The following is a 72,089-nucleotide window of genomic DNA, read 5'->3' as shown; positions in this document are numbered from 1 at the left end:
GGCCCCTATCCCAGACGTACCTGTATGCACCGTACCCCAGGACCGTAGTGCCTGTACGCGCCACACCCCAGACCCGTACCCCAGCCCCGTACCTGTACGCACTGTACCCCAACACCGTACCCCAGCCCCCCACCTGTACGGGCCGCATCCCAGGCCTGTACCCCAGCCCCGTACCAGTACGCACCGTACACCAACACCGTACCCCAGCACCCTCACCCAGCATCGCGTATGTACGGACCTTACCTACGCGAAAAAGACTCGTACAGAACCAGGACACTGTAAAACAGCACAAGGAGGGTCAATTCGACTCGCACAACACCACAAAACACGTCTACATGACAAAATACATCTCAATGACTGACCTGGCACATCCAAACAGGCAAACAGAGGCCCAAAATCACAACCACCTCTTATAACACACCCACCAAAAATTCAAACCCAGCCACACCCACAAATGGACCAATAAAAAGGGCCCACACACACAACCCATGAGCCTTTGCAACAGACCCACTGCTGCCAGACCCCACAGATAAACAACTGCACCTTACTTACACCTTAACTACACCTTAACTTAAACTCCTTCACACAACCTCCTTCACAAACACCCCCTCTTCACATTCACACACACACCGTCACATTCACATCCACACACCCACAAACATCCACACCCACACCCCACACCATGCCCACAGACAAGAATTCAAAGTTCACAAGGGTGGAGCTGGACCTCCTTGTCAACAAAGTCATCAGAGTCGAGCCACAGCTGTTTGGAACATTGGTCAGACAGACCAGCATAGCCCAAAAAACTAGCCTGTGGCAGAGGATCGTCAATAAGGTGACACCCAGGAGCCCGGCTCGCACTGATCAACACAGCCAGTCTGACCAGGAGGGACAAGGTTCTCCGGGCACCCAGGAGGAGGCAGGCAACCCCGCAAATGCCATCCCTCAGGGATCCCGTAGACCTGATGTGCCCACAACAGCAGGGCAGGCTCGTGTGGGCAGGGGTGGTGGGAGTGGAGGCAGGCGGAGGCGCGAACGTGACCAGCCAGCTGAGGGAACCGGTATGTCACACATACGCCACATCCTGGACACATACCGGCGTGACACCAGGGGCATCAGCCAGGTAGTGGGGAGCCTCACAGAGATGAAGGGGACCCTCGACGAGATAAAGAACCTGCAGGCCGAGCAACACACCAGTCAACAACAACACCAAGGATGGATGGAGGCAAGACTGGGTGAGCTCCTGGCGGTGCAAAGGGACATAAGCCATTCACTCCGTCGGATCGCTGACAACATGGGCAACCCTCCCTGTGACACCAGGCGCAGACCAGCAGCAGCCACAGGGAGGGAGGAGGAGGAGGAGGATTCGTCCGACGGGGCGTCCCAAACATCGTCAAGGCCTGCATCTGAGGGTCCTCGGAGGAAGGCGGGTCGTCCACGGAAAAGACCGTGAGAGGCAGCGGACCATCCACATCTCCCAGGTCGCCTGGCACCTGGCCCTCTGGCGCAACAGCAGCACCACATCCAATGACATTCTCTGCCACATGGACTTGCTGGTCACAGTCTGACCAATGATGACCAACACTGTGGTCTGGACTCTGATGACTTCTAATGCCAAGGATACCATCTCCCCCTGTGAACTTTGGATTCCATGCACCCGGTAGAGCACCTCATTTTATCTACCAAAACACGTACCCCACCGCAAATAAAAAAATATATTTTGTATCATGCGATGTTGCAGTCATTTTGCATTAGTCCACAACATATGTGTGTGTAAATGTCAAACTATGCCTCAAGTGTTGAACTAACTCCACCCATCCATACCCTTGGATCTGAGTGTGGTACAGGACACACATGGGTCACAATATATCATTCAATGCAGACATGGAGCACAATACTCACCTGTGATGGCCTCAGGCTGCTGAGGGGGGGCTTGCAATACTGTGCCGACAGACCTATTTGGAAGAGCATCATTAAGGCGTAGAGGTCATGCCTCATTTGGAGGTTCCCGGGGAGGGAGTCCCAGGTATGTTTTCCCAGGTGGGAGAACTATGTCCTGCATGATGGAGTACGGTGGATGTGAAGAATGGTGGCCAGGGCAAGGTTGGATGCACGGAGATGGCACAACGGGGTCTCGGATGACAGTGGAACAAGGTTGGTTTTGGGTCGGGGTTGTGGCCTGCCTCCTGAGTGTGGGTGGGGAGTCTGAAGGTCATCCTGCAGCACACAGTGATCCATTGCAGCTATCTCTGCTGGACGGTGATGTGGCTGGGCCGCCAGATGTTGAAGCAGAGGTGTGCAGATGCACCCTGGTTGTGTACTAGTTTCCAGGGAGTGTAGATGTACTAGCTCCGTAGAGGGCAGGGCAGTATTTGACACGGATGTTGTCGTGGACCTGGGGGATGGTCTGTCTTTCCTTGGAGTGGATCAATCTGTGGATCATGTGCATAATGCAGAGGGTGTTGCAGCCTGAGGTACAGATGCTGGTGATAACCATGGCAAATGTGAGCGAGCAATACATGATGCACACCATCTTGTGTGCGTGCCCACTGGGTGCCTGTGCAGGGCTCTTGCGGGTGGGACACAAGCAGTTGACCCAGCTGTAAGGGGACAATCGGCAGATGATTACCTCAGTCCTGTACAAGTCCAGCCTCAGGTGGCTGATGTTCAGCCATCCATCAATGGATCTCATGCATTCTTGATTATTTGAACTGGCAATGTCGGCGTCTTTGGTGAGAGTGAGGAGTACCTGGCTGTCAATGGCATACGAGCTGATGATGAGGTGCTGTGCGCATGTGATGGTGGTGAGGGGGGTCCTGGACACATTGTAGATTGACACGCTGAGAGATGATACCTGTGCCATGTGCCAGATGACGACACCATACTACATGCAGAAACCTTGAGTCCCACGCACATGGCCTTGCTGGGGTACAGAGCCGGTAGGGAGTAGGAGGGACATGACCTGGTTGGTGTAACAGGGCCTGGAAGGCGTGGCAGCGCTGTGTAGGCAGTCGGAGTTGCACACTCATCACGCAAAGGTGTTGTGTGTGCGCTTAGTGTATGCCTGAGAGCAGCCGGTAGATATGCGGATGGACATTGCATGGAGGGTGGCTGCAACATCAGACTGTAGTGTGATGTGGGTCATGCAAGGACATGAGGGTCGTGCAATGTGCACGTTGCATGTGCAGACGGTCCAGCCTTTGGCACCGCGTGGCCGCAACATACAAGCTGAAGCCAGCCAAATGAATAGGGGGAGGGAGGAAGGGAGGAGCATCTTTGAGGCGTGTGTGTTGCCACATCCGGAAACTCTGTGTGCCCTTGCTGCAGGGGCTGCAGCAGCAGGCGGCATGTCCTGGAAAATATGCCACAAGTTGCACACAAAGACAAGGATGTCAGAAAGGCCAACTGCAACAGGTGTATGTAAAGGAAGGAGTGTCCGGTTTTCAATGGCACACCCAGAGACAAAGGATGCACAATCACCAAAGATGACTGACACCGGATCATGAAACTGAAGGCCGAGCTGCGCACAGGAAACACACCCTCAGCAGGTGTTGAGGGCCCGTTGTGGGGACCAACATGGCCAAATACATACACAACCATGAACTTCATGCACAATAGAGATTCAAAACCATGAAGAACACCATGCATGTAGCTCATCTACACATAGACTCATATGCACAATCTTTGACAACTATGCCAGAGATGCCGCATGCACAGTGGCAAGAGACCTGCATTGACAGAGATGAGGCACCTTGGAGGGTGAGGAACACCTTTATTACTCAGGCCAACAGTAAGGGAAATGCATCAATATGAACAGACTCACAGGTCATTTGGCTGAACATGTGGGACCTACACTGGACACCCCCTTCACACCACAGATGCTGTAAATCCATTGAACTAGCACACACGTGAAGGGGGTGAGCCAAACAACCCCTGCTGCACACGGAGAGGCTGGAATTCCCCATTGAGCCTCTTATGGGGATGTCCCACAGGATGTCCACCCGTAGCCTCCCGTATGTTTCAGAGGGAAGTTTCACACACATTGATGCCTTCCTCACAATCCACAATCCCATTACAGATGACTGCCACGTAGGGTGACTATCAAGTCATGGGAGTCATGCTACATGTCAGGTGCCCCATGGTGAGTCGACGTGTATGCATAGTAACAAAACATGCACAGGAGCAGTGCCCACACATTCCAAACAACTACCACACCCAAAATGCCTTGTTGCAATCCTACCCAAAGGAGAATTTTCACCATGTCCGTGCATGTAACTCTGATTCAGCACACGTTGCAATACTCATGAGGAATAGCAGGAGCCCAACGATGCCACGAGCAGACAGCATGCGCAAATACCTGGGGATGACAGACACACAAGAAGTTACTGAAAAGATACTCAACCGCATGCATGGTCATTGACTCTACAGGAATAAGGTTGTCACCATGCTAGTTTTAAATTTACTGTCTCATCCACAATGTGTGGAATGACATCATCACTCGAGTGCCACATCAGAACACACCTCTAAGTAACTTAGCATACAGTCAGCTGGACACACACATCGCAACACATGCCACACAAGGCTAAAAGCGTGCACACTCAGACCCAGGGACTCACCATTATGAGAAGAAGTTGCGTATGAGCTGACTCCGGATGTCCTCCTCCTCATCCTCCTCCTCCTCACTTGCCTCGTGACCAAGCCCTTCATCCTCCACGGGTAGATGTTCCTGCAATCCGGATCCAGGATGAGTGGCACAGCTTTCTCCACTGCCATGGTGTGCAGCATGCAGCACACAATGAAGATTTTGCAGACCTTGACTGGTGCATATAGGAGGGATCCGCCTGTCTTATGAAGGCACCGGAATCGGCTCTTCAGGAGGCCAAACGTCCTCTCAATCACTCGCCTGGTCTGCCCATGGGTGTTGTTGCAACGGTGATCTGCAGCTGTTCTGGGGTTGCGGAGAGGCGTCATCAGCCATGGCATGTTGGGATAGCCAGAGTCCCCTACATGGAAACATCATGTACAGAAGTGGGTCAGGAGATGCTGTAAGATACAAAGATACCGCTAAATACAGGACAAGCAGAGTATACCCACCAACAAGACATGCTCGTTCGTTGTGCAGCCGCAGCATCATTTCTGGCACCCTGCTACGCCTCATGATGTAGGCATCGTGTGCTGACCCTGGAAAACGTGCACAGACATGGGAAATCAGCATGTTAGCAAGACACACCACAAGGGCATTAATGGAGTGATAATGTTTTCGGTTTCGATAGGCTACCTCCTGTGCCTGTGGTGGCACCAAAGCCACATGTGTCCCATCAATGGACCCAATTACATGGGTCATCCCTCCCAGGGCATAGAACTCACCCTTGACACCCGTCAACTGCTCAGGAGTCGGGAAATGGATAAATTCATCCAGGTGCTCCAACATGGCTTCTAAAACATCATGCAGGACATGGCTGAACATGGTCTGGGACATGCCACCCACATCAGCTATGGTGAATTGAAAAGTACCGGTGGCAAAAAAATGTAGGGCTGCCATCACCTTCATCTTGGGGGTCAGCGCAGTAGGATAACTGTGTCGCGGTTGGAGGTGTGGTGCCAGCCTGTTTGTCAGGTCCTCAATTAACTGTTGGGTGAATCTGTAACGGCATATGCAGTCACGTTCCCTCATGGCACCTAAGTCTGGCATTGGTCGGGGGAGAGGCGGTGCCCTGCAGAAATTTGGAAGGAATAACAAAGAGTGAGTACATCACAACACCAATGTCAATAAACTGAGCACATGTTCAACTGCTAATACACATCTGCGAAATACAGAGTCTGGTCTGTGCAATACATCCAGGACACGTATGCTAGCCAGATGAGACTCCTACGAAGAGCCAGCTACAACCGTTGATTGTCAATTCCTACATTACATGCCCTGAAACAAGCTGTGGGCCAGTGTAAGTGAACAGCCAGAGACATCACAGGAGTGACATACATCCACATATCTGCATTTGAAGGATGTCATCTTATACAGACAGCTGGCAGCAAGCTAGACGCACAGGGCACATGTCATTAAAAATTAGCATTTCACACACATTGCGATGAAGGGGTACACGTGAGAAAAGAAAACACAGACATGGAGACGACGCAGATATGTCCTCATGTCAAAAGAACATGTTCGAAGCATCCAGACACACGTAACGTGTGAATCCACATGTGGCATGTTGTGTGTATATGTGTGCCATAGCCATCTACGCACAGACACATGTTGGATGCAGCAACAGCAGATGCAGTTGACGGAACACCAACAGAAAGCTCATGGGAACACATGACACACATGACATAGTCACATTGGGCCACGCTGGTAGTGAGATGTCAGGTGTCAGTGTCCCTGTCCCTGGCAACAGGGGACAGTTGCGGGTGTTGGTGACTGTGCCATAACAGTGATGCAGTGCTTGACACGTTTGTACTACATGCACACATGTGCAAAATGTGAAGGGGAAGTGTGCCACATAGTGCCCCATCACACATGCCATCTGTCCAGAGGTCATCACACATCTATTGTGCAAACACATGAGGAGAAAAGTGCCATATCACTGCCTGACACACATAGGCCCTGCACAAGAAGGACTGCACTGACAATGACTTGATGTTCAGCCTTGTGCGAGTGTGAGACCTCCATTCCTGTCCTGTGCTCCTCCTATCACCAGTGGAAGATGTGAAACGCACCGTACACACGCTCTGAGGGCGTGTGTACGGTACGTATCACTATTTTGGTGTTGGCGTAGGAGTACGCGTGTGTGTAAGGACCGTACACACGTACGTGTACGACCAGTGTGTACACGGACGTGTACGACCAGTGTGTACACGGACGTGTACTACGGTATTACACATCTGTGTACTCACTGGTCGTACACGTACGTGTACGACCAGTGTGTACACATACATGTACTATGGTACTTGTACGACCAGTGTGTACACGGACGTGTACGACCAGTGTGTACACGTACGTGTACGACCAGTGTGTACTACGGTAGTACACGTCCGTGTGCACACTGGTCGTACACGTACGTGTACGACCAGTGTGTACACGAACATGTACGACCAGTGTGTGCACGGACGTGTACGACTAGTGTGTACACGGACGTGTACGACCAGTGGGTACACGTACGTGTACGACCAGTGTGTACACGTCCATGTATGACCAGTGTGTACACGTACGTGTATGGTCGTACACGTACGTGTACGACCAGTGTGTACACGGACGTGTATGACCAGTGTGTACACGGACGTGTACGACCAGTGTGTACACGTACGTGTACGACCAGTGTGTACACGGATGTGTATGACCTGTGTGTACACGTACGTGTATGACCAGTGTGTACACGTACGTGTACGACCAGTGTACACGTACATGTCAAACGCACTGTGCAACTGGTGCCATAGGGGTACATGTCAAATGCACCGTACCTGTGTGTGGATTGTCAAATTACATAGGGGACACATGAGGGACAAGTATAATGGCCTAAATGCATGCTGGTTGTCATGGAGACCGAGTTTCCAGTTCAAATTTTTTCATCAGGTGGCCAGCAAAAGTCGGTTGGAGACAATATACAATGTTGCAAAGTTGTTGTTGACTTGACATGATGCTCACATTTTGAACCATGCAAAGGCACTCACTGGTGTATGTTTAAAGGGATTGGAGGAAACGTAGGATGCTAATGAGTTTTGACCAATCACTTTACTCCTGTAAATGAAACAGCCCAGCAAGGCAGATATAAGGCAGCCAGAACCCATGAGAGGGCTCCTTGCCTGCACAACACGTCATTGGACACCACTGCTGCTGTCATTGCTTCCTCTGTCACCATGTCCAGGTCTGTGGAGAGGGCCCAGCCATTCACCCAGGAGGAGAATGAGGCATTGCTGGACGTCATCCTCCCACAGTACCCCAGCCTGTATGGGAGACCAGGGGAGCAGGTGAGTGCTGACTCCACTAGCTTTGACTGTGCCCCTTTTTTGTGACTGTCACTTCTGGCATTGTGTCCAGGTGTGACAGACATGCAATGTTGTTTAGAGTGGGACCCAGGGGGGGGGGATGCCTTATGTCTCCCATGAAAGAGCATGATGTAGTTCATGTCTGCACTCCTCACTTGCATTGTGCTAACTGTGACAATCACTGCATGGTGCATGGCACATTCAGCCTGGCTAATCCTCTTGGGCATTTTAGTTCTATAGTCCTGATGTGATTCTGTGGCTCCCCCGGTGTGACAGGTGACTGTACCCACAGATGTGTGTGAGTTGAGTGTAGCTGTGGTGAGAGTGTCCAAATGATGTGTACGCCCCCTGGACATTGATGTGTGTGAATGTTCCCTGTCATGTGGGTGAGTGTCTATGTGGAGTGTTGCACCACAGCTGCATGGAGGAGGCAACTGCTCTACCCATCTGATGTGAGAAGGAAGCCGTGCTGTGTGTCTGACGTGCTGAGCTAGCCCCACACCTGTGACACCCCCCAGTCAAGTGGCACATGTGCAGAGTGAGGTTTGTATCCGCTGTTGCCAATGGCAGGTGATTGATCTGTGCCTGTGTGTGTCTGTCTACTCTGCTGAGGTTGCGTCAGTGGCCTGGGGCATGTGACTGCTTTGAGATGCTGTCCATCATCCTTGTGTTGCTTGTGATGCACAGTGTGAGCCATGATCAGTGAGTGTGTCGCACCCCTCATGCCACCTGTGTTCTTTCAATGACATGTAGTGCATTTGGCCTTCCCCAGAGGCTAATATCCCTATGACAAAGGTGCTATTAGTTGGCTGCATACTATGCCCTGTTCAAAATAGCAAAGATGTTCAAATGTGTGTCTCTGTGACATGGAGCAGGTGTAGTGATGTTGTCTCACTTTGTCATCCTCACAGGTAACCGCCTATGAGAAGGGGGAGAATTTGGAAGCGGGCCGTCAGGGCCGTGATGTCGGTGGAGGGTCGGTGGAGGCGCCTACCCCAAGTGAGGAAACGCTGGCAGGACATCCGGTGCTGGACCAGGAGGATCGCCCGGGTCCTGCTGGGGGACTCACCTCCACGCCCCCACGGCGGGCGCCGACGACTGACCCACCAAATGAAGCGTGTCCTGGCGGTGGTCTTCCCTGACATGGACAGGCGGTTACAGGAGAGACAGCAGTGAGGGGGTAGGTACATGTGTGTTTGTTGTGTGTCACCAGCTTTTGGAAGTGCTGAGTCGCCTGGATACACTGCCAGGGTTTATATGTGCAGTGCATATCCTGTTCCCCCAAGTCAACCGGTGCTGTTCTTCCTCCCTTACCCTCCTTGACATGTGTTCCCTGGTCTGTGTGTAATCACTCTTGCACATGGTCATCTAGGATGCCAGGTAATCCAAGTGCACAATGCTTGTTGCATCATGTGTGGGGATGGTCTGTGACATGTGTTGGTACCTTGCCTGTGCCCTGTGCCCTGTCCTGTTCAGTCATTTGGGTGTCCATAATTGTTGGCACTGATGCTGATTCTCAACATAGGAGTGTAAGGCTTAAAATGAACCGACTTGCCCTCTTCTCCTGTGCCCTCTTCTCCTCTGCCCTCCTCTCATCTGTCCTCCTCTCCTCTGCCCTCTTCTCCTTTGTCCTTTTCACCTCTCCCCTCCTCTCCTCTGTTCTCTTCTTCCCGGACCTCTTTTCCTCTGTCCTCTTTGCCTCTGTCCTCTTCTCCTCTGTCCTCTTCACCTCTCTCGTCTTTGCCTCTGCCCTCCTCTCATCTGTCCTCTTCTCCTCTGCCCTCTTCTCCTCTGCCCTCCTCTCATCTGTCCTCTTCACCTCTCTCCTCTTTGCCTCTGCCCTCCTCTCATCTTCCCTCTTCTCCTCTGTCCTCTTCTCCTCTGCCCCTTCTCCTCTACCCCCTTCTCCTCTGTCCTCTTCTCCTCTGCCATCTTCTCCCCTGTCCTCTTCTCCTCTGTCCTCTTCTCCTCTGTCCTCTTCTCCTATCCTCTTTCTTCTCTGTCCTCTTCTCCTCAGCCCTCTTCTCCTCTGTCTTCTTCTCATACAATGACGGTGTAAATGTAGTTTTCTGTGCACCTCCTTGTGTGACTTCTGTTATACAGGCACATGTGTGTTCTGATCAAAAAGATGCATATTCAAACATTCCAAACACGTTGATTGTGTAAAGTGTTGTGATTCCCAAGGGTTCACAATGTATTTATTTTGGCTTTCCTAATTACTCACTGGTCTCTGAGTGTTGGGACACCTTCTGCATTAGCATCAGTTATTTGTCCTTGGGTGCACCAATACTGTTTCTTTCACAGTGAACAAGAGGTGGCATGCCTTCATAGTCTGGCTGTGCTCAACAATTCCCAGACACCATATCCTCTGTCTAATTGGATATCGAGTTATTAGCTGTTGTGTCCGGATTTGCATTGTTTCCAAGGGGCATGATGGGTCAACCAACTGGGGAGTGCAGGGCTTACATATGTGCGGAGTATTGTAGATGTTACTCATGATGCTTTTCATGATATGCACTGTGACCTATTTTGTTTGGACTCATGAGTCATATGTATAAAGGTGTCTGATTATTTCCTGTCTCTTCACCTTGCCCACAGCATCGTCGGGGGACACCGAGGGAGACACCTGCACGGACGTGGAGGAGGGATCCAGCACCGGTGCCACTAGTGCTGGCGAGTCTGGCGCAACAAGTGGCACGGAGGGCGAGGGGAGTCAGGCGGAGGACCTGTCGAGTACCAACACCTACTACGACGCTGACGGGTCCGAGGCTGAACTCCCAGAGGGGGCGGAGGCTGCTCCAACAGCTGGCAGCAGCACTACATCTATCACCGCCCCCTCCATTCCCATCACCGCCCTCCCAGTTGCTCCGGTACCTTCTGTCCGTGTAGGGCAACAACATGTCTCCTTCGTGCCAGGCACCGCACCCCCTGCCCCTGTCTCCCCTGCTGCCCTCACTGCCGAGTCTGTGGACATTCAGCGGCAGTTGCAGGTTGGCCAGACATCGCAGCTGAGTGTCCTCCATGGCCACACCAGACTGCTGACACAGATGGTGTCGTACATGGAGGGCATGTCAGCAGCGATGTCTGACCAACGGATGTTGCTGAGGTCCATGGACTCGTCACTGACGGCAGCAGTGAGTCTCCTGCAGCGCTTCGTCCCCCCCTACCACTGCACCAGCCACACTTCCCACTCCCATGCCTGTCCCAAGCACACCCAGACGTTCCCAGGCACGCACACCACCAGACACAGGCAGCACACCAACACGGAAGGGCAAGCGCACACCTCCTGTCACGCACAATCAGGGGGAAGAAGGCACACCCACTGGGTCTGGGGCACACAGGCAGACACGCAGCCACAGTCAGAGTCCGCATTCCTCACTCCCCAGTCCCTCCAATGTCACTTCCCTCGGCTCCCCTGCCCCACAATCTGAGATGGGCATCTACTTGGCTGTGCTGGGCCTCAGCCCCACTGGTTCACCAGCCCGCAAACGGGCAAGGCACTCCAGGGGTAGGGGAGTTGAGCCCCCCCCTGTCCACCACCTCCCCCAGTAGCGCTGCAACCCATCCCTCCGACCCCCCCGCCCCTCCATGGGGCCTGTGGTTTCTTCGGGTGCAGGGGAGACGCTGGCCGAGCTTGCGGACGTGTGCAGCACCCTGCTAACCACCACCTTTGGCGCTGCCCCACCCCCTGTGGTGGAGTTGTCCGTCCCTGCACCCACAACACCTACCCTTCCCCCTCCTGTCCCTGCGGTGCCTGGTCCTTCCCCACATGATGCCCCCCCCCCCCCAGTGGATGAACATGATGTGTCAAATGTGCAGGCAAGCTAGGGGAGACGCGTGGCCATGTGTCCCCCCCCCAGGACTTCGCATCTGGACTGGCCTATGGCCTTTGTAAATAGTGTCCTTTTATCCATTTTAATTTAATGCTGAATAAAGCATTGTTTTTTTCCTTTGCACACTATTGCTTTTCTGGTATTGATGTTGGTGCTGATGCTCCCTGAGTTGGGGTGGTGATAATGTGTTAGGTGTCTGGGAAATGTTGTAGTGTGCTGCTCATGGGGTGGACCCTGGTATCTGCGTGCCATCACAAGGTCTCTGCAAATAATCTTTGTTCATGTATGCTCTTTGTGTTTGGAGACATTGTCCCAAGGAGTGTTCCTTCCTCTGTGGCACCTGACATCTTCCCTGCAGGGAGTTGCACAATTGTTGTGCTGACCTGTGTCTACATTTCCTTGGTGGGTCACGTATCCCATCAACTATGGCCATGCCTGCTGAGCAATGTCTCCGCCTGCATCGTCTGTGCCATCCTTGGTAGTCACTGTACTTGTGTATGGAGTATGTTGCCATTCCTTCATATAAAAATGGTCCCTTTTACGCACTATGCATGTGTGTACTCCCAGCCAAGCACACATATGTTACTTGTTCTGCAGGGGATTTGGGCACCTGACTCACAATTGTGGGCATTGTATCTGTGGGAACACCACCCTATTCCTTCCATGGGAGACAACAACTTGGTGGCTGTCCCAGCACCTGTACATTCCTATCAGTCCTAGAATGTGCGTGACAGTGTGTGTTCCCTTTGGCTCTCTTAGTTTAGTAGGCTTTAACATGACTATACAGTCTTGTGGCATGATCTCAGTGTGTGTATTGTGCTGCATCCGCCAGGGGTGGGTATGCATGTGTCATTTGTCATCACACACACATGTGGTGTGTCATGCAGTGGGGGAAGGACATCCATCCTCATGGGAGTGGGACACTGCTGTCAGTGATGTGTTGTTATGGCACTCTCAACATAGTCGCACATTGTGGATGCGTTCATACACCCATGGAGTTGTGGTCATCTGAGGATGATGTACACACCCCCATGTCTCTGTCCACTGTTGGGAGTGATAGGCACCCACCCCTCATATGTCTGGGCACTGCTGGGAGTGATAGGCACCCAACCCTCATATGTCTGGGCACTGCTGGGAGTGATATGCACCCACCCCTCATATGTCTCTGTCCACTGCAGGTATTCCTCTGCACCCACCCCCATGTCTCTGTCCACTGCTGGGAGTGATATGCACCCACCCCTCATATGTCTTGGCACTGCTGGGAGTGATAGGCACCCACTCCTAATATGTCTGGGCACAGCTGGGAGTGATATGCACCCACCCCTCATATGTCTCTGTCCACTGCAGGTATTCCTCTGCACCCACCCCATGTCTCTGTCCACTGCTGGGAGTGATATGCACCCACCCCTCATATGTCTGGGCACTGCTGGGAGTGATATGCACCCACCCCTCATATGTCTCTGTCCACTGCAGGTATTCCTCTGCACCCACCCCCATGTCTCTGTCCACTGCTGGGAGTGATATGCACCCACCCCTCATATGTCTGGGCACTGCTGGGAGTGATAGGCACCCACCCCTCATATGTCTGGGCACTGCTGGGAGTGATAGGCACCCACCACTCATATGTCTGGGCACTGCTGGGAGTGATAGGCACCCGCCCCTCATATGTCTGGGCACTGCTGGGAGTGATATGCACCCACCCCTCATATGTCTCTGTCCACTGCAGGTATTCCTCTGCACCCACCCCCATGTCTCTGTCCAATGCTGGGAGTGATATGCACCCACCCCTCATATGTCTGGTCACTGCTGGGAGTGATATGCACCCACCCCTCATATGTCTCTGTCCACTGCAGGTATTCCTCTGCACCCACCCCCATGTCTCTGTCCACTGCTGGGAGTGATATGTGCGTGACAGTGTGTGTTCCCTTTGGCTCTCTTAGTTTGGTAGGCTTTAACATGACTATACAGTCTTGTGGCATGATCTCAGTGTGTGTATTGTGCTGCATCCGCCAGGGGTGGGTATGCATGTGTCATTTGTCATCACACACACATGTGGTGTGTCATGCAGTGGGGGAAGGACATCCATCCTCATGGGAGTGGGACACTGCTGTCAGTGATGTGCTGTTATGGCACTCTCAACATAGTCGCACATTGTGGATGCGTTCATACACCCATGGAGTTGTGGTCATCTGAGGATGATGTACACACCCCCATGTCTCTGTCCACTGCTGGGAGTGATAGGCACCCACCCCTCATATGTCTGGGCACTGCTGGGAGTGATAGGCACCCAACCCTCATATGTCTGGGCACTGCTGGGAGTGATAGGCACCCACCCCTCATATGTCTTGGCACTGCTGGGAGTGATAGGCACCCACCCCTCATATGTCTTGGCACTGCTGGGAGTGATAGGCACCCACCCCTAATATGTCTGGGCACAGCTGGGAGTGATATGCACCCACCCCTCATATGTCTCTGTCCACTGCAGGTATTCCTCTGCACCCACCCCCATGTCTCTGTCCACTGCTGGGAGTGATATGCACCCACCCCTCATATGTCTGGGCACTGCTGGGAGTGATATGCACCCACCCCTCATATGTCTCTGTCCACTGCAGGTATTCCTCTGCACCCACCCCCATGTCTCTGTCCACTGCTGGGAGTGATATGCACCCACCCCTCATATGTCTGGGCACTGCTGGGAGTGATAGGCACCCACCCCTCATATGTCTGGGCACTGCTGGGAGTGATAGGCACCCACCACTCATATGTCTGGGCACTGCTGGGAGTGATAGGCACCCACCCCTCATATGTCTGGGCACTGCTGGGAGTGATATGCACCCACTCCTCATATGTCTCTGTCCACTGCAGGTATTCCTCTGCACCCACCCCCATGTCTCTGTCCAATGCTGGGAGTGATATGCACCCACCCCTCATATGTCTGGTCACTGCTGGGAGTGATATGCACCCACCCCTCATATGTCTCTGTCCACTGCAGGTATTCCTCTGTACCCACCCCCATGTCTCTGTCCACTGCTGGGAGTGATATGAACCCACCCCTCATATGTCTGGGCACTGCTGGGAGTGATAGGCACCCACCCCTCATATGTCTGGGCACTGCTGGGAGTGATACACACCCACCCTCATATGTCTGGGCACTGCTGGGAGTGATAGGCACCCATCCCTCATATGTCTGGGCACTGCTGGGAGTGATATGCACCCACCCCTCATATGTTTGGGCACTGCTGGGAGTGATAGGCACACACCCCTCATATGTCTGGGCACTGCTGGGAGTGATAGGCACCCACACCTCATATGTCTGGCCACTGCTGGGAGTGATAGGCACCCACCCCTCATATGTCTGGGCACTGCTGGGAGTGATAGGCACCCACCCCTCATATGTCTGGGCACTGCTGGGAGTGATATGCACCCACCCCTCATATGTCTCTGTCCACTGCAGGTATTCCTCTGCACCCACCCCCATGTCTCTGTCCACTGATGTGAATCCTAGGCAGACAACCACCCACCCGCCTGCACCCTTGGTGCAGTACACTGCTCTCCTGGGCATACACCCCCCCAATATACTGGTTAGATGCTGCACCAGGCCCTATGACAACATTTGTGGCGTGTGTACGCCTTGTATCACTGATGTACTGGTGCCCTAGGAGTACGCTTGATGCGGTCCGTACCCACGCTCTGAGAGCGTGTGTACGGTCCGTACCCCTACATCACCACAACTATGGTGGTACGGGCCATACCCACGCTCTGAGGGCGTGTGTACGGCCCGTACCACTATTGTTGGTCCTTGATGTACTAGTCTTTGAAGAAGGAGGAAAATTACATTCTAAAGTCTATAGAAAACCCACAGCCAGCAACATGGTATTACATGCTAATAGCTTTTATCTAAACAGCTTGAAGGCTAGTATACCCTATGGGAAGGGAATGAGATTGCGAAGAAATTGCAGGGATGACGTGGAGTTTAAAATAGCCATCAAAGAAATGTCTGGTAGATTTGAAGAACGTGGTTATTCAGAGGAAGTAATTGATAAAGGCAACCAATATCAAGAAAAAAACAGTATTATTTAAATCAGGCAAAACATATGACACAAATCAGAAGAGATCCAAAATGAGGTTCATTACACACTTCAGCACACAACATGATACCATTCATAAGGTGCATAATAAATTGTGGCATTTAGTGAGTAGTGATCCAATTATTGTAAAACAGGTACTGAGAAGATTAGGCATAACAAACAAAAGAGTGAGGTCCATGAAAGATGACCTAGTAAGAAACACTCTGACAGAGTCAAAAGGAGGGAATTGGTTGAAAGCCTATCAAGGCAAGTGTAATAAATGCAAGTCATGTGATTATGGTACCAACAAAACACATTACATACCATCTTTAGATCCTTGGCCACACAAAACTAAAGAAGCCTTGAATTGTAAAACAGACTATGCTATCTATAGTCTAGAATGTCCATGTGGACTTCGGTACATAGGTAGCACCAAACTCCCAGTCCACAAACGCATTTTGCAGCACATAAGAGCTATAAAATATCAAGAAAGCTCTTATGCAGTAGATCAACATTTCTTAACCACACACAATAATGGAGATAGTCTCTTGAGCTACTTTGTGATTGACAGGGTGCTGAGTTCATTCAGAGGAGGTGATCGATAAAGGAGTATGTATATATGTATACATGTATATATATATGTATATATTACCTACTGGCGGTCGCCAGTAGGTTGTTATAGTTAGGACCTATTATCCATAGGAAATCCGCAACATTCTATTTAGAATAACTTTGGCGCCGGTTGACGAATCTTCGCGAAATTTTCAAAACTCGTGGCCTGCTCCGGTCCGCTCCTATCCTGAAAGTCTCGGGGTGATTCATCAAGCGGGGGCCGAGAAAAAAGGGGGTCCCAAAATGTGTTTTCCCCATGCAATTTTCCATAGGGACCTTTAGTCGCAGCTACAGCCCGAACTGCTGAACGGAATTACACCAAATTTGGCAGAAAGGTAGACCTTGGTTCAGAGTCATGCCTTTTGCTTAAATGGTGTAAATTCGTTCAGTAGTTCCTGAGAAAATCTAAAGTAAAATCACATATATATCTGGGCGGAGTCTAACCACACATCTCATCGTGAGATCTGATTGGCTGTCAGCACTTCATCCAAGAAGTGTTGGCAGCCATCTTGGGACCAATATACATGATAGCACCTCATTAAAAATCATTGCAGTTAAGAGAAGGTTTTAAGACTTTAGTTACATTATAAATAATTTGTTGATGGTACCATACTCGTTTTAGGAATTGTAGTATGTTCTAGGGTGATTTTACCATGTGAAATACCCTTCTGCTGGGATATCATGAATCATGTTTGAGAGAAAACTATTTTCTCATGCTTTTCCCACAGAGGTTTGGAAGGTGGTCTATAAGCTAAACTGAGAGCATGTTTTCTGTAAATTTACATTATCTTTCTCAGTCATGTGAGAATGAAGTCTGACATTCTCAGTAAAACATGTACATCCAACAAGGGCAGAGACTGTCAGTTGATTCCTTTGTGTTCTACTGCAGCTTCCCAGAGTGTTCCAAAGAACAACTAGAGCGCTAACAGTCCTACTTATGATAAACATGGTAACTCTTAAAATATTTAATTTAAAAAGGAACAAAATGAGGGGGTTCATTTTGCCATAGAAAGTATGATTAGCTATGCAGAAAGAAAAATTAAGGGCACATTTTGAGTGACTTCTCAAATCCTCTTCTATTTCATTAAAAAATTCTGACATGCAGACTGAAACATGCACTTTCAATACCAGCAGCAGACTTCCCTGGTGAGCAGTAGCTTTACTACAGAGATCTAATAAACAATTAGAGTGCTACCATTCCGAATTTATGGCAAATGTGTGACACATCTGAATGCCTTCGTGATGGAACAAAAGTAAACAAGCATTGAAAATGCAATAGGTCTCGACCTCGTTTAAGTTAAAGCAATTCTGTTTGTAATTAGGTGGCTTTTTAGCTTTGCTTGTATTAGTGTTTTACAAACTTTCATTTACATAACATGCATATGTATGCATGTATGTATATGTATACGTATGCATGCATTTATATTTGTATTTATATAGATATGCAGATGATATATATGTTTATATATGTATACACATACATATATAAATGCATATGCATATATATGCATATATACATGTGCATGTGTGTGCATGTAGAGAGAGGTAGAGAGGTAGAGGTGTAGAGGTAGAGAGGCAGAGGTAGAGAGGTAGAGAGTAGTAGAGAGAGAGGTAGAGAGTGAGTAGTAGAGAGTGAGTGGTAGAGAGTGAGTAGTAGAGTGAGTAGTAGAGTGAGTAGTAGAGAGTGAGTAGTAGAGAGTAGTAGAGAAAGAGTAGTAGAGAGTGAGTAGTAGAGAGTAGTAGAGAGTGAGTAGTAGTGAGTGAGTAGAGAGTGGGTATTAGAGAGTAGTAGAGAGTGACTAGTAGAGAGTAGTAGAGAGTGAGTAGTAGAGAGTGAGTAGTAGAGAGTGAGTAGTAGAGAGTAGTAGAGAGTGAGTAGTAGAGAGTGAGTAGTAGAGAGTGAGTAGTAGAGGAGTGAGTAGTAGAGTGAGTAGTAAAGAGTGAGTAGTAGAGAGTAGTAGAGAGAGAGTAGTAGAGAGTGAGTAGTAGAGAGTTGTAGAGAGTGAGTAGTAGAGAGCAGTGGAGTAGTAGAGAGTGAGTAGTAGAGAGTGAGTAGTAGAGTGAGTAGTAGAGAGTAGTAGAGAGTGAGTAGTAGAGTGAGTACTAGAGAGTAGTAGAGAGCAAGTAGTAGAGAGTGTGTAGCAGAGAGTGAGTAGTAGTGAGTAGTAGAGTGTGAGTAGTAGAGAGAGTAGTAGAGAGTGAGAAGTAGAGAGAGTAGTAGAGTAGTAGAGAATGAGTAGCAGAGTGAGTAATAGAGAGTAGTTGAGAGCGAGTAGTAGAGAGTGAGTAGTGGAGAGTGAGCAGTAGAGAATAGTAGAGCGTGAGTAGTAGAGAGTGAGTATTAGAGTGTAGTAGAGAGTGAGTAGTAGAGAGAGAGAGTAGTAGAGAGAGAGTAGTAGAGGAAGAGAGTAGTAGAGAGTACTAGAGTGAGTAGTAGAGAGTGAGTAGTAGAGAGAGAGTAGTAGAGTGTGAATAGTAGAGTAGTAGAGAGTGAGTAGTAGAGAGAGTAGTAGAGAGCAGTAAAGTAGTAGAGAGTGAGTAGTAGAGAGCGAGTAGTAGAGAGAGTAGGAAAGAGTAGTAGATAGTGAGTAGTAGAGAGTAGTAGAGAGTGAGTAGTAGAGAGTGAGTAGTGGAGAGTGAGTAGTAGAGAGTAATAGAGAGCGAGTAGTAGATAGTGAGTAGTAGAGAGTGAGTAGTAGAGAGTGAATAGTAGAGAGTGAGTAGTAGAGAGTAGTAGAGCGAGTAAGAGAGAGTGAGTAGTAGAGGGTGAGTGGTAGAGAGTAGTAGAGAGTAGTAGAATGAGCAGTAGAGAGTGAGTAGTAGAGAGTAGTAGAGAGCGAGTAGTAGAGAGTGAGTAGTGGAGAGTGAGTAGTAGAGAGTAGTAGAGAGCGAGTAATAGAGAGTGAGTAGTAGAGAGTGAGTAGTAGAGAGTGAACTGTAGAGAGTGAATAGTAGAGAGTAGAAGTAGAGAGTAGTAGAGAGTGAGTAGTAGATAGTGAGTAGTAGAGATTGGTAGCGAGTGAGTATTAGAGAGTCAGTAGTTTAAGGAACACAATAAGGGGGTTCATTTTGCCATAGAAATTATGATTAGTGCTGAAAAAAGAAAAATTATGGCACAGTTTGAGTGACTTCTCAAATCCTCTTCTATTTCATTAAAAAATTCTGACATGCAGACTGAAACATGCACTTTCAATACCAGCAGCAGAGTTCCCTGGTGAGCAGTAGCTTTACTACAGTGATCTAATAAGCAATTAGAGTGCTAACATTCCGAATTTATGGCAAATGTGTGACACATCTGAATGCCTTCGTGATGGAACAAAAGTAAACAAGCATTGAAAATGCAATAGGTCTCGACCTCGTTTAAGTTAAAGCAATTCTGTTTGTAATTAGGTGGCTTTTTAGCTTTGCTTGTATTAGTGTTTTACAAACTTTCATGTACATAACATGCATATGTATGCATATATGTATATGTATACGTATGCATGCATTTATATTTGTATTTATATAGATATGCAGATGATATATATGTTTATATATTACCTACTGGCGGTCGCCAGTAGGTAGTTATAGTTAGGACCACGTTTCCATAGGAAATCCGCAACATTCTATTTTGAATAACTTTGGCGCCGGTCGACGAATCCTCGCGAATTTTTCAAAATAGGTGGGGCGCTACGCTCCGCTCCTACCCTGAAAGTCTCGGGGGGATCCGTCAAGCGGGGGCTGAGATAAAAGGGGGGTCCCAAAACGCGTTTTTCCCATGCATTTTTCCATAGGACCTTTAGACAGGGCTACAGCCCGAACGGCTGAACAGAATTTAATGAAATTTGGCAGAGAGGTAGTCCCCAGGTCAAGGAAGTGCCTTTTGTAGGTTTGGTGTAAATCTGTTCAGTAGATTCTGAGAAAATAGCCTTTAAATCAATATATATATCTGTGGCAGCTTACGGTGCGCTTACGGTGCGCTTACCGTAAGCTTACCGTACGCGTACGGTGGCGTGCGCGAGCGCGATTCTGATTGGCTCTTAGATCTTAGTAAACATTCGAGTCGGTCGAAACCAGGAAGCGGCGGCCGCCATTTTCTCTCTCGCTTCCTGAGTTGGGCAGCAAAAACGTACCCCAAATATATGAAAGAGGCAGTTTCATGAGATCCTAACCACCCAGCATTGATACAGGGGTCCCCAAACCACCCCCAAGCCCAAAAAAAAAAAAAAAATTTTTTTCGGAAAATCGCCGATTACGCTTACCGTACGCGCACGGTAAAAAATTATAATAAAAAAAAAAACTATCCACATTCTCCCCACCCCGTGTGCGAATGGTGCCCGAAGAATACATTTCACAAAGATGCGCAAAATATGTCCCCCATGTGCGCACGGTGCGCGAAGCGCATCATGCGTACATGGCCCATCCCGCTTAACGTGGGCACGCGGTGCGCGCAGCGCACCGCGTGACCACTGTGCGTGCACGGCACTAACTGCGTAAAGTGGGCGCACGGTGCGCGAAGCGCACCGTGCGTGCACGGAACGAACTGCGTTAACTGGGCGCGCACGCCACGAATGGCGTAAAGTAACTTAGCATTTAAAAAACCTTGCAAATTCACTGAAAAAACCATAGGTTTCACACATGTTATAGTTAGCTGGACATTTTACTGATAAAAAACCAATGAAATTCCCCCGTTATAGTTACTGCAGGCAACTATAACTCACGCGACCGCAATCTTCTGCTGATGACATATGTGTCTTTATGAAAAAAAAATATTTGTAATATATGTAAAGCTAAAATTTAATGGAAGAAGACATGGGCAAATAAGTGTCTAAATACAGTATTAGCATCAGCAGAGGATTGCGGTCGCGTGAGTTATAGTTGCCTGCAGTAACTATAACGGGGGAATTTCATTGGTTTTTTATCAGTAAAATGTCCAGCTAACTATAACATGTGTGAAACCTATGGTTTTTTCAGTGAATGTATGTATATATATACACATACATATATAAATGCATATGCATATATATGCATATATACATGTGCATATGTGTGCGTGTAGAGAGAGGTAGAGAGAGGTAGAGAGGTAGAGGTGTAGAGGTAGAGAGGCAGAGGTAGAGAGGTAGAGAGGTAGAGGTAGAGAGTAGTAGAGAGAGAGGTAGAGAAAGGTAGAGAGGTAGAGAGTAGAGAGTGAGTAATAGAGAGTAGTAGAGAGTAGTAGCAGAGAGTGAGTAGTAGAGAGTAGAAGAGTGAGTAGTAGAGAGTGAGTAGTAGAGAGTAGTAGAGAGTGGGTATTAGAGAGTAGTAGTGAGTGACTAGTAGAGAGTAGTAGAGAGTGAGTAGTAGAGAGAGAGTATTGGAGAGTAGTAGAGAGTGAGTAGTAGAGGGAGTAGTAGACAGTAGTAGAGAGAGAGTAGTAGAGAGTGAGTAGTAGAGAGTGAGTAGTAGAGAGTGGGTAGTAGAGTGACTAGTAGAGTGAGTAGTAGAGAGTGAGTAGTAGAGAGTAGTAGAGAGTGAGTAGTAGAGAGTGAGTAGTAGAGAGCAGTGGAGTAGTAGAGAGTGAGTAGTAGAGAGTAGTAGAGAGTGAGTAGTAGAGTGAGTAGTATAGAGTAGTAGAGAGTGAGTAGTAGAGTGAGTACTAGAGAGTAGTAGAGAGCAAGTCGTAGAGAGTGTGTAGCAGAGAGTGAGTAGTAGAGAGTAGTGGAGTGTGAGTAGTAGAGAGAGTAGTAGAGAGTGAGAAGTAGAGAGAGTAAGAGAGAGTAGTAGAGGAGTAGAGAATGAGTAGTAGAGTGAGTAGTAGAGAGTGAGTATTGGAGAGTGAGCAGTAGAGAATAGTAGAGTGTGAGTAGTAGAGAGTGAGTATTAGAGAGTAGTAGAGAGTGAGTAGTAGAGAGAGAGTAGTAGAAAGAGAGTAGTAGAGGAAGAGAGTAGTAGAGAGTGAATAGTAGAGTAGTAGAGAGTGAGTGGTAGAGAGTAGTAGAGAGTAGTAGAGTGAGTAGTAGAGAATAGTAGAGAGTGAGTAGTAGAGAGAGTAGTAGAGAGTAGTAAAGTAGTAGAGAGTGAGTAGTAGAGAGTAATAGAGAGCTAGTAGTAGAGAGTGAGTAGTGGAGAGTGAGTAGTAGAGAGTAGTAGAGAGCGAGTAGTAGAGAGTGAGTGGTAGAGAGGGTAGTAGAGAGTAGTAAAGTAGTAGATAGTGAGTAGTAGAGAGTGAGTAGTAGAGAGTGAATAGTAGAGAGTGAATAGTAGAGAGTAGTAGAGTGAGTAGGAGAGAGTGAGTAGTAGAGAGTGAGTGGTAGAGAGTAGTAGAGAGTAGTAGAGTGTGTAGTAGAGCGTGAGTAGTAGAGAGTAGTAGAGAGCGAGTGGTAGAGAGTGAGTAGTGGAGAGTGAGTAGTAGAGAGTAGTAGAGAGCGTGTAATAGAGAGTGAGTAGTAGAGAGTGAGTAGTAGAGAGTGAACTGTAGAGAGTGAGTAGTAGAGAGAGAGAGTAGTAGAGAGTAGTAGAGTGAGTAGTAGAGAGTGAATAGTAGGGAGTAGTAGTAGAGAGTAGTAGAGAGTAGTAGAGAGTGAGTAGTAGAGAGTGAGTAGTAGAGAGTAGGTGACTAGTAGAGAGTGAGTAGTAGAGAGAGAGTAGTAGAGAGTAGTAGAGAGTGAGTAGTAGAGTTGTAGAGTGAGTGGTAGAGAGTAGTTGAGAGTAGTAGAGTGAGTAGTAGAGGGTAGTAGAGAGTGAGTAGTAGAGAGTAAATAGTAGAGTAGTAGAGAGTGAGTAGTAGAGAGTGAGTAGTAGAGAGTAGTACAGTGTGAGTAGTAGAGTAGTAGAGATCAGTCAGTCAGTGACAGTGTCATTCAGTCAGTCAGTGTTAGTCAGTCAGTGTCAGTCAATCAGTGTCAGTCAGTGTCAGTCAATCAGTGTCAGTCAGTTAGTCAGTGTCAGTCAGTCAGTGTCAGTCAAGCAGTGTCAGTCAGTCACTTTCAGTCAATCAGTGTCAGTCAGTGTCAGTCAAGCAGTGTCAGTCAGTCACTTTCAGTCAATCAGTGTCAGTCAGGGTCAGTCAGTCAGTGTCAGCTGGCTCTAAAGCAGCTCTGCTGACTTGGTTCTCTCCCTCTAAAGCAGCTCTGCTGACCTGATTTTTCTGGCTCTACAGCAGGTCTGCTGACCTGGTTCTCTGGCTCCAGAGCAGCTCTGCAGACCTAGTTGTTAGGCTACAGAGCAGCTCTGCTGATCTGGTTCTCTGGCTCAACAACAGCTCTGCTGACTTGGTTCCCTCCCTCAAGAGCAGCTCTGCTGACCTGGTTCTCTCCCTCTAAAGCAGCTCTACTGACCTGGTTTCTCTGGCTCTACAGCAGCTCTGCTGACCTGGTTCTCTGGCTCTAGAGCAGCTCTGCTGACCTAGTTCTTAGGCTCTAGAGCAGCTCTGCTGACCTGGTTCTCTGGCTCTACAACAGTTCTGCTGACCTGGTTCTCTGGCTCCAAAGAAGCTCTGCTGACCCGGTTCTATGGCTCTAACGCAGTTCTGCTGACCTGGTTCTCTGGCTATAGAGCAGATCTGCTGACCTGGTCCCTTGGCTCTAAAGCAGCTCTGCTGACCTGGTTCTCTCGCTCTAATGTTATGTTATGTTATGTTATGCACTTTTGTATTGCGCACAGCTGCCCCAGCTAAGGGGCGTCCTGGCGCATGGCAGGCAAAGTGCAACAGAAAGCAGAAAACACAACACCAAAAAAGAACTAATTAAAAAGAAACGTTTTCAACGCCTTGCGAAAGGCCAAGAGGTCAGTCCGAAGCCGCAAGTCTACTGGGAGGGAATTCCAGAGTTCGGCCGCCCTCACCCTAAAAGAGCGACCACCCGCCCGACACAACCTGTAACGGGGGACCAGCGCAAGCGCATGACTTCCCGATCTCAAAACGCGGGAAGGAACATACCACGACAGGAGGTCAGCAAGAATTGGCGGACCAACTCCCCTCAAGATCTTAAACGCCAGACACAACACCTTGAACTGGATGCGTGATTTGATGGGGAGCCAGTGCAAGGATCTCAAGACGCCTGAAACAGAGCTCCTTCGGGGTAGACCTACGATGGCTCTAGCCGCAGCGTTCTGCACTCGTTGAAGGCGGGTAGTCTCCGCCATATTGGCCCCTACCAAAAGCGAGCTGGCATAGTCCAGGCGAGATAATACCGTGGCCTGGACTATCAGCTGCCTGGTACCACGGTCAAAGAACTTAAGAATGGGCCTCAGCGACCGCAGGATGCCAAAACAACCGGCCGCGATTTTCTTCGAATGGCCCACGTAACTTAGAGCGGGATCCATCCATACTCCAAGATTCCTAAGTTCAGTGACCGGGAAAGGGGCCGGCCCCAGTTCAATGGGCCACCACTTGTCCCCCCATGCAGCTCTACTGTCCTGGTTTCTCTGGCTCTACAACAGCTCTGCTGACCTGGTTCTCTGGCTCTAGAGCAGCTCTGCTGACCCGGTTCTTAGGCTCTAGAGCAGCTCTGCTGACCTGGTTCTCTGGCTCTAAAGCAGCTCTGCTGACCTGGTTCAATGTCTCTAAAGCAGCTCTGCTGACCTGGTTCTCTGGCTCTAGAGCAGCTCTGCTGACCTGGTTCTCTGGCTCTAAAGCAGCTCTGCTGACCTGGTTCTCTGCCTCTAAATCAGCTTTACTGACCTAGTTCTCTGCCTCTAGAGCAGCTCTGCTGACCTGTTTCTATGGCTCTAAAGCAGCTCTGCTGACCTGGTTCTCTGGGTCTAGAGCAGCTCTGCTGACCTGGTTCTCTGGCTCTAAAGCAGCTCTGCTGACCTGAATCTCTCCCTCTAAAGCAGCTCTGCTGACTGGTTTCTCTGGCTCCAGAGTAGCTCTGCTGGCCTGGTTCTCTGGCTCTAAAGCAGCTCTGCTGACCTGGTTCTCTGCCTCTAGAGCAGCTATGCTGACCTAGTTCTCTGGCTCTAAAGCAGCTCTGCTGACCTGGTTCTCTGGCTCTAAAGCAGCTCTGCTGACCTGGTTCTATGGCTCTAAAGCAGCTCTGCTGACCTGGTTCTCTGGCTCTACAGCATCTCTGCTGACCTGGTTCTCTGGCTCTAAAGCAGCTCTGCTGGCCTGGTTCTCTCCCTCTAAAGAGCCCTGCTGACCTGGCTCTCTGGCTCTAAAGCAGTTCTGCTGACCTGGTTCTCTGCCTCTAGAGCAGCTCTGCTGACCTGGTTCTACGGCTCTAAAGCAGCTCTGCTGACCTGGTTATCTGCCTCTAGAGCAGCTCTGCTGACCTGCTTCTCTGGCTCTAAAGCAGTTTTCCTGACCTGGTTCTCTCCCTCTTAAGCAGTGATGCTGACCTGGTTTCTCTAGCTCTACAGCAGCTCCGCTGACCTGGTTCTCGGCCTCTAGAGCAGCTCTGCTGACCTGGGTCTCTGGCTCTAGAGCAGCTCTGCTGACCTGGGTCTCTGGTTCTAGAGCAGCTCTGCTGACCTGCTTCTTAGGCTCTAGAGCAGCTCTGCTGACCTGGTTCTCTGGCTCTACAACAGCTCTGCTGACCTGGTTTCTCTGGCTCTACAGCAGTTCTGCTGACCTGGTTCTCTGCACTCACGATGCACGCACCCGACTTCGCGAGAATATATTTAAAAATGATATAAGTTTATTATAAGTGCAAATATATTCTTTTTATGAATATCTTAGATAATCTCTTGCCCTAATATGTACATCAAAGACACATACATATCATTTTGGAACATAATTTTTTTTGTGGGAGTCGCGCACCCAGCGCGCTCCAGCACGTATATGACGTCACGCGAGACCCGCAACCGCGCAGGCATCACGTACAGTAAAGCGCAGGTTTCGCAAATGCGCGGGAGCATGAGTCGCGTACTGGTCGCATACCAATCACGCACATCACGTAATATTAAATGTCTATGATGTAACTGAAAAACACGCAGCCATCACACACCGTACGCGGATCCTTCACGACTTTTCCAAAATGGCGGCTAGAATGCGCGCACCCACCGTGATGGGTACGCTTTGAGTGCGCGACTCCGAAAAAAAAAATGATTTTTTTTAAAGAAAATAATATAAATATATTAAAATAAAAAATGAAAACAAGAAAATTAATCAATATTTCAGTTTTAATTTCTTTAAAAAAATTTTTTTGCAATTTTCAGAAAAATATATAATGTTATTTAATGAATAAAATATTTATAAATAAACAGTTAAAAAACTGTAGAAAATCAGTACAAAAAAATAGGTATAACTACTATCACACTTAAAAATTTGCATTTAGAAACCTTTGAAATTCACTGAACAAAAACATAGGTTTCAGAGACGTTATAGTTAGAAATTAGCATTTAAAAAAGCTTTGAAATTCACTGAAAAAACGATAGGTTTCAGAGACGTTATAGTTAGAAATCAGCATTTAAAAAACCTTCGAAATTCACAGAAAAACCATAGGTTTCAGGGGTGTTATAGTTAGCTGGCAATTTCACTCATACAAAACCATAGAAATTCCTCCATGATAGTTAGTTCTGCTAACTATAACTCGCGCGCCCGCAATGCACTGCTGATGATGTCACATATTGCATCATTCATGACATGGTCAGTGACATCAGTGATGACATCACTGATGACATCTCAAATGACATCACTGATGGCATCATCCACGTGACAATCTGATACACCTCATCATTCACTAGTATAACCATTCATCACTCACTGTAAAATACAGAGCACCATATTTGAAACCATTGACACACCAATACCAGTTACTACATACCCACTCACTGATTCCTAAGTCTACACACACAACTACCCATTCAACAACAGAATCATTTATACATGCAGTCACTAATTAATAGAACACTATGAAATGCACTTATACACATATATAGACATTGACACATCAGCAGTCATCTTAGTCGATTATGCAGTCATCCTACTCACTCATGAAAAAAATTAATCACACTTACATTTACTCACTTACACAATTATCCAACAACACCTCATTTATTCAAACACATAGTAACTCATAGTTAATATGTTAAAAAATCACCATTACAATTATACACTCATTCATATAGTCACTCTCACAATCACTGACTCTTACACATACTTATTTATACACACCAACTCTCATATACAATGCCTTTTATTTTTTTACTTTGTTGAAGATGTACAGCTAAAACATATATTCTCTCACCAACACACAAATAAATACACTCAGTCACCCAAACAACTGTTTCCACATGCACTCTTAAACCTATACACCTAGTCAATCAACCATTCACACATCTATGCATAGAGTTACACTCACCCCATCCAACCACACACAAACTCAGTGTCCCATACAAATACTCACCCAAATAATCAATAACTAATATACACACTCATGTAGTTAGTGACCAACTGATGCAGCATTTTATACAACAACAGAGACAGTGCTGCACACATTCACATAGTTTAGTTACTAATCCATGTATTAAGTGAGACACTTTTAATTACTCACTTAAACAGACAGTCAGACAGCTACTAAATCCTCCATCCAGACAGTTATATATCCACTCAATCTTCAATACAGATTGGTATATATATAATACATATTTAAATTTCAAACTAAACCACATTCACTGGATGATGTCATCAGTGATGTCATTTGAGATGTCATCAGTGATGTCATCAGTGATGTCACTGACCATGTCATGAATGATGCAATATGTGACATCATCAGCAGTGCATTGCGGGCGCGCGAGTTATAGTTAGCAGAACTAACTATAATGGAGGAATTTCTATGGTTTTGTACGAGTGAAATGGCCAGCTAACTATAACACCCCTGAAACCTATGGTTTTTTCTGTGAATATATATATATATATACACAAACATACATATAAATATATATGTATATGTATATGTATATACATATATACACACACACATATTACCTACTGGCGGTCGCCAGTAGGTAGATTACCTACTGGCGGTGGCCAGTAGGTAGATATAGTTAGGACCTATTTTCCATAGGAAATCCGCAACATTCTATTTGGAATAACTTTGGCACCAACTGACGAATGTTCGCGAAATTTTCCAAAGTTTTGGCCAACTCCGGTCCGCTCCATTCCTATCCTGAAAGTTTCACGGTGATTTGTCAAGCAGGGGCCGAGAAAAAAGTGGGGTCCCAAAACGCGTTTTCCCCATGCATTTTCCCATAGGAACTTTAGCCGCAGCTACAGCCCGAACTGCTGAACAGAATTACACCAAATTTGGCAAAGAGGTAGTCCCCAGTTCAGACTCGTGCCTTTTGCTTAAATGGTGTGAATCCGTTCAGTAGTTCCTGAGAAAATTGCAGTTAAAAGTACATATATATCTATGGCCTCGGAGGATTCGCGCACCCTCCCGATCACAAGCTGAATTTTAATTGGCTGCCAAAACTCTGAATCAGGAAGTGTTGGCAGCCATCTTGAGGCACAAGAAACCCCCCAAAAACATCGCAAAACGCGAAAAGGGGGCAGGGTAGAAACACCCTGACCTCCTAGGCCTGCTCAGGGGTCCCACAAGGACCCCCAAGGCCCCCCAAAAAATGGGAGGATGCGCCCTGGATGCGCGCATCCTGCCGATAGAAAAAAGAAGTTCCCGCGCTACATATGCTAATTTGCCCCCGGGGGCATATTGAAAAATTAAGTGTGGGGGGTCCCAATCCCCCTACACTGCCCCGGGGGCCACCACCCACCAGGGCTCTAATATAATATAGGTGGGGGGCTCACGGCCCCCCGCAGCCCCAGGGACCACCACCCCCCGGGGCTTCTTTAAAATGGGTGGGGGGGCTCTGAGGCCCCCCAGCCCTGGGGACCACCACCCCCCGGGGCTTCAAAACATTTGGTGTGGGGGGCTCTCAGGCCCCCCCAGACCGCCCAGCCCCGGGGACCGCCACCCCCCGGGGCAACTTCAAAATGTGGGAGGGGGCCACGCGGACCCCCTCCTGTCGCCTTGTATAGGCCCTGGGTACCGCCACCCCCCAGGGCCGACTCCTGCAGTGTCCTGGGGTGCCCACCCCCTGGACACTGTAGTTTGCAATGACAGGGCGGGAGCCTCGCGGATCCCGCCCTGTCATTGCAAACTGCTTTGCTTCACTGAAGCAAGAGCAGGGAAACCTGCTCTCGCTTCAATGAAGCAAAGCAGATTACTTTTCCACATGGGGAGCAGCATGTTAGCTGCTCCCCATGTGGAAAAGCAATGCCGGCTCCCGCAGGACGCGGGGAGCTGGCTGGGACCGTGGGGGGAAGAGGCCCAGCCATGGGGGATGGGGTTCCCGGGGCTAGTAGTAGCCCGGGAGGGGGGCCACGCGGCCCCCCTCCTAAAAACATTTAAAAAAATACAAACAAAAAAAAACGTCCGTGGGTGATGGGATTCCCGGGGCCATAAGTGGCCACAGGAGGGGGGCAAGGCAGCCCCCCTCCAAAATAAAAATTACAAATAAAAGGGCCATGCCCCGGGGGATGGGGTTCCTGAGGCAAATTATGGCCTCGGGAAGGGGGCCGCAGTTAAAAATATAATTGGGGGCAGGCCCTGGGGGATGGGGGCCCCAGGGCCAATAAATTAGAAAAAGAAGGGGGGCTACACAGCACCCCTTCTAAAAAAAATTTTTTTTAAAAAGACGGGATCGGGCCGAAGGCCACGCCCTCTCCTAACACCACTCTGCAAACGCGCCCCCTGGCGCGTTTGCAGAGGGGGAACTAATTCCCCTTGAATACTGGGGGTCCCTGGGGGTAACTAGCCCACCAGGAACCTCCAGTATTCACCAGGGCGCTGCGTTGCAGAGAGGTGTAATGAGGCCACGCCCCTTTTTACACCTCTCTGCAACGCAGCTCCGTGGTGCTTACTGGAGGTACCTGGTGGGCTAGTTGGCTGCCAGGGGACCTCAGGATTCAAGGGGACTTAATCCTCCAACACAAAATGCGCCACGGGGCGCGTTTGCACAGTGGTGAAGGTAGGGGGCGGGGCCTGAGGTGATATGTGTGCAAACACGCCCTGTGGCGCCTGCTTAATGGATCACTCTGAAACTTTCAATGCACAACAAAACCAATCATGACACTTTTTTGGGAAATGTTTGTGAAGATTTGTCAAATGGCGCCAAAGAGATAGGCATATATATCTATATACATTTATTCATTACACAGGTGTGGATGTCACTGGGTACTTATAGTTAGGATTGCTTTTCCATAGACAAGGCATTTTTTGGTTTCCAAATTACTATGTCGCCGTTTGACGAATCTTCATGAAACTTTCCCCCAAAAAGCTAATTCACTTCAGCTTCTTGCTGGAAAGATTTGGGATGATCTGTCAAGCAGGAGCCAAGAAAAAAGGGAGGTCCCAAATGCAAATTACGCCATTGCATTTTCCATAGATTTCTTTTGACAGCGCTATGGCAAAAACTACTGAATGGAATTACACCAAATTTGGCAGGAAGCTTGGCCTGCAGATGTTGCCTTTTGCGATTATATAAAAATCTGTTTACCAGTTTTTGAGAAATTAAGGTTAAAAAATAATTTTATATCTGGAGGGTTTGGGCTGAAGGACTCTTGCGAGAGTCCCTCAAACCCAATTTTAAATATAATAAATTCTGATTGGCCCAGAGAGCTTTTTTCCTGGGCTAAATCGCTCCTGTGGGAGTCTGACTCCTGCAGGTCTGAATGCTCTGATTGGCAGCCAGCAACATGAGAAAAATGTTGCTGGTAGACATTACAAGACTCAGGGACTGAAGTTAAAATAAAATAAAATAATACAGGAAACTCTGTTCCCTAGGCCCTATTGGGAGACCCCCCTGGGGCCAAAAGACAAAAATAATTTGCAGGTTTTCCTGTGATCCCATGGGATTACTGCAAGATTCCGGCAAAATCAAAAACAAAATAAAAAGATGGCTGCTGCCATTCTCTTTAATAAATATATGGGGAGACCATTTTGGGCTCTGGGGACCCCATTCCCTGGGGCCGACTATATTAATTAAGAGGGGGGCACGTGGCCCCCCTCCTCAAGCCTTGAAAGTCCCTGGAACCCCATCCCCTGGGGCCTATTTCAATAAAAAAGGGAAGGGGCTGCCCAGTTCCCCTCCCCGCGACTTTATAGGCCCTAAGGACCTCATCCCCTAGGTGCGGCTCACTTACTGTGTACCGAGGAGCCCACCACCGGGACAAAGTAGTTTCCCTGCCTGCACCTGCACTGGCAGGAAAACATTTGTCTGGTTCTGTCTGGTGGGAGCATTTTAAAATATTCTGCGAAACGGGTACAAACAGAAGTCTGCTTCCAGCAGGTGGGCATTTAAACATACTCCTCCCTGATGGGAGCATGCATAATTACCTGCTCCCTCCGGGCCGGGAGTTGGCTGGGGCTTTAGGGGCCCTAGGTCTCCCCCCGTGACCCCAGCTTAGTGGTTGGTGGGATCTCTGGGTAGCCATCGGGGTACCCACCTATAAAATAATACAGGCCCTAGGGGATGCAGCCCCCACCCCTTTTTATTGTATATTTGACTCTGGGAATGGGGTCCCCCAAGGCCTAATAAGGCTCAAGGAGAGGGGCGCTCTGCCTCCCCTTCCCTTTTTTTCCCTTTGTGACCTTGGAGGATGGGGACCCTGTGGACGATAAGGCTCAGGAAGGAGGGCTAAGTGATCTCCCCCTTCTTAGAATTTGGCCCAGGGGATGGGGTTCCCTGGGCCCATGAAGACTTGTTGAGGGGGTCCTCACACCACCGTTCCCTGTGTAATTGTATTTAGCCACAGGGTAATGATCCCTGGGACCTTGTAAGGTTTGGAGGGTGGGGGGCACGTGGCAGCTGATGACCCAAGCCACCCTCAACCACAGAACTACTCCTTTAGTAGGTGGTGGTCAAAGCCTTGTAGAAAGTCACAGAGGGCCATCTTCGACTGGAGGAGAACCAGCGGGACATTTGAAGGACATTTGAAGGAGGCTGTAGGCCATGTGGTAGTCCTGTTGTGGTAGGTAAGGTTGGGAAGGACAGGTAGAGAAAGGGTTTTTTAGGGTTTAGAAAGATGGAGTGTAACTGTAATAGGAGGAAATGAGGTGGGACTTTATAATATCTTGTTAATAAAGGTGTGTGATTTTGTTCTTCAATATGTGTCTTTTAATTTTTTCGAATTACACCTAGGCTTTACTGGTTGGTATAGCATCACTATTAATTCAACAGGTGATGACAGGTGACGACAAAGGCTGAGACACCTCACAAAGCAAGTGTCCAACTGTATCCATCCCCTTCCCCTTTGTCCTCGCTTTAGCCTACCTGAGCTCCCTTGCCACATTAAGTAGGTTACTTTCTCATCTACTCCAGCCCCCCCCCCCTCGCAATTAGTGTTGGAAAACTGACCATGGCAATGCCCAACTTCCCCTGCCTCCTTTTAATGGCTTGATCAGTAAGGCTGAGCAGCACCCATCCTCCAATCAGTAACAGGTGTATACTTACTGCCCTTGCCTCTGTACCTATTGACAACTAATGTAACAACAATCCTTCTCATCCTTAGAACTTATTTTCTTACCTGAGTAGAATGTCTACTACCTCCTCAATCCGCCCAAAACCTTAGGGCAGGGATTTCCAAATGGTCTTCTTAATGCTGGTGCTGGGTGGCCTGCCACTAAAAGGCAAGACATCACAGGAGAATCAAGGCTCTTCCTATTTTGAAGGATGCTGGTGAACCATCTAAAGGGATCCTCATTCTGCTTCACAGGCTACTAGTTTCAAATAAAACCCAGAGTGAGTGAAATGTCCAAGACAGAGTCCATCATGATAAAACAACAACGCAATATCGTGTATTAGATAGTGGATTAAGTAGTCAGTATAATGATTTACTAAAGTAAGCATAATGAAGCCCTCAAGTTTCAGGACCCAGGAGATCGCTACTTCAGTAGAATCCATGCGATACATAATGTGGTAAAGACGTAAGTGCACAGTACCTATCCTTGTGCAACCCTTTTTGTAATTTATTCTCTGCACTATGATGTCCCTTTCTTGCCTGGGTGGGAAGGGTGATGTGGGCAAATTAAAATTTTTGGTAACCTCCTCCTCCTGTAACAACTGAAATAGCTTTAATCACATACACCCCACAATGTGTGAGCTCTGCTGATGGTGAAAATTAACACCACAATAGATCGTGCAACCTGGACGAATAGGTTTAGGGGACTCGTGAATGGATGCATAGGGGGAATCAGGCAATAGTGAAAGATAGCCAGGCATAACATTCATCAAGTCTATGAGATACATGTTGTGTCTCATCTGTCATGGAAGGAAGATGTCAGTTCAGTTACCAAATTCAAGCAGTCTTTTTCTTTAACTCCTAAGTTAGTTATTCATTCCCTATACTAGAAAAATGCAAAATAGGTAGGACCCACACATTAAAAAAAATATATGTAATAAAAGAAAAATTATACTGTATACAAATGGATGGAGCATCTGCATTCTTGTAGCATTGACTGTCTTGGGTGTAGGGCTGATAACTCAAACAATGAAAAACTTTAGTCGTTCCCATCATGTTGCATGTCAAGAAAACTACCACTTAATTAGAGTTTGCCACTTGAGCCACAGTTCTGCATTTTTCTAATTAACACATTTCTCTTCAGTCCACAGGCGTAGGCCTCTTTTAGTCCCCTTGTTTCCCATAGAAGTAGCATGCATTGGTCCTTCTTCTGGCTGTTGCTAATGGCACTTTAATATTTAATCTAAAAAAGATTGAGCTGTTGAACAAGAAAATGAATAGAAATTGAGTATGAGTTTAGTCTAGGTAAACTGAGTGGTCTCAGAAGAACCTAGAGATGACAGACTTAAGTTAAGAGAAGAACAGTCAATTAAAGTAACTATGCCAGTTACAGGTGGAAGGCAGTGGTTAATTTGTAAGAAAACATAAATGCCGGGCTCTCATCAGGAGGCAGCTGGCACCAGCCCATTTCTTCTGTTAGTGCCGCCTAAAACAGAGCCAATTGCTAACAATCATCGTAAAGTGTGGTGTAATGCGTTACCTTACCTCTCAGTATCCTGCTACCTGTATGTGAGACTATGTAATATAAGGCTCCTGGCAGTCCAACCATAACAAGTACAGTGTGGTGCAATCAAGGCATGTATCCCCTATGGTTTGCGTTAGTATTTTGCTCCTGTTCCCTGCAGCCCATGGCTCTAACAGTGTGCACTGATAAGTCCCACTGAGATCCCTTACAATATTTGCTGGCAATACCTGTCTGTGCCCTGCGGTCCATGCCCCTCACTGTGTGTGTTGATAAGGCCCGCCTGTGCCATGCTTATGACGTGTTCCTTCTCTATATTCACGATTAATAATATACGTCCCGGGCCCAGGTGTACACGCTGCACATGAAATACCAATCGTTTCATATCTGGAGGAAACATTTATTCAAATCAATCCGCCTACATATATTGTTTAATACAGTCCATTTCACTTTAACATCTATCCTCGGGAGAGGAGTCTATCAGAGAGGGAGGGGGGTAAAACAGAAAAGAAGGGAAGAGGAGGAGGAGGAGAAAGGGAGATCAAGAAAAGGTGTGAAGAGAGTGGGTAAGAGGCAGAAGAAAGAGATTGAGGAAGTGAGGGAGTGCGTGGGGAAAGATGAGGAGAGAAGTGGAAGAGAAGGAGAAAATGGAGAGACGAAAAGTGTGAGAAGGGATAACGGCAGAAGGGAGCTGGTGAGATGGATAAATGGGGAGGGGAGAAGGAACATAATGGGAGAGGCAAATGCCATTTAGGAGAGGATGTGGAGTAATGGCCAGAGCGGCTGACTTCGGAACTGGAGAACCAGGTTTGAGTTTTGGCCTCGGCCCAACATCCTGTGATCCTGGGCAAATCACTTGATCTCCTTGTGTCTACCAAAAATGAATGTGCCCTGAACTGGTGCTCATGAGAAGTGATACAGTACAGCTGGATTTGTGCTATAAGCGCCGGTGTTGATGATTAAGTACCGTTGCTGAGCACCGGAAACCACCCGCTCAAATTAAGCACTAATGGAAGGCAAGCATTGGTCCAGAATGATCACCCAAGCATTACATTTCAAGTTTAGTTTGCCTAGGTAGACCCTCTCAGCCATCACAGGAATCATCCTCATTTGGTGTTAATTGGTGCAAGTGACCTGTTCCTCTCATTCCCATGGATACAGAATACAATGCAATCGTTTAAATCTTCACTGGCAGCTCAGCATGGGAATGAAACAAGGGATATGGGTTTGAGGTATCTTCTTGTTCTTTTTATAATACGGAGGCTTACATTGCCGACTGATGCTATTGCTCATTTCAGATGTATGGTTGAACCCAAGGTTGAATTTGTCTTTCTCACCTCTCACTCCTCAGTCAACCCCAGAAACATAATGTCTGTGTCCGCCTTGATTCATATCGCTGCCAGACACACTGGTCTATTTAAATTTATTTACAATAGCCGGGGTAACTTCCACTACCACACACCAAATGTTTCTGCAATTTTTTTAAAGCAATCATATCTGTTGATGTGTTAGGTATTCAATCAGGAAAGTAAAGTTTGTCTTCAAACTCGGGGTTCGTCTGGTGGATGGTCACTCGGCGCACTATCGTGTCTGACATTTGCCAACATCCACGCAGCAGCGGCCGGTGCAGGTAAGCGCAGCGGGGCGGGGTGGGGGGAGGGTGTCGACAGAAGACAGAATAGGGAAAATTAAGTAAATACATAAATCCCATTCCGTCATCTGTCGACATCGCCCCCGCCTCGCCCCACCACGCTTACCTGCACCGGACACTGCTGCATCCACGGTTATGTATTCAGCAGCATTATAATTTTTGGTATGAAGTGTTTGTTTATTTAATTCATCTGCAATCTCTCCACATTGAACCCATGCTGCCACAACTCACTGACTACCAGAAATGCAAGATACTTTATTGCCAGCATTCTGGGTTCTGGCCACTGGTCCTACTTCCCATGCCAATCCATCAATCGGTCTTGATCCAGGAGCACATCTGATGGGTAATCCGGAAAGACTTTGACCGTCTTCTCAATTAACATTGGTGCTGCCACTTGCTTTGCGTCTGTTGCCTGTACACTTGATTATAAATCCTGCCGTATGAAACTGATCCATTGCAGAGATTGGCAGTGAATTTAAAACTGTTGTTGCTGTGCGTTTAGTAGTAGCTGGCGATGGTGTTGGATGCTGCTTGACAGAGTGAAAGCCAACAGCAGTGCACTCTCTAGAGTTTGAAGGCTGCACTTCAGTTTTGTGCTCACCTCATATTTGCAGGCGTTCTTCTTTTAGATCACCCACTTTCCTGACAATTCAAGTCTTGAGTTGGGACATCCAATTCTGAGAAAGTAATGAAAGTGTCCAACAATTTGTTGTACCGTGGATCCAGATTTGCAGCCTCTGATTAGCATTCAAGAGAAGAATTGAGCTGTTGGGCAAAACCGCTGATTCTTCATTGACATTACTTAAAATCTGATCCTTTCTTTTGTAAATGTTCCCGAAGCAGGTGCAACAATGGGACCACTTGGCTCATTGTAATCCTCTCCGTGCTGACTTCCCCCTGTCATAATCACAAAGGGGCCAATTCACAGAACTAATCTGAGACAAAATTCTAAACTTACTACTTTTGGGATTCACTGAAGGCATTTAGTAGTAGTAAAGTTAGGATTTTGTCTTAAGTTTGACTTAAGACAGACTTAAAACAGAATCAAGACAAACTTAAGACAAACATAGGACAGACTTAAGATAGACTTAAGACAGACTTAAGACAGACTTAAGAAAAACATAGGACAGACTTAAGAAAGACTTAAGACAGACTTAAGACAGACTTAAGACAAACTTAGGACAGACTTAAGACAAACTTAGGACAGACTTAAGACAGACTTAAGACCGACTTAAGACAGACCTAAGATAAAATCCTAACTTTACTACTACTAAATGCCTTCTGTGAATACAAAAAGTAGTAAATATAGGATTTTGTGTCAGATTACTTCTGTGAATCAGGCCCAATGGGAGAAGCCACTGGTACGCTTTTGTCCACCTCCATCTTCATCATGGCTTTGGCAGTTGCATCACCTCTCCTTTGCATTACATAATCAGTCATATGCCCGTACTGGTCACACAGGCCGGGTGGCATATAGGCGGTTGAGTTCCAATGTGTTGGCACCTCCTGTATGAGGGCTTTTACAAACATCTTTAGCTACTTCCAGTCTTTGAACCAATGACTAAAATAAGTGCAAAGTCTCCAACAGATGACCAGTATGTGTTTGGCTACTTTTCTTTTTTGAGGAAGTCCTGCACAATCAGGTTTATGCAATGTGCTAAACACAAGACTCTGAAGTATCCTCTGTCAGCCATGGCTTTGACAATATTACTGCAATTGTCAGTGGCAACTAATCCAAAGCTGAGACCTCTGGGTTGAAGCCATTCGGAGACTTTGATATTAAATTTGTCCAAGATGTTGGCAGCTGTAAGCGATTTCTCCATGTCAAACATCCCAACTGTTGCATGCTGCCAAATGGCCTAAAATGAATCATCAGCAGTGGAACGGGCAGGTAGGCAATGCTTTACTCCATAGAATGATATCCAGTGAGCAGTGTAATGTACAAGTAATCTGTTGCTTGACAACTGGTGTCTGCCGAGAGGTGGATGGACTAAACAGCACTGTCCTTCATAGCATTGTCAATCAATTGCAGTACTTGATGGTGCAGAGTTGGCACAGCAAAAGTGGATAAAACAAGTCGGATTGAAAGCTTCCCTTTTGGGCAGCAAGTCTCCACATATTCATGAAACCCTTCGCTTTTCACGAACGAAAAAGGGAGGAGTAAACGTGCTAACATTATGGGCAGCAATATATAGATGGTCTTCCTTATGGGCTCGTGGTACGGCACTCCTTGGTGAACATAACCTTGATAGTTAATTGTTGTGGATGTTTTCTTTGTGATACCTCCACTAATGACCATCGGGGAGAAGGTAGCTGCTTGGACGCTTTAAGGATGACTATATCCCTCTGTCTCATGACACTGCAACCTACTGCTTCCTCACCACCATCTCCTTCTACCTTCTCTCTCACCACCAGCAGCTATGTTTTTGAGGTGCTCTTCCCAGACAAATGCATGTTGATTTGTCATATGGGCCAGTTGGCTCCCGGTACCATAATGTCCACCTTGCTTACCATAATAACTTTTTTTTTTTTTTGCAAATTGATAATTCCTCGTGTGCTCCTCATGCGGTCTGAGTGTAAATAAGTCTCAAACTGGTGATGAGAGCTTACATACTGTGCCAAAGCCTGAAGAACTTGTTGAGGTGGAGCAAGGAGGCTGTGTTGGCCTTTCTCTCGGACAGGCTGTAACTGCAGTAGGGGGTGGTGGTGGTGCTTGTTGCAGGTTTCTGAGATCTTCTTGTAAAAGATGGAAGCAGGTGGTGTTGGTGGAACTACATGCCTCAGAGTAGGTTGAATAAAGGTGAGCTGTATTTCTGTGCAACTCACCACACTAACAATCACTGGCTCATCATCACCTTCCTCACGTCGAAGGTTTTTGGGGACCTTCCCTTTCCATCATCTCTCATTATGGAGGCAGGGGGAGCAGGCAAAAAATAGTAACAAGCATTTGCAATGAGAGTTAGATGTTTTGGCGTTGTAAATGACAATGTCTTTTACCTACCAAAGGAATGAAAGAGGAAAGAATATGGAAACAGAAGGGATGCTGGAGAAAGGAAGAAAGTGAAACAGATGGAACGAAAATGAGGAAGGGGAGAACTGGGGTGAAAAGAAAATAGAGGGGAAAATAGAAACGGCACAATAAAGATAAAATGAGGAAAAAGAGAATTAAAGTAAGCAAAAATGTCCATAGATTAATGAAGTAAAGAAAGCAGGAAATAGAGACGAGCAAATAGAAACAGGAGAAGAAAATAACAAATGAAAGCAGAGCGAAACAGAAGAAAGAAGCGAAGGAGAGAAAGAGAGAAAGAGAAACTGGCACTGAGATTAAGAGAGACAGATGCAAGGACAGACTGAGATATACATAGTATAAAATAAAGTGAACGGAGGAACAAGGGCAGAGACTTTTACGGACAGGTACAAAGACAAATGGAGAAATATTAGAAAAGCTGAAGTATACAAAGAAGTCCATGTGTGTGTGACGTGGGCTTACAGTTAGGGCAACCTGTTTAACGCACTTTGCTCTGGTGCTGCTAGTAGGTGGCGGTGCTGACACGCACTTTTAAACAGGATGGTGGCAAATCAAAATGTTGAAAATAAAGTGTTTCAATAAAGACATTTGATCATTATTTTTTATCGCACACCGATGATATTGCACGCTCACTGTGCTGTGGAATAAACTGCACTGTCTTACATGCTAGATCTGTGCTTTGCAAATACTGCAAATTAAATATGAGTGCGCCTGTGCACTGTCAGTGACCAGGCCTAAGAGGGCATAAAAGAGCTGAAACTGATTACATAAAGAGAAAGCTGTTACAAACAGGGACCCCCAAAATACGTTTGTCCCAGGGCCCCCAAAATTCTTAAAATGTCCACGTTAAAGAGGAATATTTTAATTGGAGCAAAAATCTCCACCACACGTGTTGCGAAGAGCTGCCATGTGCTAGTAGCAAATCTGCAGTACTTCTGTCCATCGCCATCAAGGTGAAGATGCTGTGTACTCTTGAGTTTTTATTTATGGACCTTGTTCCTTCTTTAGTAGTTCTCCATTTACATTATATTTGCAAGTCACAAAACGCCCATGAAACCTTTCACCACATTTTGTCATTGCTTGCTACTCGAGTGCTTTGCTTTCATGGCAGATACCTTTATTCTAATTCCACACCCTGGGGTGGGGGCAGAGACAGGCGCGGTGCGTCTATTGGGGCGTTGCCCCCCCGCCCGCAGCTGCTCCCTCGGCGTCTCTGAACTTAAGTAAACTCTCAGTTTACTTAAGTTCAGAGATGCGAGGGAGAACTGACAATCATGTTAGTCAGCATGACGTCGGACCGCCCACCCCCTTCAGAGTCTGAAGGGGGTGGGCGGTCCGGCGTCATGTTGACTGACATGCATTGTCAGTCAGACGTCACCAGAGGCATGCAGCAGTAGTGCACAATGCACAAGTTTGCATGTGTGGGGACAGTTGGAGAAATTTTCTCCGTGCCCAGTCATGCGCACTAGTGGCTGCACAGGCTGGCGCATGCCCATTAGGAGAGCGAGGGTTGAGCAAAGGCTCAAACCTCAGTATCCTACTGGGCAGGCGGGCGGAGAGTAACTGGGCCCTCAGCCAATCCTGGCGCTGCTTGCAGCGCCAGGATTGGCTGAGAGGGGTTGCCACCCACTTGCCAGCAGTGATCCTGAGAGTAGGTAGGCGCCAACGGATCCGGCGAGGCGGCGCGGACCTGCCTGGTCAGGTAGGAATGGATTTTTATTTTATTTTAAAACTCTCCCGCACCCACGTGCGACACCACCCCACCTGACACCCCCCCGTGAATGTCTCCAGCCGCCACTGCCGACACATCTCAGTTTCTCCCATGGTAGTAGGTTGCCTGTCTCCATACTGTGAGGTCACCATGCTTATTACGTTCATGAAAGTGTTGTGTCATTTTTTCGGGTGTCAGAAACTAGGACCGGATTCACAAACTTTATTTGCAATGCAAAACCCGGCAGTGGTGTCAGTGCTGTCAAGTGAGTTTTACCTACTTTTTGGTAGTCAAATTTATGTTCCCACCGCTGACTTTCTACTCACAAAACCTATTTTGGTTACCGTGCCTCATATGCAGGAGAGTGATACATTTTGGGCCTTGTTATTCAGACCCCTGATTGTACACGGGTGCAATTTACATTACGAACCTTCGTATTGTGTGATGATTTGGGGGAAATGTCACCGAGATCAGAGTTATTTCTCGTCTAATTGCGTCTTGTCTCCTCTTAATACCGCGCATGTAACGGTTTCATTACCTTCACCTGACAATCACAGGGTGCCCAGCCGGCACCTCTCTGGCACACCTTCTGCCCCTCCCTTGCTTGGCCTCTCAAGCGCCATGAGGCAAGCGTCATCTTTTATTCTTACAGCAGACAGAACGCTGGCCATTCATTGCCAATCTTTGTATTGTTAGTTTTATCTGTTGTTTATAACATTAAATCACGGCACTCTGGTCTCTTTGACGTAGTCCTTACAGCAGCTATACCTGGGACTCTTTGTATTCCCCTCAACCGAGTTTCACTTTCCCTGAAGTCCATAAAATTATTATTGGTTCTTCGTGGACTAGAACTACTGAAAGTCTTAGAAACTATGGTTTTCAAAAGAGAATTTGCAATACAGGTCTTTCCAATCAGCGCTGCTGTGTCCAGAGCTTTTATTATTGCTTTATTAATTTGTCTCTTAATACATCGTGTAAAGAGTAAGTGTGGACATGCGAGAATTAGTGTGAATCAAACAAGTGCACACGAAATTGAAATGTGAATATCGACAAGTGTGAATGAAGCACAAGTCTGTCACCGCCGTGTGAAAATGAGGGCAGGAGCGTTGCACCAATAAATAAAAATGGGGGCATGAGTGTGGCAGCAACAAGTGCTAATGAGAGCATGTGTGTGACATGACGTGCTCAAGAAGAGCATGCGTGTGCCTCAAAAAAAGTGCAAAGGAGAGTATAGGTGTTGCACCAACACCTGCAAACAAGAGTCTTAGTTTTGCACCAGTATTGTATGCCTGTAAAGAGCATATGTGTCAGTAAAAACAAAAATAGTACTAATTACGCTCAGTAATCCCTAGTTGTTTGTTTACATGATTCCCTACACCTTGTGTGCTATAGGTATTTATAGTGCTTACTACCACAGACGAAGCGCTTAATCAGTTTGAGAAGGTTAACATTCTACTCCTTGGCAGGCCAGTGTTGGTGATTTAGCCATGCTTGATGGTTATGATTTGCGATGGTATGTTATGGTATTTTAAACAATGTTGTGCATTATTTACTGATGGAAGTTTACTGGGAAGTTTTACAGAGAGGTTATTTGGGCAATAAGATGTTTAGTTGCATGGATAATTTTACACTTAGTTGTAGTTTTTGCACGAGGATATTACCGCCCTGTTGATTAATGTTTGTTTCTCATGCTCTTAACTAGAAATTTTGAAACAGTCATTTTTAGGTTGTGATTCAGGGTTAGGTAAAAGTGAGACCTCAGACATTGGGGAAGACGTGTAGGTTGTTCCGGCTCGCTCGCTACGCTTGCTCGCCACAGTGCAGTATTTACGCCCTACCACTTTCAAATGTCACCCGCCGCCACTGGGCAGAGAGCGTGTGTAAATAACAGGAGAGGATTTGGCCCTTCAGAGCTGCCGACTGGGAAGCCAAGCTGGAGTCTCAGGGCCGGCAGAACACCTCACGATTCTTGGCAAATAACGTAAACTCCCTGTCCCTAAAAAAAATGAATGTAACTGGTGCTAATGTAAAAGCGCTCTGAAACTTTTGGTTTTACACTACTTAAAACTGTGAGTAAAAAAACATGGGAGGGGGAGAAAACATGAATGCAATGGAGCAGGGGCTTGGCAGGGACACGGAGGAAAGAGTAATAGAGGGGAGGCGGAGACAGCTGACAAGGGAGGGTGTACGAAGAAGCACAGGGGGGAGAAGAATGGCTCATGTCAGGCAAAAACATGGTCAATGTGCCCATTTAATTAGCTCCCATTTACCTTCTCTTCAACTACGTCTGCCTCGAGACACCTTCCTTGGCAATCGAGTTTCTCTCAGTTAAGGTCCTGTGAAAGGATAGCCGAAGTGCACGTGGACAGCTGCAACACAGAATTAAACCCATGGGAAACACATTCGATCAGGTTTAACATCAGACTCTGGGTATATCCTAGGATCCCGACTGGAGTGGAGATGTCTCCCACGTGGCAGAACTTTCTTTTTCCTTGTTTTGCATTCTTGCTACAGCGCTGCGAAGGAGGAAGGCGTCCTTCCCTTGTGGTGTATACAACACTACCAGTGCGCTCCCTGGATTGAACGGAATTACTGTGACTGGGTATATGGTGGGCGATTATGTTATCCAGCACGGCTTTCCTGCAAACAAACCCTATGTTAGTGACTTGTGTTTTATTAAGGAGGTAGGGCCGTTAGGGTGACGAGGGCTGAAGATGCTGCATGGATAAACTTCAGAAGCACTACCGGGAGATGTGGGGGTTGTGGCTACCAGGGAAGGGTACGAGAGGCCATCCGACACATGGAGGAGGGGTGGGGCTGACCACACCCCCCATTGTATCCTTCTAGAGTTAAGAGTGTCCCCCGACATAAACAATTGCTCGGATAAGGGCTGTTTTAGCATAGAAAGATAGCAGATCAATGTCTCGCAGTTAGGAGGGGCAGAGTTAGGAGGGGCTGTTTAGTTGGGTTGGAGTAGCTGGCTGTTGGGGACGGGCAACTGAAGCAGGCGGGAGCCGCGAAGGCTCCCGTGTGACGGGTACCTCTGATAACAGCTAGAAAAGAATACTTTTAATTCTTAATTAAAAGCTGTGTGGAAGGGCCAATGGAAGTGAGGTGCAATAATAACTTAAGTGTGTCAGTTTCCCTCGCCTCCTGTTTGCTGCTGTGCACTGCGGTCTGGTGCTTGCAGTGTGGCTGCTGGAATAAAGCGAGGGTGGGGCGCAACTGGCACTGGGAGAGTACCAGAAGGTGGGGATAATGGCTGGCACCAACAGGCGGGCACCAGGGAGCCACTGGCAGGGAAAAGAGCTGCTTTGGAGTCAAAAGGCATTACGGCCCGGCGATTTGGAAGCGCTGATTATTTAAGTTCTAAATGAGCAGCACAATGTAAAACCACATAAAACAAACATAAAATACTTTTTCCCCAATGCACCAGTGATGTCAGCAGGCGGCGTGGAGGACTCACCGCGCACCATCTGTGCAGTACGAGTCCTAAGTTGGGAAACACGACGGTCTCTGGGAAACGACTCAGTACACGGGTTTCCCAGCAAGAAAGGCACGCTCAAGTGGATGCCTGCTTGTGCCCCAGGGGCACTATAAAGTGCACACAATGTCGAACACAGCAATGTGGGCATGAGATTAAACGTTTGAAGTTTTTGAATATCACGTGCTTGCCTCAAGTAAAAAAACATGTATCCGGGTCGGGAAACACACTCGGCACTCAAGTAAAAAAAAAATATCCGTATATTGCAAACGGGAGTGCGGGTGGGCGAGCGATAATAAGGCACGAACAATGGAAGTGGGGGCGGCGGGAGAGAAGGCTCGGACAGCGGGAGGGGTGGCACTTGAACAAAGTAGTGCTCAGGAAACACGCAGTAAAGGGGAAAATAGCCGTGGAAGGAGACATGAGTGTCATAAGGCGGGACTAGCAGCCTCTAAACCAATCAGAAGGCAGCACTTAGAAAGGAAAAAGCCACAAGCCAATGAAAAAGTGGACAGAGGAGTGGGCGAGGCTTCCCTCACCTATAGTGTATACTGCATGCCTCGTAAAGCGAGCAGAGCATGCGCTGCACCGCTAGGCAAGACCTAAAAATGAATAAAATACTTGCTGGTGTCTATCCAGGGCTCATGGGAACCCTACAGGAGGCAAAGAGAGCAGGCAGGCAAAAAACACTAAGCACTGATTGCACAAGGGTGGGGGAACTATGGGACATAGGGAGAGGCAAAAAAGTGAATACATTAATGAAAACAACAACTGTGTGCTACAATTGGCCACACAGACAACTACAGCCACAAAAAAACTCTTTTTTCCATTCATTATATTACCAATCAGTCTTCATTCTGGTAACAATTCAACTCAAAAATGTATTTTCAAGTTAATTTTCTGGTCGCTCGCGTATAATAAACTGCCACTCGCGTTCACCTTAGGGCTTTTTTTTCTTATGGTGGGTGGAGTGATGGGGGAAACAGATAATTAGGGAATAAGCAACACAGCCAATGGGATAGTGGAGGCTGGGAGGGAATAAGCAACATGGACAACCGGAGGTTTAGGGGTGGGAGAGAAGAAGGAACATGAACAGTGGGAGGGTGGGGTGCGAGGGAAGAAGCAACAACATCGAAAACCGAAGCGTGGTGGGAGGGAGGTAAGAAGCAGCAAAGAAATGGGGTGGTGGGAAGGAAGAAGCAACACTGACAATAAGAAGCTACATGCCAGGAAGAAGAAAGAAAAAAAGAAGAAGCAACACAATGGGAATAAGAAAGAAAAAAAGAAGCAGCATAACGGGAAGAAGAAAGAAAAAAAGAAGAAGCAACACAATGGGAAGAAGAAAGAAAATCAAGAAAAATAGTAGCTCAATCACTGTGTGACCAGCTGAAGGACACTAATCAAGAGAAAGCAATCAGTACTTTGTCCATGCTCCACACAAAAGAAGAGGAAATGAAGCCGACAAGCACTCGCCAATTACAAGGCAGCAAGCCGCAGCGGGCGGTGCGGCAAGTAAGAGTGACAAAGAAGCCAAGTCACGGTAAGCAGTGGACGGGCTCCAATCTCGTTGTAGGAAACCATGGGCCATATGTATGAGCACATTTTCCCATAGGCAAAGAATGGGGAAAACCCTTTGATACATCTGGCCCAATATCTCACACAGGCGAAAGCTCAGGCACGGGCTGTCGCAGGCAAAACCTGAAAAGGAGTCGAGGGTTGCAAAAAGTAAACCAACAAATGCACAACAAACAGAAGACTTTTGAACTAATTTCTTTGAGAGTGGTCAAATAAAATAAAACTACAGTTTAAGAATGTTTTAGTGAAGATGTTGTGTACGAAATGTTAAAGTATCCTTAGGCAAAGCATCAAATAAATACTGTACGAGGACAATGTGTGAAAGAGTATTTTAATTTAACCAAAACTGGGCTCCAAACAGCGCCCTCTGGTGTTGACGACGAATAGTGCACATTTAATGAAAAGCAGTCCAGAAGCGAGTTACATAATCAGATCATAATCCGCTCCAGGAGCAGCGATGCAACTTTTCAAAGCGAACGAGCCCTTTGAGGAGCCTACCTTGGCAAACAGCGGATGTGAAGAAGAAGCTAGCACAGAAGAGGTACTGCGGCAGCCTTGTTTGGTTGGCATGTTTGTTGCGCGCGTTATACACGGCAATGAAATGCTACTCAAATCTGTGTTCGAATTTTAGCGAAAACTTCGACATAAATGCAAAAAGCAAGTAATCCGTCCAATCCTTCGCAGAGGCGAGGAGACACTGTGGGTTAAATCTTTGCTGCTGACAACTGTTTTGTTCTGCAGCAGACACTTGAATCCCGGCAAGGACAAATTAGCTCATCATCCTTCTGAGGTCGCTAAATAGAGTGCCATTATACTGGGTAATAGTGACACTTGTTACAGCAATTTTAAATGGCCAAGTGTGGGATGAAGCACTGTAGAAAAGAGTATTATTTATTTAACAATGAAGGAAATAAAATGTTTCATACAATTTCTCAAAACACCATCCAGAACCCAGACTTCATTTGGAACTTGGCTATTATTTATTTATGAATATGTATGCTATATGATCATAAATATGAGGTGGGGGTTCGCAAATGAACAGTGGCATGTACAGGGGCAATTTCTTTATTGTCACAGTTCATTCACTGTCATTTCTTTTTTTCATACAAATTAATTTTGACCACAGAAGATGTTACTTAGGCACCGTGGGCCTCATTTGGACGGTCACGCAAGATATATTTCTCCTAGGCACGAAAAGACGAACATTTCCCTGTAGCGTCTGGAGAAAACTCCCTGCGCGTCAGGGAATATTCGTCGTTATTCTGCACAGAGAACCTGCTTCTTAATTTGGAGTTTTCTATTTGCGACACAAAAAATTGAAAATTGTAGGGGTGGCATCTTTAAATAAAGGGGCGTGTCCTGGGAGTGCGTCAGCCTAGCAACCTGTAAGGTGTCCCGGCCAGAACGTTGATACTTATGTGATAAATACAACGAGGAATTCACCATAGAAAACAGCAAACTAGACTGAGAAACAGCGCTGAGAAAATGGCTGTTTCCCCTCGAGAAGGTTTAACAAGCATTGGCATAGCCAATAGGTCTCGCCTTTGGGACCTTATAAGTGTTTAGCCATGCAACAGTTGCACAACTAAATACTTAGAAGGTCCCATAAGCGAGACCTATTGGCTATACAAAGCGGCCGTGCGGCCGCTAAAGTGAAAGTAATCGCGGTAAAGCGCGGCACGCGCGCCCGCGCACATGCACTGTAGCACTATGCTGACCTGGTATCACTTTTTGGAGACCTCTCAATAAGTCTCGCCAGACCAGCGCATGCGCTGGGTCAGGCGAGACCTGAAAACAGAGACATATGTGAGGTGGCAGAGTATTCCAAAGTTTTGAAGCCGCGAGGGCAAGAACGAAAGCGTGAAGTTTCTGAAGGCAGAGGACTTCCTGTGAGGAGGCCCAGAGAAGCAGATAGCATCAATCTATTTGTGGTTAAAGAAGTCAACAGCAGCACTGCTGGAACAATTTTCAGAATGAAGGGCCACTACACCCTCAAATGTTTTTCTTTTTTTTTAAATAAAGTGGACACTGATATGCACTGGTCCATACTCCCACCCCGTAAGGGCCCAACTGCCTTTTTGCCCTCCCCTGTGTAGAGATTGGAGTATTAACCCTCTAGTCTAACTCCCTGGGAATCAGGGTGCCCATTAGATGCCAGAGATATTTAAAAAAATGTGTTGGAAGACCTGTATTGACATGAGGCCACATGTTCATCCCTAAGCCCGAACAGTCTTTCTGTCCCCTGGAGCCTATCCCAATGGCAAACAGAGGAAACAGACTATGTTGTTGTTGTAGTTGTTGTTGTTGCTGTAGTTGTTGTTGTAGAGTCTGCTCTAAGCAAGGAAAGCAGCAGGAGTTGTATTTACTGTCCCCAGTGCACTACTTCACTAGGCAAGCAGCCGTGTGATTTATTTTCCTCTACTTGAGGAGATCATGGACTTGCTTTTGTCCTGCTCAACACTTTCAAACAATGTCAGAACATGGGATGTGTTCTGTTGACTGTTTGACAAGTTTATTCTAGTCCCCACACTGCACATAATGGTGGACGGAACATAAGCCACACTGTCACAGAGTACCCTGTATGACAAGTCTTAACTAGTTTTTGAAGTGCTTTTTAGGAAACTTATGTATACAACTGAAGGACCACCGTGCTTGCCCACGAGAACCAGAGTAAGTGTAATAAATCAAACAAATGTCCAGTGGGACTCATTCACCAACACTTTTACTTTTAAACTCAATTAGTAACTTGTATCATAATCACTGTTATTGACAAAGGATACAGGGACACAATATCTTGCATGATGATGATTTTTACATCTTTAATATAGGAACAACATACATTTCAGAATCAGGGAGGACCTGGCTTGGCAGTTCGGCCTGGACTGTTCCCATGAGGCACAGGGAGGACCTGGCATAGCAGTTCCGGCTGGACTGCTCCCATGAAGCACAGGGTCAAGACTGATTTGCATATGGCTGGGTTCAAACTGGAATGGCATGGTGAGCAAAAAAACGATGGATTTAGACCCACATCTCTGCACTGGGGTGAATGTATGACATTGTTCTGCATTCTGTCCATCAGCTGTTGTTTTTGCATTTGTCACCCTGAGTGGGACGGGTATGCTCAGACGTGAGTCCCGTGCTCTCCATGCCACTGGAATCAAGCTATCCTCGCTGGAGAGGGGTGAAACCCTGAAACCGGTCCTAGGATGCTGGTTTCCAGTCCAGGGAGGACCTGGCTTAGCAGTTCGGGCCGGACTGTTCCCATGAAGCACAGGGTCAAGACTGATTTGCATATGGCTGGGTTCAAACTGGAATAGCATGGTGAGCAAAAAAACGATGGATTTAGACCCACATCTCTGTACTGGGGTGAATGTATGACATTGTTTTGCATTCTGTCCATCAACTGTTGTTTGTGCACTAAGCAAGGAAAGTGGCAGGAGTTGTATTTACTGTCCCCAGTGCACTACTTCACTAGGCAAGCAGCCGTATGATTTTTTTTCCTCTACTTGTGGAGATCATGGACTTGCTTTTGTCCTGCTTAACACTTTTAAACAATGTCAGAACATGGTAGGTGATCTGTTCACTGTTTGACAAGTTTATTCTAGCCCCCACACTGCACATAATGGTGGACGGAACATAAGCCACACTGTCACAGAGTACCCTGTATGACAAAAACATAAAGTCTTAACTAGTTTTTGAAGTGCTTTTTAGGAAACTTATGTATACAACTGAAGGACCACCGTGCTTGCCCACGAGAACCAGAGTAAGTGTAATAAATCAAACAAATGTCCAGTGGGACTCATTCACCAACACTTTTACTTTTAAACTCAATTAGTAACTTGTATCATAATCACTGTTATTGACAAAGGATACAGAGACACAATATCTTGCATGATGATGATTTTTACATCTTTAATATAGGAACAACATACATTTCAGAATCAGGGAGGACCTGGCTTGGCAGTTCGGGCTGGACTGTTCCCATGAGGCACAGGGAGGACCTGGCTTAGCAGTTCGGGCTGGACTGTTCCCATGAGGCACAGGGTCAAGACTGATTTGCATATGGCTGGGATCAAACTGGAATGACATAGTGAGCAAAAAAACAATGGATTTGGGCCCAGATCTCTGTACTGGGGTGAATGTATGACATTGTTCTGCATTCTGTCCAGCAACTGTTGTTTTTGCATTTGCCACCCCGAGTGGGACGGCTATGCCCAGACGTGGGTCCCGTGCTCTCCTTGCCACTGGAATCAACCTTTCTTGGCTGAAGAGGGGTGAAACCACGAAAACCGGTCTTAGGATGCTTGTTCTCAGCCCAGAGAGGACCTGGCTTGGCAGTTCGGGCTGGACTGTTCCCATGAGGCACAGGGTCAAGACTGATTTGCATATGGCTGGGATCAAACTGGAATGGCATGGTGAGCAAAAAAACAATGGATTTAGGTCCAGATCTCTGTACTGGGGTGAATGTATGACATTGTTCTGCATTCTGTCCATCAGCTGTTGTTTTTGCATTTGTCACCCTGAGTGGGACGGGTATGCCCAGAAGTGGGTCCCATGCTCTCCATGCCACTGGAATCAAGCTATCCTGGCTGAAGAGGGGTGAAACCCCGAAACCGGTCCTAGGATGCTGGTTTCCAGTCCAGGGAGGACCTGGGTTAGCAGTTCGGGCTGGACTGTTCTCATGAGGCACAGGGTCAAGACTGATTTGCATTTGGCTGGGTTCAAACTGGAATGGCATGGTGAGCAAAAAAACGATGGATTTAGACCCACATCTCTGTACTGGGGTGAATGTATGACATTGTTCTGCATTCTGTCCATCAACTGTTGTTTGTGCACTAAGCAAGGAAAGTGGCAGGAGTTGTATTTACTGTCCCCAGTGCACTACTTCACTAGGCAAGCAGCCGTATGATTTTTGTCCCTCTACTTGAGGAGATCATGGACTTGCTTTTGTCCTGCTTAACACTTTTAAACAATGTCAGAACATGGTAGGTGATCTGTTCACTGTTTGACAAGTTTATTCTAGTCCCCACACTGCACATAATGGTGGACGGAACATAAGCCACACTGTCACAGAGTACCCTGTATGACAAAAATATAAAGTCTTAACTAGTTTTTGAAGTGCTTTTTAGGAAACTTATGTATACAACTGAAGGACCACCGTGCTTGCCCACGAGAACCAGAATAAGTGTAATAAATCAAACAAATGTCCAGTGGGACTCATTCACCAACACTTTTACTTTTAAACTCAATTAGTAGCTTGTATCATAATCACTGTTATTGACAAAAGATACAGGGACACAATATCTTGCATGATGATGATTTTTACACTTTTAATATAGGAACAACATACATTTCAGAATCAAAATAGGTGCAGCTGATGCAGTGCTCAGACAGTGAACTAATAGAACAACATACAAGACACTGAACAGATTCCAAAGTTGTATGTATTAGTTGTATGTATTTGTACATATTTCTTTTTCTATGCAGCCCAGGAGAGAAGAAGTTCAACAAGATGGCCGCCGTGTAGGACCTCTGGCCAGAGCTCCGGGTTGGGGATCACCAAATCTGGTCTTTATCCCCGAAAAACCCTGCCATCCACTTCTCGCCGCAGCACGCCCCAGGTATACTGCAAACTGCGATCACGTAGGAACAAGTTCTGGTCTTCTGGACTTACCAGCACCGAAGATCTCCGGGAGAGGATTTCTGCACCCCGACGCCGTCCACTCTGACTGTGAGGAGACACCGCGGCACCCTGCTGGAAAGCTGGTCCGCGATTTGCCTTGCCTGGTGTCACCCAGTGAATCGTAAATCGGGCTGGTGGCGCCCAGGTGAGGAGACGACATCGCTTGCTGCGACCCCCCTTGCCGGAGTCGGTGCCGAGGCTGAGCCCACTCTGGGTGGTGCCCAGGTGAGGAGCCGATCTCGCTCGCTGCGACACCCCCTGCCGGAGTCGATGCCGAGGCTAAGTCCGCTCTCCCACGGATGCGGAGCCTACTTTTCCGCCCGCTGGCGTTACCAGGGTTGAGGCCGGTGCTGTGGCTGCCATCCTCTACGGTGCCCGTCTCTCGGCCCGCATGTGTCATGAGCCCACATGGATCCGAGCCTGCCCTCAGCCCGCCTGCCTTAAATGCCGACGCTGAGCCGATCCACCGGTGACCTGAGCCTGCCCTCGGCCCGCCTCTGATGCCGGAGCCTGGCTGCTTTCCCGCCTGCTCAATACTGGCGCTGAACTGGCCTGCTGCCTTAAATGCCGACGCTGAGCCGATCCACCGAGCCTGCCTTCAGCCCGCCTCTGATGCCGGCGCATAGCTGTCTTGTCGCCTACTCAATACCGGCGCTGAACCGACCTGCCGCCCACCAGTGATGCCGAAACTAAGTCCCCTTTCTGCTGCCCGTGACGAGCCCACCTCCCGCCCGCAGATGACTCCGTCTAGCACCGGAGCCGAATGCGATGTTTGAGCCCGCCTCCGCCCGCCTCAGATATCATTTCCTCACGGTGCCCCAATAAAAATCCGGCTCGCCTGCTATCACTTTCTACAGCTTACTGCCTGCCTCTCCTAATTAACGGTGTGCGCAGTTGATGCCGGATACCATCAAACGGTGAGCGCTTCTCTACCTACTTTATTTTGTACTCGGTTAGAATTAACCACCACCACCGTCTTAACCATGTGTGAAACACCACTTTACAATCACCCTAGTCTCTAACTGTTTGCGATGGCCATCTAAATCCGTTTCTGTTTCGGATGCATTCATTGCTAGTTTTAATTGAAGTGAAAGGGGACTGATCATCACTTGCCCCATACATAGTAATTGAAAGAGGACTGCGCAGCTGACTCCACAGCAACAGACTGGGTACCAAGCAGAATTCCACCTACAACAACAAAGAGAGGACTAAGCCTGAAGCTTCCCACAACAACAACAGAGAGAGGACTTCTACAGGAGTCATCTGGACATCGGTTTTTATACTCCAGCCTCCTCAACTTACTGCTCTAGAAACCCATTTGCACCATCCTTAGCTATTAAAAAAAATGGTCTGGCCACACCTGCCCTGCTCTTTGCTTTTGCTACTCATCTAAGGCAGGCCATCTGAAGGGGTAGCACCTTCAGCAGCATACCTTGAATGTAGGGCAGACTTGTGAATTCATATCTCCTCGCAAACCGACCACTGGGGCTGAAACGTCTTTTTCCCCCCCAGCATGGCTGAGCCGTGCCTGTCCTCCACGGGAGCCAATTAAAACACCGTTATCTACCCCCCTAATCTCTCCAAATCTGCCTCCAAAACCCTTAAACACTCCATCCTGAAAAGTCATCCTGAAACGCTGATATCTGACCATCGTCTCTGCGCAAACCAGGGCACTGTCATCAATGACCTCATCTTCCACTCCAGGAAAACGTCCCTCTAGGCGCAATGCCTTCTCGAGCCTCCTCAAAGTCCAAGAAACAAGGGACATTCCTCACGGAAAAAAAAAATCACAATCACTCCTGTAAATCTGCGTGCAGACCTTACCATCACCTTATGCAACAGCGGCACCATCCTGATTCAAGGGCCTCCCAAAAACCTCATCAAATTTGCGGACCTCTTCACCCTCCTTAAAAAACATTTTCACAACCCATCTCAGTCCTCGCTCCGGCCACTCCACCCCGCACCCACTCCGCCAAGTATACCCTGCATCTCACCAACCACTCCTGCCAGTGTCCTTGCCTTGGGCGACCCGACCCTGCCAGTGACCCTGCCTCCCTGTCACCCACGCATGCCATCCACTGTGCCCCATTACCACCACACCTAGACCTCCCAGGAATCCCCTCTCCACTGAACTCCGAAACTCCCCCTAGGGTCCTCCTTTCACATCAACCCAGCCCCGCCATCACGCTTCCAGCACACACCAGAAGCGTACCCAAACCCTTAACCTCCTGCCACCGGCCCTCTGTAACCCCTGTTAGGGTTCACAATACTGATATGGAAACACCTAATATGGCCCAGAACTCTGGTCGAGTTAGCCCCTCCACTAGGTTTGCAATTTCAATCAGACGAAATCGCTCCCACCCTCTTGGCCCCCTGCCCACAAGACCTCCCCTCACATAGGGGCACGGATCGACCTAGCCCCCCTCACTCTATCCCAATAGCACGCCAGCTTCCAGCCCTCAGCCCGCCTGAACCCACCTCTAGGCTACCTGAACATACCATCAGAACCGCTCAGTATTTCCCTATAGCTCGCCTGCTACCAGCCCTCAGCCCGCCTGCACCCACCGCTAGGTTACCTGAACATACCGTCAGAACCGCGCCCCAGCAACGGGCCTCAGGCCTACCAGAACATACCTCTCTTAAAGATATTGATATTCTCCACCGTAGATCCTCAGAATTAACACGGAGCATCCACAAATCGATTCTGGACCTAAAGCACCTCCTTCACCTCACTGAACTCTCCCTCTCTAAACTATGGCTCTCACAGATTGTGACTCACATCCCCTTCACGAAGCCCCTCCTTCACCCTCTACCTCTATCCCAGAGACACCTGCGCCCTCGCAAGCAACCCTGCCACCTCTCTGAGGAGGAAATTCTTGCTCTTCTCCACACCTACAAACCCTCCCCTGGCATGATTAATCCCTCAGAACTCACGGAGGAAGAAGTAGCTGACCTCCTACGTAGTTACGACTCTGCCTTGACAGCCCCATGCCCCTTAAACCTGGAAGGAGAACACCCTATCTGCACGGTTGCAACCAACCCTAACAGAGCTGCTACCCGCCGCGTCTGAGGGGTGGTCATTAGCTACCTAGCTAAAGTTCCCACCTCTGCCTCTACTGTCGACATCCACTCCTACCCCTCCCTAGCCGGCCTCCTAATAAACTGCCGGTGTAAAGCATGCATCCGATGTCGCCGACCTCATCATGAATCATAAATCGGACCTAGCGATCTTGACTGAATCTTGGCTCAAGGATTCCTCATCGCCCTACCTTGACCTTTTAGTCCCGCCCAACTATAGCATCGTAAGGTTAGACAGGCACTCAAAGAAAAAAGGGGGTGGCATTGCCTGTATCTACTGCTCCAACCTCCTTGTTACGGAATTGCCGGTGGACCCCGCGGACTCTTGCGAATACCTCGCACTCGCCATCTCCAACAACACCTCACAGCTGTGCAAACTGCACATCTTTTACCACCCCGGCAAGAACGACACCTTTACGGACCTCCTCATGGAAATCATCACAGCCAAGGTGTCCCAAACTCTAACGCCATTTTTCTTGGTGACTTTAACTTGCATTGGAATGATCCCAAAGATCCTCAGGTCAATGCCATCAGAGACCTCTTAGCCGATCAAGCCCTTACCCAAGCCTGCTCCCTCCCCAATCACTCGAAAGGTGCCACCCTCGACTAGATCATTGCTAAGGAATCAGCGGTCAAACTTATCTCCATTGATCCTTGTGATTGGTCTGACCACCACGCCATCACTTTCCTCCTGCCCAGCACCCACAAATCATGGGCCCCCCAACCCGTGATTCCCAAACGATGGGTTAGGGACACCAGGAACCTCGACCACGAGAAACTGGCAGCTCGTTGAGAGTCTGACCCCCCCTCCACAGTGCACATCGGTCATAAACCTAGCGGACCACTACTCCTCCACCATATCCGACATTCTTGATGACCTGGCACCGCTAAAACTAAAAAGAACACAGATCAAAGACAGAAATCCCTGGTTCAGTGGTTCAGTGGTTCCCTCAACAAGGAGAGGAGATCCCTTCGACAGTCTGAACAAATCTGGAAAAAACACCCATCTGCAGCACATCTAAAACTCCTTCGCCAGGCCAGAAATGCCTACAATAAGAAAATACTCAACACAAAAAAATAATTCTTCTGAACTGAACTGGAGAATGCTAAAAATCGGCCTCGCAAGCTGTTCGACTTGGTCAAACACCAATCCAACAAACTAGTGAAAACTGCCAAAGAAACACCGAAACCCTTAATATCAAGCAAGGAATTATTTTCCTTCTTCTGTGACAAAATCTCTGCCCTAGGAAATGAACTTAAATCCGCAACCCACCACCAAAATCAAAATCAGCCAGCTCCACCTCTTCTCTCCGTGTTGCCCTCCCAAACCTCACCCAAAAACTTAGTGCACTGGTCCAATTTTAAAATCTATGACGATCAATCTAGCTCGAGAATTCTAAGCTCCTTAAAACCAAACAATCACATTAACGATCCTCTCCCCTCTAACTGCCTAGCTGCCGCCTCCAAGGCCATCATCCTTCCCTGGACCTCAATAATCAACGCCTCCCTCCTACAGGGCTCAATTCCTGGTTTGCTCAAGGCGGGCCAAGTTGTCCCCATCCTAAAAAAACCTACGCTGGACCCTGCCTCTGCCGCGAACTATAGACCCATATCCAACATCCCACTCCTTGCCAAAGTTCTGGAAAAATGTGTGCAACAGCAGCTAAGCCTACACATCAACAACTTTCACCTGCTAGATGACTTTTAATCAGGTTTCAGACCTGGACACAGCACGGAAACCACCCTCCTCCACATTGTTGATGACGCTCTCCAAGCCCTAGACCTAGGCAAAACCTGTCTCCTAATGCTCCTAGACCTTTCTTCCGCCTTTGATACGGTGAACCACGAAATTCTCCTTGAACGCCTCAAACTCAGGATGGGGTTGGATGGCACTGTCCTTGAATGGTTTAGATCCTTCCTCCAAAACCACTCACAGAGAGTCCTCATCAACGGTGATCTATCCGCCCCCTCTCCAGTTTCTGTTGGAGTCCCCCAAGGATCAACCCTCTCCCCTACCCTTTTCAACCTTTACCTTGAACCTCTCACCGAGGTGCATCGTGCCGCCAACATCTCCTACCTTATGTACGCCGACGATACACAGGTCTACATAAAAATCTCTTCCCCTGAGGACATTTTCTCCCTAAACGAGGCACTGAAGCTGACAGTCCACTGGCTCACCACCAACCAGCTTAAACTCAACGCAAACAAAACCGAATTCCTTCTGATCTCCCCACCCAAACCAAATTCAGACATCCCATCCAGGAATGGATCATGACCATCACTGCACTAAACTGCCTTCCTACCATTGTTGACTCGGCGAAATCCCTGGGAATAACCCTTGACGGCAGCTTGAATATGCACGGCCATATAAATGCGATGGCCAAAACGGCTAGATTCCACCTGAGCTACCTAAGAAACCTAAAAAACTTCCTTGATGTGTCCGACCTTAAAATGGCAACCCAGACCCTAGTCATTTCCAGACTTGAATATGGATGCTCTACTCTTGCAGGGCTACCCAAGAACTCTCTGGCCCCATTGAAAGCCTGCCTCAACACTGCCGCCAGACTCATAACGGGCTCAAGAAAATTTGACCACATCTCTCCCCACCTCAAAGCTCTGAACTGGCTTCCCCTGGAGGCCAGAATACAATTTAAACTGGCTTGCATAACTCACAAAGCTCTGTACGCGAATTCACCTACATTTCTTGCACAAACAATCATGATATCTGGACAGGCCAGAAACTCCCGATCTGCCAAAAACCTGCTGCTGCAGCCAGCACGCTTCCGGAAGAAAAAAAACCTACAATTGAGCCTTCTCTGGGGCCGCTCCAAGAATCTGGAACTCTCTCCCACCCTCCATCAGAAGACTTCCGTCCTTGGCACACTTTAAGAAGGAGACCAAAACTTTCTTAATGGGAAAATACCTCATCTAATGAATACTTTACAATCACCTCATAGACTTGTTTCCACCCGCCACCTCGGCATTATCCACGGCCTCCATAGATGACATCTTTCTGGACTCCTGGGCATCCCCCCATGAGCTGAGACTGCGTGCCTTCTTGTATATTATAACTACCCACTCTAATTTTTTATCCCACATGTAGCTTCGACCTCAGCTGTGGTGCACTTCGTGGATTAAAAACCTTTTTGTATTTTTTATCTGCATGCTTCAATTTTTGTTCCTCATGTAGCTTGGACTTTAAACTGCGTGCTCCTCCTGTATCCCTATCTCTCCCAATCTGATCCCTCCCATCCTTATGCTTTATTTCCCCCCCCTTCAATCCTGTAAAGCGCTCTGATACCCTCACGGGTCTGGTTTGCGCTCTATAAAACTATAAAATAAAATAAATAAATAAATATTAAGTATGTGATTTTATATCAAACAAACGTAAGTGGAGATTCTATCTGTTCATATATGGTATCTTCTGGTGACAACCATTGACCTTGATTTGCTCTGTTTCTGTCGCGGGCACTAGGCCCAGCCACATAAGCGGGCAATGTGGAGTAATGCTGGGTTGTAGGAATTTTGTAGATTCCTGTGGACTCCAGAAGTTTCTATCACACAAGTGTAAGGAAAATACGTCGTTTTGGGCAGAGTTTGAAGTTTGCAGGGCATTGTGGGTAAGAAACCCTCATGGGATCCACTCAAGGCACATCACTCTGCACTTCCCTGGTTATCTAGTTTTCAAACATGGCTGTGGTTTGTAGGTTTGCATGGGTGGCCATACACAGCATGTCTGCAAATACAGCAGCTGCTCCTATTGCTTATCTCTAAAGTTAGGGATTTAGGGCATCTTGTGTCGTGATCTCTTGGCCCACCCACACAAGTGATATACTGTTCGTATTGGGAAGAATGTGGAAACTCAGGGTGGTAGGAAATTTGTGGCTCACAGCAGATTCTAGAACTTACTGTCACAGAAATGTGTGTGTTTTGTTTATCTAAAGGCTTTGGGTTACAAGTATGTGGTAAGAGCCATGCAGGTCATGCCCCCCTAGACCGTCTAGTTTAAAAAAATGTGCAGGTTTGCTAGGTGTGGCTGGGTGCTGGCTGAGCTAGGGCCCAAAATCCACACCTCTCTTCATTGCAAAAAAAGGGTCTGTATCCTGTCACAGGCACTAGACTACCCACACAAGTGAAGTACCATTTTATTAGTAGACGTAGGGGAATGTTGGAAGTAAGTGGCACCCCGCAGATTCCAGAACTTTCCGTCACAGAGATGTGCAGAAAATGTGTTTTATTAGCCACAGTTTGAGATTTGCAAGGCCTTTTGGGTAAAAATAATCTGGTCAGAGCCATTCACGCCACCCCACTCTGGATTCCTCCAGGTGTCTAGTTTTAAAAAGTTGCAAGTTTTCTAGGTTTCCCTATGTACAGGGTGAGCTAGAGCCTAAAATCCACAGCTACCCAATTTGCAAAAAAAGGGACAGGTTTGAGTGGAAAAACGTGACGTATCCATGTTGCATTTTGGGACGTTTCCTGTTGTGGGCACTAGACCTACAGTTGGACCTAGCACTCTCTGCAGGGTCACCCCCAAACGTTTTTCCTTTACCTGCCTCTGTTTGCTGAATTTGTTTTTGTTGGCCGTTACCACTGCTAACCAGTGCTAAAGTGCTTGTGCTCTCTCCTTAAAACATGGTAACATTGGTTTATTCACAATTGCCATGTTTAATTTACTTATAAGTCCCTAGTAAAGTTCACTATCTGTGCCCAGGGCCAGTAAATAAAATTGGACTAGTGGGCCTGCAGCTCCAATTGTGCCACACACTGAAGTAGCACTTTAAACATGTCTCAGGCCTGCCATTGAAGAGCCTGTATGTGCAGTTTATAAACTGGCATTTTCAACCTGGCAAAGAAAACCTTTTGCTAGGCCCAAACCTTCCATTCTAATACATATAAGTCGCCCCCAGGGTAGGTCCTGGACAGCGCAGAGGGCAGGGTGCAGGGTGCAATGTATTCAAAATGTTGGACATATACTCTTAAGTTTTACTCTTGAATTTGTTTTTCACTACTGCAAGGCCTCCCTCTCCAATAGGATAACATTGGAATTACCTTATTACATTTCTTAAATGAAATTTCCAAATGGGAAGGGACGACTGGATCATGTTTGGTATCTCTGGAATCACAATTTAAAATCCTAACTTATGGTGAAGTCGGATTTTAAATTGTAGTTTTGAAAATGCAACTTCTAGAAAGGGACGGCGCTAGTGCAAAATATCAAAGACTCTTAACTCATTGCGCCGCTCCCAACTTCATGCCGATTTAAACACAGCAATTGCTGAGCACAGATTTGAACACATCTATAGAACCAAATACTTTAAGGTCCTTGATTGATTTTTTTGTCTAAAGGGTCCTTTTTCTACTTAAGAATTCTCTGTCCTGAAGATGGACTTATAGATGTACAACACAACAAGACCGAAACATCGACTTACATACCCATTTTTCATTTATGAAATAAGACCGTTTATATAGGAAATCTTTGCCAGATTTTCAGTCAAATTTCTTTGAAAATAGGAAGCTGAAATGGGTAGAATACACAGGTGACAAGCATTTACTTTTCCAATGTATTGTTAATCTCTGTCACGCCTCTCTATGAGACTATTTATGTACCCTTAAATTGGTTTGTTTGATTATAAACTCTAACAAAAAAGAATACACCCGTTGCTTGTTTTGATTTATTTGCTTTTGATTTTGTAAATTGATTTTGAAATTGTGTGTTTTGAGGCCACTATCTGGGTCCTTATAAGTGATATTTTGATGCAACGATTTCAAATGCTAAATCAAAATCGCTTATAGGCACCTTTACTTTAAAAGAACTTCTAGAAAGTTGGCATGTTCATGCCTTAGCTATTTAGTGCCTGTAGTATGTCTCTGATCACGACTAGGTATAGCTGACAGTTGAGTTGTGTATTCCTCATAGATAACCACACACAATAGGGAACTTAGGTGTGCCTGGGTGGGCCATCACTGGCAGGAATGGAAGGAGGAGGTGGGCACACCTGAATGGGGTGTGTCCTGCCTCCACACAAAGGGCTGCATACCTCCTGTAGTTAGTCTGCAGCCAGGGTAGGGAAGGCAGGGTGTCTGGGTACTTCAGAGGGAAACCTCTTGAAGCTTTTCTCCCACTTCAAAGGCATAACTGGGTATAAATACTGGACCTCAGACACTAACTCTTCAGTACACTGGTGGACTTATGGGTACTATTATCTTATCCTATGCAAATTTATACAGCGCATAGCTACCCTGATGCTTCCCAGCACTAAGTGAGTTGGTTGTGCATCCCCAATTGTCTAGAGCTGGAGTTTAAGTTAAACGAATGAGGTTAGAACCATGTTTTGATCATCTTCCTGAACTTAATCTCATTAGACTCCATTCTTAATTCCCATGGCAAAGAAATCTAAAGTTTGGGGGACAGATTAGAGAATGATCTGCCACCCCATCTGGAGCTGTGAACGCGTGGCACCCTCAAGAGACCTACATTTGAGGATCTTAAATTCTTATTGGGATGATGGGCTGATAAAAGAGTACATGTCAGGGGAGGTCCCCTATGATTCACACTCCTGTGAACCATTCAAAGTGCCTTAAATGTTATTCTTTTCTCCACTGCAGAGAGGCCAAGGCACTTTTCACCAAAATATGTTGAGGCAGCTTGTAGATAGTCCTTGCAGCAGCAGTTTGGGCCACCTGAAGTCTCTTAATAATTGACTTTGGGGAACCCACACACAGGCAGTTGCAGTAGACCAGGCGGGAGAGAATAAGCGCCTGGACCATAATTCTCCTTGAATGTAACGGAAGTAGATCTAAGACAAAGCAGGAAGTGATCAATATATTGGCTTGACCTTCCATTGTACCTAAACGTTTTATAGGGAAAGAAGGGAGAGGAGGAGGTCCTTGACATTCTGGCCAACTTAGCATTATGTGTTGGTTGAGATTGTTTCCCACTATCAGCTCAGTTTTATCTTCATTTAATTTTAAGGAGACGTTTGTTATCCATTGTGCTACTTTCTTGAGGCATGGGACTAGCTGATGTTGAGATCCAGTCTTTAGAGCAAGAGAGACCACCAAATGTGTGTCATCATCATAGGAGACCAATGACACACCAACTTCAAAAGGACAGACTCCGAATAACAGGGAGGTTCCCAGATCTGAAAATATCTTTCTTTTTAAAAAGAGGAAAGCAAGTTTAGAGCATCCTTTCTTATTCCAGTTTTCCTCAGCCAGGAAGATGGACAGCTGTGCTGCTGAAGGACTGCCACTCTGCTGGACTCCTTCTTTGATGTGCTGGCCTCCTGCCTGGGTGAGAAGGACTGGACCTGCATCTCTTGAACCCAGAATCCAAGGACTAGTTTGCTGGCCTTCTGATCTGAAGCATCGGGGACACAGCAGGCCAGCAACCTTGCCTCTGCACCTGGTCTCTGCCATCTTTGAGTCTACACTACTGATGCAGCGCGGAAACCTGGGTAATGGGAATAGGACAAGGCCCGTACTGATATTCTCCCTTTGTCACAGACCAGACAACACTCTATCACATACAGTCATTGGTGGGACCCATAACACCAACATTCATACATCACTTCACACTGGTCTGCACTTACAGGAGAGATGAGCGGTTCAAGCGCTGACTTGAAAGGAATACCTTATTACCTATAGAAAGGAAAAGTTATATTACATATCTATACATCAATCCTGACACCTACAGATCTCAATCTTAAACATCAAGGCACTTCTCCCACATGATCAATGGATCATTTAGTTGGATTGGTTGGTGGTGATTTAGAACCCGCTAAAACACATTTAAGATTTCAATCTTATCTCCCTTAATAAATCACAAACGCAATTTCTTGTAAGTCAATATTTGTTTATCTATTTTATCGCAAAAGTTTAAGCTTGCATTTAGAAAGTTTATATTCAATTTTATGCAAATCACAGAACACCATATTTACCTAATCTTGCTATAGGGCGTCCTCTAAGTCATCGAATGAGTTGTTAATCGGTCAATAGCAGATCAGAAAAAATTCTTCATGCAGCACGCTACAGTCCCAAAGGATGGGCAAGGACCAAAGACGTGCAAGCATCTATCAATGCCCATAAATTTTAGAAAGTTCATAGTCTATTTGAAAATGGGCAGCATTCAGACTGTCAAAGATTCAGGAACGCAGCAGTCACCCTAGATAGTAGCGTCGCGTAGCGTCACCGTCGTCTTCGTCAGACAAAGGAAATGGAAAATATACGCAATGCGCTGCCTCTCTATTCTACTACAATTTTATAATAAAAGTAAGGTGAAGAAGCAACAATTTACAAAGTTTGGGCTTTTCTGATTGGTTGGTTGGGATCATCCGGTGAGGTTTAGCACAGTTTAAGGGTTATTTCATTGTTCGGTTTAGTCCGGATTCTTTGCAAAAGTGCTTTGTATTGTCTCTTGGCTATCTTCCCACCGTGGCCTTGCTTGGGAACACTGAGGCAAGGGTCATGACGAGGTCTCCAGAACACATTGTCGCTACTGCGCACTTCGCTCCAAACCTCGTGGAATTGTGGCCATCATGTCATGTCACGTCAGCGGCCATTTTGTTTTTGGGCCCAAATGACAATTTAAGCAAAACAAACACAAAAGAGTAATTAATACATAGAAATAATGAATAAAATGTTAATCCCTTACTAATCCCTCTATGTGCTTGTAATTATCTAGTGTATAGCGACATTTAAAGCGTTCATATTTACCCACTTGATGTCATCTGGAGCAACATTACGAAAACGTTACAAAAGCCACATATATCATGCATTATTCTATTCAATACATATACTACAGTTAGTATGCGTACGGATTTTAGTGATATTGATTATTTAGGCATGCAAAATGCAAGACCCACGTATATTTCGTATATTAATAAGGTTGATTAATACACATACAAATTCGTTTAGTAATATTATAATTAATAGATTATATAATTAGTATTTTCATGCAGAATAGGGGGGTATACAAAATTTTGTACTACCCGCTCCATCAATCCCCCCTTTGGGGATTTTATCACCACACAATAACATTTTGTATTAATTTTCTGAAGAAAGTGAAATGAATTTGTTTGTTAATTTACATCTCTGTTTCCCCAGTTTCTTCTCTTCTAGCTGTTTTATACATGCTTTCTTTCATCTCTTCTAATTCTATTTCTTCAAATTCCCTCGTCTGTCTCTTATCCTGTCTTCTTTTCAGATGTTCACCCTTTAGCTTTTTCTGTATTTTCTTCCTTTTATGACACATACAAACTAATCTTAGAATTAATACTATAAAAATTACACATGTTAATGGAAGCCAGATCCTACCTATAAAGGTACTACCTAAGCTTATCAGGAAATTTTTAATAGAAGAAAGTTTCTTTCCAATTTTCTCCCAAACATTTTCAACCTCCAGTGGTGTAATTTCCTCATGCAATTCAGTTATATTTTTAATGTAAATTTTCAGATCTTTACTTTCGTCTGGAATGTAAGTACAACAATGTTGAACTTTCAGCATTCCACAGACTCCACCCTCTTTTGCCAATAATACATCAAGGGCAAGTCGATTTTGCATCACAATGGCACGCATGGCAACCATTTCAGTATTTACCAATAAGAATCGTCCAGCATTGCTTGTTGACAAGCGATCCACTACTGTTGATAGTTTTCTAATTTTGTGTGCATTCAGAGATATTCCCACTGCTGGTATCAATGCTCCAAATATGTCTCCTACAATTTCTGACCAAGATTCTCTCTTTCTACGTGCTAAATGACTACCTAAATTAATTATGTACACCATCTTCTCCTCTTCCCACGTGGAATATCTTTGGAAAGACTAGACCTACATAACATGTGCCATACCAATGGTCTGGCAAACGATAGTATGCCTTATTCCCGCAGATAAAATATAATCCAGGAAAGACTGGATCATTTCCTCCTTTAAATCCCCATCCACCCATGATTTGGTATGTATCATGGCACTCACTATTACCTACAAAATAATTATGATACACAGTTTGATTCCTTCTAATACACAACTTCCCTTTCTGGGGCCAATCTAAAGCCATAGTTGGACTACCTTCTCCCTTCAAGTGTTTTTCCATTTCAACATCCCAGACTGTGTTCTCCTCTTTTCCCTCAGATACTTTCTTTTGCATTTTCAACCTTCTTTCTTCAACCATATCCAAAAACATCTTTTCTTCTTTCTTTAAATTACAGGTCACTTTATTTCTAAATATGTATTCTAATGTTAATTCCTTTGTTTCTAATACAAATTCACCTAACACCTTTACAGGCGTTACTTTATTCAACTTGGTAATTGCAGGAACTTGTGAAAATATGTTATCTACATCAGAAAAATAATATTCTAATTTGCCTGTTTTATAAAACAAACTAGCTATCACACTACATGTTATTCCATAAGTTACGGGGAGGTGATGGTAAGTCACTCCTTCCGATACAGATGCAGGTAACTGCATGCATACTGTTGAGAAGTGCTTAGTTATCCACCCACGCAAGCAATCAAAAGGAAGACGCCAGAGTTGTAGTAACAGCGTAGTTTATTCCAGTCCTTACTCCTTCAGTGCATCTCATCAATGCCCCACAACTGATTCCAACGTTTACCGCACCAACCCTCCATTCTTGAATCAATACAACCCCGCGTGATCTCCACGAGCACAAACAACACGCTCGTGAAGGTCACGCTACACTGACAATGCGATTCATACATATACAACACATCTTCCCCCTTTTTTTTTATTTTTTTTTTTTAACACATGGCATAGTTCTTGAATCTTCCTGGGTAATGATGTTCACGTTTCCCCCTTGATTCACCACCCCATTTTGAACAATGGGGTTGCTGTTCATTGTGATCTTCAATTGAACTTGGACTCACCTCAACACTCTTTTCTAAATGAGCAATCCCTTTAAACAATGAAATCCTGTTCAAATTCCAAACACTTCCTCCCTCAACACGTACAGCATTATTTAACACTTCTATTACCCTCTTAGGATCCGACCAACACTGTGAACCTTTGGGAACACATTCCTTCCTCTTCACCCGAACAAAATCACCAACAATAATCCTTACTTTGCTACAAGTGCCTCTTTTCTTATCCATTATAGATTTCATTTTCCCTTTCTGCTCACTAACTCTTTGCTTAACAACATCATAATCAACAGCATTAAATTCCTTATCATTCCAATTTTTCTTTAACCACCATGGTACCAAACTAGTACTTGGTTTACGTCCCCTCAACAATTCAAAAGGGCTAACAAGAGTTACTGAATTTGGTGACGTCCTATAAGATAAAAGCATAGATTGTAATGCATTGCTCCAATTCAACCCCCCTTTAAGGGACAACTGTATAGCTTCCTTCACAACACGATTGAATCGTTCCACCTGACCATTTGCTTCTGGATGGAAAACAGCAATTCTTCTGTGTTTTACATTACATTTCTGTAAAAATGCCTCCATCTCCTTACTAATAAATTGTGGTCCATTGTCTGTGACTATTTCCTGCGGAATACCTTCCCGACAAAATGTCTCATCTAAGAATTCAATGACACTCTGTGAGGTGACTTCCTTAACCATCTTAACTTCTGGCCACTTAGAAAAATAATCAATGAGTACAATACCAAAACATTTATCCTTTGGCAACACTTGAAAAGGCCCAATGATATCAATACCCAATTTCCTCCACGGACCACTGGGATAAGGAACAGGATGAGATTCCACCCGTAACGGTACAGCAGATTTATCACTGCTAGCACAAATACTACATTTACTCACATATTGCTCAATGGCAGAGTCTATTCCAGGCCACCAAAATGCTTCCCTAACCCTTCTTCTAGTGAATGAAATTCCAAGATGTCCCTCATGAGCAATCTCCATAATTGTATTCCTAAGGCCAAAAGGTGGAACTATTTTGTCACCCCTCATAACCAATCCGTTTTCAAGCGCTAGGTCTTCTTGAATTTTCGCAAAACTCATCATGTCACCCGACACCTTCCTTATCTCTGGCCAACCTTGTACAATGTATTCCTTTAACACCTTCAATTCGTTATCTTTTCCCATTTCCATCATCCAATCTTCCTCTCTTAAATGTTTCCCTGTACCATGTATTACATTTAAATCATGTGTAGTGAAAGCTACCTCACAGTCATCACATTGGTAATGTTCCTCACCAACAATGGGTAGCCTTGACATACAGTCCGCATGCATGTTTGCTTTACCTTGAACATACTCAATGCTGAATCTAAATGATTGTAATCTTGATGATAATCTTGCTAATCGTGCTGACATTGATCTTCCACCCCCAGGAGACATTAAGTACACGAGAGGTTTATGGTCAGTTTTGATGATAAATTCGTTCCCCCATAGAAAACTTCTGAAATGTTCTGCACCCCATACGCAGGCAAGAAGTTCTCTCTCAATCACCGAATAGTTTTTTTCTGCATCCCTTAATGCCCTAGATGCATACGCTACAATCCACTCATTGCAATCGTCCTTTTGTATCAACACACCTCCTAATCCCAGATTGCTAGCATCCACCATGACTATGCACTTTGCCCCTGGAACAAACGGTTTCAAACAGGGTGCATTTACTATGAATTCTTTAAGATTCTCAAATGCCTGAGTCATGTTTTCTGTCCACACAAATTTTGCATTCTTTTTCATTAAACATCTAAAAGGGTCAACCTTGACTGAGTAATTTGGAATGAACTTTGCATAAAATTCGGTGAGCCCCAGAAAAGCAACTAACTGTTCTTTTGATGATGGTACTGGAGCCTTAACAACACTTTGAATATGTTTTTTCTTTGGTTTAATCCCTTTACCGCTAATCGTATGCCCTAAGTACTCTACTTCCTTGGCTTTCAATTTGCATTTGTCCAATCGCAGAGTAAGACCCTTCTTAGCTAATGCTGCTATCACATTGTAAAGATTTCTATCATGCTCCTCATCGTCCTTCCCATAAACCAAGATATCATCCTGAAAGGCTATTGCTCCAGATAGTCCCTCCAAGGTTTCCTTCATTAATCTCTGAAATACAGAGGCTGCACTAGCAAGTCCAAATGGCATGCGACAGTATCTAAATAACCCATCTGGGGTTATAAAAGCTGTGAAATTCTTAGAGTCCTCTGCCAGAACTACCTGATGGTACGCGCTCGCCAAGTCAATGCATGAAAAAACTTGTGCATTGCCTAGACTGGATACCATTTCATGTAAATTGGGAAGAGGATGAGCGTCTACCCAGATTACACGATTCAGACTGCGTAAGTCAACACATAAACGAAGTTCTCCTGAAGATTTTAGCGAAATAACTATGGGAGAAACCCATGGAGAGGACTCTATGGGTTCTATAATACCCTCATTACATAAACTTTTCAACATGTCACTCAATTTATTCCTGTAAGAGAGAGGAACATTCCTTACCTTATGTCGAATGGGAACTGTATTCTCATGGAGTTTGATCACGTGTTCAAACCCCACGTATTTCCCCAGTTTCCCACTAAAGACCCCTGGAAATTCACTAATCAATTTTTCTACAAAATTTGACCCGTGCCTGGAACTAGTGTCTATTGCAAACACGGGAGGGTTTGCTCTCGGGTCAAGTTTAATGCCCAATTCATATTGATGTGGCCACCCTAGTAAAGACTCTCCTGACTTTGCTACATAAATCTTCCCTACAGTACCTTGGCCAGAGAACGCTATATCAGCATTAAAGTAACCTATTAGGTCAATTTTATGACCGGTGTAACCCCCTGGAGATACATCAGGATTAATTAGTGGTCTGTTGGGCCAATTCTCATTGAAAACCTTAGCTGAAATAATAGAATACAGAGCACATGAGTCCACAAGAAATCTCAAATCTTTCCCATCAACCTTAATTATACCTGATGGAAATGTTGATTTCCCAACCTCATTACACATATTGATCACAGTATTTATCTCATTTTCATTTTCATCATTACTATTGTACTCATCGTCTAACCACTGTATATGGTTTACTTTCTTCATGACAGTTTTACAATATTTACTAAAATGTCCCTTCTTATTACACTTTGAACACACTTTGTCAAAAGCTGGACAACCCTTAAAATTCGCTAAGTGGTTTGAGCTCCCACACCTAAAACATTGTAATGAATAGCTCCGTTTTTCTTGACCGGTGCCTTGACTCTTATTCTTGTTCTCATATTTACTTGTATTATCTGGCCTCTGACTTATATCTTTTTTTCCTTTGACATGTTCTTTTTGATTTTTGTTTATGCTGAATACATCTCCCTTCTCATTGCCTCTGATCTCTTTAACAAATTCTTCTGAATGTTCAATAGATTTCGCAATGTCAATGGCAGCATTCAACGATAAGTCAGAGGTAGACCATAACTTCTCTTGGACTTTTTTACTGTTTGTTCGCATTAATATTTGGTCTCTTAAAACTTGCTCATATGAGATTCGTTCAAAAGCACAAGAACTCGCCAATGACCTTAAGGCAGATACATAATCTTCAATTGACTCATCTTGGCGTTGTTTCCGTGAATAAAAGATGAATCTTTCCATTACTACATTCTTTTTCTTCCCAAAACGAATATTCAATTGCGATGAAGCATACTGGTATGCATTTATTCTGCCAGGATTTATTAAAGCTGGAAGTGTTGCAAACTCCTTCAGACCAAAACCCCCAAGACAATGTTTTAACAATGATAATTTCCTTTCTGGTTCACAGTCATCTCCTTCAAGGACCTCTACATAAGCCAAAAACACAGGCTCCCAAACCTCCCATGGCATAGGGGGATCACCTGATGATGACAGAAAGGAAGGGGGCGGAACAATTCCTGACATTTTTAAAGCAAGTCACTTTCCTCTCACACGCTTCACAATCACTTCAATTTTATTTTACCTCGTTTTCTTGAAGTGTGAAGATTGCTCCACGTTTGTCCTATGCAAAGCGGTGGTTTCCTTCTTTCACTCCTCGCATTTCAGATGTTGCAGATAACGCGAGATGACCTTGCGCATTACTAAATTTAATCGCAAATTACCAGAACAAAAAAAACAGCAAGGACGTAAGAAATCAGACCCTCCAATCACGGTGATGTTTACAGCGTGTTGTGATGGTAACGCGGAATGACGTCTTCGCGAAACCTCACGTGACCACAACACCCCTCCGTAGCTGAAAATCGCCGAAATCTCGAAGAACTCGCCGATTTCAAATTTATACTGGATTGAACAATGATCTACTCCTTTACGGTAACGTTGTTACTTGCAGCCGTATTTTCAAGTAATAATTACTATTTATCCTCCGCTCCAAGTGAATTTCTCTCTTCTTTTTTTTTTTATCGTAAGAGCCGTCTTCGCTTACTCAATTTCGCCCTTACAGCGTCGATGAGTGGGTTTGAAAATTGCTTCTTCTCTTTTTTTTTAAATTAACTTATTATTTTTTTTTCCCGAAGACCTTCCGATATTGCTTCTGTTCTTCCCCAATCGTCGCCAGTGTTGAGAAGTGCTTAGTTATCCACCCACGCAAGCAATCAAAAGGAAGACGCCAGAGTTGTAGTAACAGCGTAGTTTATTCCAGTCCTTACTCCTTCAGTGCATCTCATCAATGCCCCACAACTGATTCCAACGTTTACCGCACCAACCCTCCATTCTTGAATCAATACAACCCCGCGTGATCTCCACGAGCACAAACAACACGCTCGTGAAGGTCACGCTACACTGACAATGCGATTCATACATATACAACACATACGTAGCAATCTCTCACATCCATTGTCTTAACATATTCATATAAAAGTTTTGAAAACACATTGTTATGGAAATTATTTATAGACCTATCTTTATGCAGATAGTTTCTATGGGCCAGATTCACAGAATTAACTTAAGACAAAATCCTAAACTTACTACTTTTGGCATTCACAGAATGCACTTGTTACTTTTGGTATTCACAGAATGCACTTACTACTTTTGGTATTCACAGAATGGATTTACGACTACTAACTTTACGTCCGCACTCGGGCCAGAAATTCCGACCCGGAGGCGGAGCTTCCAGCCCGGAGGTGGGACTTCCGGCCCGAAGGCGGAGCTTCCGGCCCAGAGGCGGAGCTTTTGGCCCGAAGGTGGAGATTTCGGCCATGGCTAAATCTCTGCCACTGGCCGGAATCCCCACGTCCGGGCCAAAAGCTCCGCCTCCGGGCTGGAAGCTCCGCCTCCGGGCCAGAAGCCCTGCCTCCGGGCCGGAAGCTCCGCCTCCGGGCCAGAATTTCCGGCCCGAGTGCAGACGTAAAGTTAGTAGTCGTAAATCCATTCTGTGAATACCAAAAGTAGTAAGTGCATTCTGTGAATACCAAAAGTAGTAAGTGCATTCTGTGAATACCAAAAGTAGTAAGTTTAGGATTTTGTCTTAAGTTAATTCTGTGAATCGGGCCCGTCCTATTTTAGTTGGATATACTTTCTGAATCTTTTCTATATTAGTCTTATTATCACTATGTCCTCCTATTGTGTCTATTGTAACCTTAAATGAAATCATCAATGCTAATATACTCCACAAAAGCATTAGTAATCCTGTACAACAACAACACATTTTAAACCACCTTCTAAGGTACGTACATTTAGCTTTACTACTTTCTGTGTTTGCCATTTCCGTAAAATGATCAGTGTCTTTTGACTTAGCCTCTCCTATTTCACAACTAGTTTTATCTAACCCAAGGCTCTAAGCACCTACTTGGTTCTACCAGTTTTGTCTTTTCTTGTATTCTATTTTCTTTCCATTAGCAGCACTTTTGCCTTCTTCAGTTTGGCATTTGATCGTCTTTCACTTTTCTCTCATAATCTTGATACATAACTTCCTGAACATCCGTCTCTTCTCCAATGTCGGACAAGATAACTCTCAGGATTTCCGATGCTTCGTCCTCCTCAATCACTTCTGGTACAGTCACCTCTGGGTTTCCTTGGCTATTCGCCTCTTCTTTAATTTTCAGGCAGGGCCACGTACGTCCATTCTGGCGACTTATACTTCTGGTTGGGTTTTCTTGTTCTTTTGTTTCCCTCTGCTGTAACTATTGTCTCATTTTTCGACTTTTCTTGGCTTGATACTTCATTCACCTGTTCTGCTCTTGATGAATTCACTCGTGTCAATCGATATCTTAATCTCTTTATCTTATTAGGCCAGATTTAATCTCTTGCTGGTCTTTTCGGTTTATTTCCTTTATCATTCTTTTCAGCTCTCCATGCTCTTTTTATTAGGACTCATCCTTCTGGTACTTCCCCATCACTTTCTTCTATTTCTGTTTCAACTTGCTCTTTACTTTCAGTTATTCCTCTTTCCACCACTTCTTTTATTTCCCCTGCTTTTGTCCCTCCTCGTGTTTCTTGCACAATATCTTCCTGCTGACTATCTGTCCCTTTATCTAACTGGATGTTGGAATTCCCTACAACTCCTCGGGGGTCTTCCGCAAGAA

Source organism: Triturus cristatus, chromosome 6, assembly GCF_964204655.1.
Source record: "Triturus cristatus chromosome 6, aTriCri1.1, whole genome shotgun sequence".
NCBI classification, from domain to species: Eukaryota; Metazoa; Chordata; class Amphibia; order Caudata; family Salamandridae; genus Triturus; species Triturus cristatus.
The sequence above is the reverse complement of the archived record's forward strand: the minus strand, read 5'-3'. Positions refer to the sequence as shown.